The sequence below is a fragment of the Adiantum capillus-veneris genome, chromosome 19, assembly GCF_014529385.1.
Source record: "Adiantum capillus-veneris isolate H3 chromosome 19, ASM1452938v2, whole genome shotgun sequence".
Classification (NCBI taxonomy): domain Eukaryota; kingdom Viridiplantae; phylum Streptophyta; class Polypodiopsida; order Polypodiales; family Pteridaceae; genus Adiantum; species Adiantum capillus-veneris.
The window spans coordinates 66,072,457-66,144,545 of NC_140949.1; the positions used below are offsets into that span (position 1 = coordinate 66,072,457).

A 72,089-nucleotide genomic window follows, 5' to 3' on the forward strand; every position below is an offset into this window, starting at 1 on the left:
AACCTAGGGTTTCTATCATCTCGATCCCTCTTGCTATGGTCTCTACATTCATCATTTCGTCATTGTCAACATCTCCATGGTTTCTAACCCTATGATCATCATGCTTTCTCTTCGGCTTTCATACCTTGTCTCGTATAAATCATGTCTAACGCAATCTCCATCATCGTGCCAATCGTGTCTACTACGATCTCCATCATCATATTTTTTTTTCGACTTCTAAATGAGGGACGAGTACTCGAGCTTTCAATCCTTAATTGGTCTTTTGCTTGTTGTTTTCTTGCTTCATGATGGGTAGGCAATTTGCAATGCCTCGAGGATTTTCAATGTAGTTGGTTCAACAATAGCATGTTGCAGATTGTAGTTTCGAGAACATAGCTTGACGTTGCACAATATAGGTCGAGAGTTGGACGCGGATGGTAGGCGAGAGATGGAGGTCACAATCCGTAGACTGGGTTCAAATTGTTGAGAGTCGGACGCAGTTGGCAGATGGAGACCAATCCATAGCCTGCGTAGAGATGGTCGAAAGTCAAAGGTAGCTGGTGGCTGATTGTAGAGGGAAAGTAGTAGAACATTAAACACAGGATGTGGTGATATTGTGTCATTGCAGCTCTTTGAAAACCCGCGAGCTGCACAAAGCGTCCATGAGACATGAAACCCTACCTTGATAAACATCGAATAGCTCAAGCTCTTGTGGTTGGTGTCTTCTTGAAGAGCTGGGGTTTCTATCATCTTGATCCCTCATGCTTCGGTCTCTACGTCCATCATCATCGTTCCTATCAGTATATCCATTGTGTCTATCCCTACGATCACCATGCTGTCTATGAATTCTTCGATCACCTTCCCTGTGGCTATTGTCCCTTATATATTCATCCTCTTTGTCATGGTATCTTCGTCTTTCATACCACACCGATCATTTCTACAGCAAGGTATTCGCAATCATATGTGTGGCGATTTGCAATACATGCCCGATCTCTCCCTTTTGATCATGAAAGCGTCCAAGCTACAGTTGATGCCCTTTTGAAGAGCTAGGATTTCAATCAAATCTCCTTCTAAAGAGCTAGGATTTCAATCACCGGATTCCTCCTACTCCGGTCTCTGGGTCCATCATCGTCGTCGCTGCCAACATATCCATTATATCCATCTCTACAATCATCATGCTCTCTATGAGTCCTTCGATCACTGCATTCCTGTGGCTATGATCCCTTCCATATTCATCCTTTTTATCATGGCCTCTTCATCCTCCATAGCTTCGCTCATACCGATTATGTCTAACCCGATCTCTATCATCATCATGTCGATCATGCCTACTACAATCTCCATCATCACCTCTTCTCTAACTTCTACCCTCATGTCCATTGTCATGCTCACTTCTTCTATCATGTCTACCATCTCTACTGCTTAGTGTTGTTTCTCCTTTCAACTTAGCCTCAATGTTGTTTCTCCTCTCAACTTGGCCTCATCCATTTGCGCTCACTTCTACCATCATGTCTACCATCACTACTACGTTTGTGGTGTCCCTATTCTTTCAACTTAGCCTCATGCTCAAGCTCCTTTTGCAAATCTCTCTCATCTTCAAGAAGATGGAGATTATTGGTAAGGGAGGGAGGTGTTGGGAGATGGTTATTACGTGTCACAGGTGTTCATCAAAGATGGTTATTACTTGGTCCGTCGCAAATAATGCTTGTCACAAGGTGTCGTAAGTGTATGTGATGAAAACACTACACAGAGCTTTACAAGAGCTTGTCGCAGCCTCACATGCTTATTAATTGTTGTGCTATTAGATTTAATATAGTCTCTAACTCTCTACGACATGAAAAGCAAGCGAAAATCATGGACATGTTGGTAAAAGCGCTGCTGAGGTAATGTGAATAAGCTCTGAAAAGAGGCACTTGAATAGTTGGTTATGTTGACAGAAGGGTCAAAAGCACTGTGCACAATCGATGCATGCTGGCGTATGATTCAGTTACATGCTGCAGAGCAGTGATTTAGCTAAGTGGAGCAACGTACGGGCTAAAAGGCCTTGGGCCAGCCAAGTAAATACAACTCACTCAACACAAGCATAAACCCTCTATACCATGATCTCACACCTACTAGCCAGTATGAAACTCCTTACTTCATCCCCAGATCACAGACCCCAATCACCAACCTCAAAGCCCACCCTAGAGAGAAAAAATCGAAGATTTTAGCAAATTGAGCCAAACAAGAGGCCTCGGCATCCTCGGCCTAGCCCCACAAACTTCCAATCTATCTAAAAGTAAATAGGCGTTATCATAACACACATGTTTGAGGGCGTTTTTGGGCACACGCATGATGCTTACAAGATGGGGGCATGTGTTCTACATAATGAATCAAGATCATTTACACGAATGTAACCATCATCAACAACTTCACACATCTCTCACACAACATCAAATTGAGAAATTATATTCTTGACACAAAATAGCAGGCAAGCCTATAAATAGAAAAATAGACGATCTTGCCTAAACATGCTTTTACCCAGTTTGTGTTGTTTCTTTGGTGGTAAACTTTGTGCTTGTCTCAAAGTTTATCCTGCCGTTTCCTTTGCAAGACTAAAATATTTCAACAACCCCATACCTTCAACCAATGTTCAGCCCACTTAACCTGCATGAAAGCCTCATATGATACTACAAACTCGTGTGAACAAGAAAGCAAATTTCTGGAATAACATAGTCAGCCTTGTGGCATCTTTGCACGCTCAGCGGTTTCTCGAGCCTCAATTTCCTTCTCAAGGATCGCTTTATTTCTTGACAATGCATTAATGTGAGACTTCTCTTCAAGCTGTGCCTCCTTTCTCGCTTCCTCCAGCATTTGCGCTAAGGTATCTGGAGGAACATCCATCAACTCCATATTGTCTACTTCTTCACTAGGTTTTGATGCAGAGGCAGAGGCCTCATTCTTATTTTCTGAGTTTATCGGGCTCTGCCTTTCATTTAATCCATTTCTTTTGGCAGTAACCTCAACAGCGTGTGAGCTGGACTCATCAGCCTCCATAGCTGCAAAAATTATGTCTTTATCATCCGCTGCCCTGCTTGCCTTCAGCTTTGACACTTGGCTTACAGTTTCCTGTTCAATTGAGCTAGATACAGTTGCATTTGTATCGCTTTGAAGGTTTGGTTCGATCTGTTGTGCAAACATTTGCTGCTTTTGATGCACGAAGAACTTCTTGCGTGTCTCCTCTCTCATATTTTCCTGGGCCTCCAAACTCTTCCTGGCAGCCTCACCTAATTTGGCAGCAAAGTCAGCTGCAGCTTTTTCCTGCATTATAGAGTATAATAAAGCACATAATAACACCAAATAATCATGGCTTTGAACTTTCTGGCATGAGGGCAGCTAGTTGTCAGAAGGGCTGAAATAGTTAAGAGTATAAACACTAATCTTTGAGCAGGCATCAAAGCGATTGGCCTAGTATTTACCGTTGCAATGAAGTTGTCATGAAGGTCACGGAGCTTTTGAAGAGCACTACGAGCTTGGTTCAACGCCACTTCTTCACGTTCTTTAGCACTAGCCAATCTACGACTTTGAAGCTGCCATAAGATAAAGCCATATACCTTTATAAGGTCAGAATAGCCTGAACTTCAGAATTATAAGAGGGGATAAAAACACTTGCAACAATACAAAAGCAAGGGACACAAGAAAACAGAAAAAGGAAAAACTAAATCACTTTATTTGCTACTAAACGAAAGTAAACGAAACAAACCATTATTCACTTAAAAATGCTTATAGAGAAGGCATAAGCAAAATAAGTAAAAGAAGCTTACTTGACTAAAACTAGAAACAAGTACTCAACTTTAAACTAACAAGGATAAGACATCTCAAACACTTAATCCTAGAAATAAGAGACTACGCATTAACTTTCAAAGGAACAAATTTTTAAATTCTAATGTAAGCTAAATACTAGAAATGAATACTACTACGAACGTACCTAGAAGAGGCAAAACATAACCAAAGTAATATAAAGTTCAAAACTCGACATGCAACCCAGCCTCACTGCTTGTCCAAACAGGAAGAATAAGATTATCACCTTTATCATGCATTAGCCTGGACAACAGATATCACATCCCTACTCACGTCATCCATGCCCAAGAATAGGTGTAGGTTTGTATAGAGTTCACTATGCTTTGAACATACTCTATAAAACATGAACGGAGTTTCTATCACCCTCCGGAGGTGATGGGCATACTCAGCGTAAACCTACATGTTCGAAAACAATGTAAACCTAGATAAATGCAGAAATATCCCAAGATATCACATACGACCATCAGCTTCATTTAAAAGAAATTATCCCCAATAACCTCATCCATACCCAATAGTGGGTGAAAAGCTATTTATGAAGTATATGCTCCCAAACAACATGATGCATTGACAAGGAAGGTCTCTACTAACAAAAAAGCAGGGCATACTCCACCATAAACCAAAATTTTAATAAACTGTAGGACTCAACAATCTTTATTTTGTAACAAAGAGTCCATATTGTGAAATATGAATTTCCCCAGTCGCCAAATTCATGCACGCCAACCCTATGTGCATGCTACTACTTACCTCAAAGCCAAGCTACCTGTAGGACAGCCTATGAGACCTTAGCCTAGTACCTTGATGAGCCCATTCGCAGACCTGCATGTCCGAAAGGATCCATTAGTTAGTTTTTACCCCTACGTAACTGTCTTCACATAAGAGATTGTACAACACACAGTCAGGTGACAGGTATTGATACACTCATGTGGACATCCAACCATGTTAGCATGTTAGGATAAACAAGACTCATGTCTTGGGTCTTTGTGCCAATCAAGTCGCGCTGCTAATTAATGTGAGCAGGTGGCACAATTTGGGATGAGGGCTAATGGCTCCTTGATCCCCTCCTACGTCTTCACCTGCTTGCTTTAAATCAGACAGCCTGACCCTATTGAAGAGTAATCTAGCTCAAACCTCATACTCCAAGTGACCCTTCAAGTTTAAGTCATCCCTTAGGTACAATTTCATTTCTCGTAGCAGTCTAACAGCCTCCATTTCCCACCTTTCATCAGTGTTTTCTCAGACCTCCTACGCCACTTAATCAGCCATGATAATACCCAGATCTCATCTGCATTTGCGAAAGCGATCTGCAGATACCAGTCCCTTTATAGCAGACAGCTGAGCCTTTGAGGCCCTTTTTTGAAACATCCAGACCAGCGCTCCGATCAGCAATGATTTCTAGCCCAACTAGACCCAGAGGTAACCCCTAAGCAGCCAGCTGAGCCTTTGAAGACCCCAATACCTGCTTTTTGAAGCATCCAGACGAGCGCTCTGATTAGCAATGATTTCTAGCCCAACTAGACCCAGAGGTGACCCATAAAGCAAATGCATCAGCCGTGAGACGGAAAACTTTTGCCCATTAGGTTTGGACTGATACCAATCATCCCTAGAATAGTGTCTGTTGCTAAATTGGCTTTATCTGACATAAAAATAATTCTAAATGAATTATTGGATTTATAAGTGAGGGTTTTCTCGCTTGGAACACCAAGAAAAATAATTCTAAATGAATTATTGGAATTTTAAGTGAGGGTTTTTCTCACTGGAGACATCCGAGTACAGAGTATCCCTAGTGCGTCATTCAAAGTAATTACAGGAGCACTGTGAAAGGGAGTATTTGTAAGGCCACCAGGAACGGGTACTTTTGATGCGTCAATAAAACCTTATAAGTTAAAAACAATGCTTTCACAGCACTTCCCAGGCGTCCCTGGATGCAATCACACGCACAGTTGCAATGCAGACATAGACTTCCTCGCGGGAAAGCATCTGCTTTCCTGAAAAGCAATCCCGCTTTCTCAGAAAGCATCTGTTTTTCCTCAAAGTTTCCTCTGAACCCATCTTCATTCAAGTGCTTGCTTTTTCCTTGTGCACAATTCTAACACAGTTCGGAATTTCCTCCCGACTATGGATATTCCCTTTCCGATGCACCCGTCACCCACCTTGTGACGCATCAGGAATACCCATCACCTAGTCCTTTCCTACCGAACTTACGGTACAATCTCTTTCGCGATGCTCTATGTCACCCATCCTATGACGCATCAGAGATGTCCATTCCCGGATGGTCGAATACTTCTTCCCGATGCTCCCCGTCACCCATCCGATGTGACGCATCATAAGTACCCGTTCCTAGTGGCCTTACAGACATTCCCGTTCTTAGTGCTCCCGTCATTACTTTGACTGACGCACTAGGAATACTCTATACTCGGATGTCTCCAGTGAGGAAAACCCTCTCACTTAAAATTCCAATAATTCATTTAGAATTATTTTTCCTAATGTTCCAAGCGAGAAAACCCTCTCACTTATAAATCCAATAATTCATTTAGAATTATTTTTATGTCAGATAAAGCCAATTTAGCAACAGCCGCGATCTCTACGCGAGCAGCTATTTGTGCCGTGGCCAAGGAGCTATAAAAGCACCACATGCCCTCACTGAAAGGGGGTTACCAACGTCAGCAAGAGAAGACTCTGCCGCAGATAACGCAAGAGATCGCGAGCCTAAGAAGCACGGAAGTCACTTTTTCCCACACAAGAGCGACAGATATCTATTGTGGATTCGCCATACGAATTGTTGTCGCGTGTTTGTGTGTGTGTTTGCAGGTACTTCATCGCAAAGGAGAAGCGAGAAGGCTTCGGCCTACGCTTGGGAATTCTGGGAACGGAATTCGGAAATAGTCTACGGGGTCTCGACTCCGAGTACAGATGGAAAAAGGATTGAGAGCTCGTCTCTCGGATTTCCCTTACGGGAAGGAACGACCATCGAGTCAGAGAATTAGAACGGAGGGGTTTTCTCCGGTTCTTGTGCTTGTAAAAAGATTCTCCCTAATAAAGGATTCTCTTTAAGGGGGGGGACCAACCCATCTTTTGGTCCCTAGTACTGTGTCGATCTTCTCTCTCTCTCTCTCTCTCTCTCTCTCTCTCTCTCTCTCTCTCTCTCTCTCTCTCTCTCTCTCTCTCTTTATTTCTCTCTATATCCTTTGGCTTCGGTATTAAGTGATAAATTCTATTTATCCGAGTATATTTTATATTGTTATGCGCTCCCGTTTGTGGCAGTGTCAATCCCTTCGATTCACTATAACAAACCGCTTTGGATCCTAGGAAGACAACATTTGTATAGCTTCAAAGACAAAGTTGAAATGAAGCAAAGCACACAAAAAGTTGGAACAGCCGGCCCCTTCCTCAAAATTTTATTTATTGGTGAGAAAAAAATTCATAGAATCACGAGTAAAACAACACTAAACTTCCATCTTGATGCAAGGAAAAATGCATTGCAAACAGGTAAATGCCAATGACGATCGTCTAGGCTCTCTGTCTCAGAGGAGGCACCGGAAGATGCAATGAAGACAAGAACTAGCCTGCGATTCGGTGGACACCTCAACTTCCATCTAGCTCGACTCCAATAAGATCCTCTTAACACTAGAGAATGCCTGCAATGCCACATACATGAACAAAGCAGCTGTGGAGAAGAGAGATCACTGAGGTAATAAGAGACAAGACACCTGAGAATGTGTGTGTGTGTGTGTGTGTGTGTGTGTGTGTGTGTGTGTGTGAGAGAGAGAGAGAGAGATCTGGGAAAGGCTCTCCATGTTGATAACAAACTGCCGAAACAAGTGACCAAGGGTGGTCCGGCATAGAACCTGACATGCCCTCCATGGATAGACCCAAGCTACACAACTGCTCCTACACACGAGTCCACTACATGGGCTACCCTAGCCTCTTGTGAAACCAAGGCTCAGGTGGGATCTCCTCCTAGCAAGAGAACAGATCTGGAGGGAGAGAGATTGTGAGACCAAGCCTCAGGCGGGATCTCCTCCTAGCAAGAAAATTGATCTAGGGAGAAAGAGAGATGTCTCAAGGTATGGATGCCATCTAGATATCATGGAGCATCTCTTCTCCACTGCCTGCACCTCGGATGTGGTGCTCTGCATCTAGATGATCACATCATCTTTGTGTAGATGCCCCGAGAAGAAAAACACAAGGAAAACCTCCCCTGCCCATCAGCTGCACAATGGTGCTACTCCTTTGTCACAAACTGGTGACGTGGCTGCTGGCTACACAGTACACACACAACACACTCACTTGGGCTCCCGGAAATTAAGGGCTGACTGATGACGTGGCCTGCTGTACGGACGCCTGTGTTTTCCGGCACATTTTGCGGAAGCAGCGTACGGAAAACCCTTGCAGCTTTTTGCATGTCCTTGCTTTATTCTACGCAAGAGAAATGAGAGAGAGAGAGAGAGAGAGAGAGAGAGAGAGAGAGACCTCTTTTGCTTTATTTTCATAAAGGCTTTGCTTTTGAAGCTTTTGGGCTCTGCTTTTAGCATCCCTTGTAAAACCTTTATAAGAGTCTTTGGGCTCTCACTTCTCCGGGCATATGGACGTAGAGTCTGAGAGTGAGTCCCGACTACTCGCTTGTACTTTGAGTTGCAGATTAATACAAAAAGAAATACCGAAAGGGGAACCAGTTTTTGGGGCCAATATCTCTAGGCACGGAACTCCGCCGGGAATAAATTGTGAACTGTGAACTTTTTGAAGTGAAGTCTTGTGGTGTCGCGGTAGAATCTCGACTTGGAGTGTCCAAGTCTGTTACAATGGTATCAAAGCACGGTCGATTTCTCTTCTACGGGAAATCCAATCCTTTTTACGTGGCACTTATGGCTTTAGACGAAGATCAATCGACTTCCTCTACATCCGGAGATGCGGGAAGAGATCATAACGAAGATTCACGCGAGGAGTTTGGCCCGCCTTGGCCTACTCAGGTGGAGATCGAAGAGATGGAGCATCGACGATTGATCGGCAATGCAACAAAGATGATGCTAAATGTTGCGAAGGCCCGAAATTTGCAAAATTTATGAGCCAGACCGCCTTCGACGAGGTGCATGCACAATGGCACAGACCACAAAACCACCCCTCAAACAGGCTCCTACTCCAAGGATGTACACAAAGCAAGAATTAGAAGAGGTGGTTGATGCACAAATTGCTCAGCTTTTTGACGCGCAAAACAAAGCAAAAAAGCACGCAAAAAGCAGAAGAAAGGCGATGACTTCCCAAGTTATTTGGGTCGTCAGTCTACATTTGCATTGGCAAGCAAGTAGAAGAAGCGTGTTCGATTTGAAAGAGTACCCAGTTCTTCTTCTTCTTCTTCTAAGAGTTCTTCTAGCTCCTCTGACTCGAACGAAGAAGACAGAAAAGGCAAAAAGCGAACCTTCAGAAAGGGAAAGAAAAAGGCAAAGAAGCCTAAATCTCGCCCAGTTGTTGACAGTTCTACAGAGGACTCGTCTTCAAATAGTTCGAACTCTGACGACGGCATCTTTTATGCAAAGAAGAAGAATTTTTATAAAGCCAACCAGTATGACTTTCTAAAAGATAAAAGCAAGAGTCCGAGAGTTTAAGGAAGCTGAACAGTCAATTAAATTTGAAACGTTTTCTGGTTATAGAGATGCTTCAAAGGCTTTGTCTTTCATACAGCAGTTTGACATAGCTTTCTCAGGAGGGCGTTACTCAGAGCACTCCAAGATTCGGAGGGCTGCCTCTTACTTTAAGGGAAATGCTCAAACTTGGTGGTCCACACTTCTATTAAACGAACTGCTTGGAACCATCTTCGGATGACCAAGAAGGATACGATGGACGCTTATAGCGAGAGATTCTGGAGCTCTTTTCTACCTGTCTCTTCATTTAAGAAGATCTCGTTCAAAGAACAGATTGAGCGGTTTACCTTGGGTCTGCCTACAAAGATCCAAGATCACTCCTTAGAACAAAAGTCACCTTCCATTCAAGAGCTGATGAGTCATGCAAAACGAGGTTTTGACATTCACTCAAGCAGTTTGACCTACCCCACACATGAGATCATGACGCAGAGAACTGAACAGACTTCGGAAAATGAAAGTAGAAAGAAGAAGAGCACCCTAGAAACGAAAGAAAAGGATGCACAACCCCAGCTCACTCGTCGAGAGAGGATCAGCTATATCAAAGAGGGGAATTGTTTTGAATGCGGAGAAACTGGGTATATCTCCGCGAAGTGCCCTAACAAGGCACCAAATAAACAGGATGAAGAAAGGCCAGAAAGTTCCAAAGCAGCTGAGGGACGTGGCAGAAAAGGCAGATAGAAAAGCAGAACCGGTACCATATTGCGTGGAACCCAAACAGAATCAAATGGATGAAAGTACAAACTTTGCCGCTTTTAGGGCAAAGTGAAGGATCAGGAAGCCCTCTTTTTCTTTGATGAAGGAGCCGAGGCCAACTTCTTTTCACTTGGATTGGCGGCTCAATTTGAAATTACGTCTGACAGGCTGAGGCCACATGCGGAGGTAGTTCGAGTGGCACCCGGGCGGCATGTTGCCATTACACGGATCATTGGCAAACTTCGTTTGCAATGACAAGGGTGTTTAGGGTCAGAGGATTTCTACGTAATTTCCTTGAGAGATTGCGACGTCTTACTCGAAATCCCTTAGTACCACAAGAACAACGCCGTGGTTGACTATCGGGCCGAGAAAGCGACTTAGGGCAAAGTGAAGGATCAGGAAGCCCTCTTTTTCTTTGATAAAAGAGCCGAGGCCAACTTCTTTTCACTTGGATTGGCGGTTCGATTTCAAATTACGCTCGACAGGCTGAGGCCACAGGCGGAGGTAGTTCGAGTGGCACACGGACGGGATGTTTCCATTACACCGATCATTGGCAAACTTCGTTTGCAATGACAAGTGAAACAAACGAGGAGATGGATCTCCTGGCTACACAGACCGCCTACAGATACGCGTCGGACAAACCACCCGACCATAGCCACCATCCGGCAACTCCCCCGTGCTGGGGCCAACGTCCGAGGACGTAAGCGTGACCTGTAAGACCGAGCGTCCCATACCACCCAGTCTCACCTCCTCAAGATGACCTCGCGCACTCCTAGCCTCGCGGGCTAACCACTAGCACTCTGCCAATGGGGGTCGATAACTGCAAATGAGGCCTTGGCCTCCCTTTTATAATAATGGCCGACCACACTGGCCATGTTCGCACTACGTCCGCCCGGACACTGGACGCCCATCCCGACGACATCTAGGCTAGATCCCCTCTCTTGTGAGCGGGACATAACATACTTTCCCCCTTAAGAACCATTGATGTCCTCATCGATGAAGTGGGGATACTGAGCCTTCAAAGCTCTAACAGGTTCCCAAGTAGCAAACCTTTCATATTGACCCTTCCATTTAATTAAGTACTCATCATAAGCCTTATGACGCGAATGACAGGTATGATGATCTAGAACTGCTTCTGGTTCTCGAGGGATATACTCAGTTTGCATATCTTACCATACATTTTTCCTCGATAGGCACAACAACGTCGGCTTCGCCCAATTTCACTTTAAGGCGGCTGACACGAAACACTGGATGTACACTAACATCCGAAGGAAGAGCCAATTTGTAGGCAACTTGGCCAATTTTCTTTGTGATCAAGAACGGACAACAATATCTAGCCGAAAGCTTATAATGCTTTCCCGTTCGCATAGTCTTGGAATCCTTGGGTATCTTCAGGTAGACCAGTTGTCCCACATCTAAAGTCCTTGGAGACCTCTTTTGATTAGCATAAGTAGTGACTCGATCACGAGCCATTCTTATACTATCCTTAGCCAATTCGAGCATTTCCTGCATGTCATATAGGAAATCACGAGCTTGGCGTTCCTTGACTTTCTCTAAGCCAATAGCAATTGGGGATTTAGGCTCAAATCCATACATCAGCATGAATGGGCTAAATCCAGTAGCAGAATGATTATAGGCAAACTCTAACTGTGGAAGATACCTTTCCCAATCAGATTGCCTGTGAGAGACATAGGCTCTCAACATGTCCTCTAACGTCTGATTCATCCTCTCAGTTTGTCCGCCGGACTCAGGATGGTCAGAAGACGACATACTCAACTTCGTCTAAAGGTGAGTAAAGGCATCTCGCCAAAATCGGCCAGTGAACTTAGTATCTCGATCACTAACGATATCTTCTGGCAGACCATATAGCTTATAAAGTTGATCGACAAATAAAACCGCCAACTCATGGCTTTTTACTGTCGACTTTGTTGGTATATACTTCGCCATTTTTGTGAGTCTATCGCCCACAACCCAAATAGAGTCATTGCCCCGACTAGTATTTGGCAAACCAACGATAAAGTCCATGGAAATACTTTGCCACTTGGCATCTGGGATTTCCAATGGGTGTAGCAGGGCAGCTTTCCTAAGGCGCTCTGCCTTATTGACCTGACAGTGAGCGCATCTTCTCATATAGCTCTCTATGTAAGAGCGCATTCTTGGCCAATAAAAATATCGCTTGACCAAAGCCAAAGTTCTCTGGATGCCTGGGTGCCCAGCGCTAGGAACATCGTGGAATTCGCACAAAATCCTTTGTCGAATCTCATCGATTTCCAACACGCAGACTTTACCATTTCGGAACAATAGTCTACCTCTAATGGAATATTGTCGTTGTCTCGTCTCTCCAGCACGACTCACTTGGGTCTCCGGACCACCCAAGCCTGTATCCGAGTCATGCCCCGCTTCGACCTCGTTCCATATCTTGCCAAAATGGCCATCGGAATGACATAGCCCTCGGAGAGAGAGATAGAAATCCGTCAAGATTTCAGCCATAGACAAGGCATTAACCTCATGAATCCTGCTGAGTGCATCGGCAACTCGATTGCTGGATCCTTTTCTATAACGGATCTCAAAGTCAAACTCTCGCATAAGCTCAACCCATCTAGCCTTCTGGCCTCTGAGATCGCCCTGATCACAAATATAGCGCAAGGAATGATGATTTGTCCATGCAACAAACGTAGAGCCATACAAGTAGTGCCGCCATTTCCTCAGGGCGTGGACTACGGCGTAAAGCTCCTTTTCATACGTTGGATAACGCATCTCAGCGTCAGAAAGCTTCTTACTTTCAAACGCAACAGGACGTCCATCCTGGTATAATGCCACAACAATAGCATAATCACTAGCATCCGTTTCAACCACAATGTGTAATATTGACGCAGTAGTCACCAAGTGCTTTAGTGTCTGAAAGCTCTCGTCAAGACGCTCATTCCAAACAACAGGGGGATTACCTTTACGATGAGGACCCGAAGTCTTCGGCCCTTTCACCCCTCCTTTTAAAAGTTGCGTAAGCGGGGCAGCAACTTTAGAGTAATCCTTGATAAACTTGCGAAAGAATCCAGTAAAGCCTAAAATGACTTTACTTGGCATACATTCTTCAGAATGGGCCAATTTCGCACTTTATCCAACTTTTCAGGGTCGACGTAAATTCCATCGCGAGTAATGATATGACCCAAGTACAGAAGCTCTTTCACACTTAGAAGCCTTAGCATAAAGCTTCTCAGTTCTCAGTACTTCGAGAACAGTGCGTATATGCACTAGGTGCTCAGACAAACTTCGGTTGTAGATCAAGATATCATCGAGAAATACAACAACGAAGTTGCCTAAAAGTGGTCTCAGCAGATCATTCATTATCTGCTGGAACGTAGCTAGAGCATTGGTCAAACCAAAAGGCAAGACCAAAAACTCATAGTGACCATAACACGTATGGAAGCCTGTCTTAGGGATATCTTCCAGTTTGATCCGTATCTGATGACAGCCTGATCGCAGGTCTATCTTCGTAAAATACAACGCTCCATGGAGCCGATCTATCAGATCGTCCATGCGCGGGAGCGGATACTTGTTCTTGACACTGAGCTTATTCAACCCCTTGTAATCCAACGCAAAAGCGCATAGTGTTATCCTTCTTTCGAGAAAGTAGCACTGGCGCTCCCCACGGGGATTTGCTAGGCCGAACAAAACCCTTGTCGAGATAATCCTTCAGCTATCGCCGAATCTCGTCCTCCTCGGTTTTACTAAATCGATAGGGTTGCTTTGAGAAGGGTTGACTACCAGCCACCAACTCAATGCCATGATCTACTCCTCTCGAAGGCGGCAAGCTAAGAGGTAGATCATCAGGAAAAACATCCTTGAAGTCAGTCATGATTTCTCGGATAAGGTTGGATTCGTCGGAATCCCCAAGTTCAACAGAAGAACATGAAACATTTTTACAACATTCAGTGACAGAAGTGCCAAGCACTAATGAATCAAACCAAGCAGATGGTACACATTGATAAAAGTCAATATCAGAAGACTTTATTTCTTTATACATTTCCAAAGCAGTAACAACTAGTATTGCAAAACCATTATTTACAGACTTCTGATTACAAAGCGACACAGATACATGAGGCATGTTCTGCTTAACAAAAACAAGAGAGTGATGTACATAGTCTATATACAATGAGTCTTGTTTATCATAAAACCATGGAATTCCTAAAATAACATTTGCTCTGTCCAGGCGCATGATGTGGAAATCCAGGTTCTCTTTGTGATCAACCAGCTCGAGCGACAAGTCTGGAACCATCCGATTCCATACAATCGTATCCACGCCACGAGCCATCTTTACGCGATACTCATGGTCACTGTCTCGCGTCCGCAGGCTCAGTTTCTGCACCAATTTTGCATCCACAAAATTGTGTGAGCTTCCATTATCAAGGAGTACGGTCACGTCGTGACCATTGATCTTCCCGGGGAAATGGAGAAGATCGTGCTTATCAAACACTTTGGTGCTAAAAGTACAATTAGTGCATAAACTATGCGCTAAATGATGGATTTCAACTTGAACAACATCAGAGTTACTTGAGATCTCGTGAATCTGAACCGAAGGACGACCTTGCGGTTTCTGTGTCTTCTTCTTCTTGGGGCAATCCTTCATTTGGTGACCCGTCTGGCCACATCCGAAGCAAACCCCCTTCTTCATTGCATCAGCACAACTGAAGTTTTCCTGGCTTTCTTCTTCTCCTGAGAAGATCTCGGCAGTGATTTGGACTTATGCTGGAATCGGGGTTGCTTCCTCGAGGCACCCTCACCGGATTGATGGTCTGCAATTCTTTTCTTCTCATAATTCGTTCCATTTATCAAATGGAACGTCCTAGCCTTTGCCACTGCATCCTCGACATCAGTCGGGGCTTTATCCTTAATTAAGGCCCAACGATAATCCTCATGTAATCCCAGCAGATACATGCGCACAACGTGCGTAGAATCCACTTTGCAAAAGGTGAGTGCCTCTTTGAAAGCTGTCGTATATTTATCAAAAGACAGAGTTTTCATCGAAAGACTCTGCAGTTTGGCATAAGCTTTCAAAGGGTCCATTTTGGCGAAATCCCTCTTGAATTTCACACAAAAGTCAACCCACGTCGTAGGCTTCTCTGTCATGTCACGCCACCAGGTAAGCGCCTTACTGCGCAGATAGAGAGTAATCGTCTGAATCCTCCGTTCATCATGCTCCCCATGGAGATCAAAGTATGTGGTCCACTGGTCCAGCCAGTTGTTTACGGCCAATTCCGTACACTCCTCTTCGCCTGAGAAATTCGTAGTTTTGTACGGAATTGTGGCAGTCGAACCACCCTACGAGCGCCCAAAAGCAACAATCTGCGTCCGCAATTGCTGGAGATGGGTTTCGCCCTCGGAAATACGCGCAGTTGTCGCCTGAGCCATATTTTCGAGAGTAGAGAGTCGGGAACTGAGCCCCTGTACGACCCCCTTCGAGAGAGGCCAAGCGACGGTTCGTTTGAACATAGAGCGGTAACACACTGGTCGAAACTCTGGAAAGTGCTTGTAATCCATGTGTAGAGAGCATGCGTGAATGGAATTTGGATGTTACCTGGCGCGTCATCACGCTGCACATTTGAGCTGGAGGAATCCATGGCGAAGTGCGTGAAAAAAACTGGAATTTGCACGCGAAATCGGGCCTATTCTGCACTTTTCGGTCGCGAAAAAGTGAAGTTCAAGGAGCTCCACGCGTCGACATGAGCGTCTGAAGGCGAGCAGGTGATGGCGGGAGCGCGAGAGCGCGAGCAGGTGAGAGAGATGAGGCACGAGAGAGAAGCAGAAGACTTGAGAAAATGAGTTCTCTGTAAACTTTGAAGTCTCTATAAGTGACTTTTTTAATGAAGTACACGTTTCAGACCTATTTTTAAAAAAAGGTCCAAATTTAAAAGGGCCTAGCCATAACTTAAAATAAGGCTGTCCCCCCCTTTTTTAAAAAAAAATCCAGCGCTAGCTGAACCAGCAGCGTAAAAAAAACCAGCGAAGAAGCAAATTGAACGCCAGGCAGGTGACGCGTGGAAAAATCTCTTGGGCGTGTGGTTGCCCGTGACCAACACGCGAAGGAGCCTCCAGCTAGGAGCCAACGCAAAAAGAAAACTCCGTGTCAATCTGCCTGCTACTTCTGCTGCGCAAGGAGAAGCCCCCCTTTATTGCGCATGGGCCACTAGCTCTTTCCCTCTCTCTCTGCTCTCTTCACGATGCCGAGAGTTACTCTCTCTCTCTCTCCCTCCCTCCTACAACGCAAGAGGTCAGAAGCTTCTCTCTCTCTTTCTATGTTTCATACAGAGAACATTACAGAGAGAGAGTTTTAAATGTATGCTGAATTTTAATCAACCATAAGCAATTCAATAACTAAATGACTGATTTTCATCGAAAATCGGGAGAGTTGACAAAAATCCCATGATTTTCAGCACCTACACCTGCTAAATTGCTGAATTTTATAAAAAATCAGCGAGCAACCCATTAAATTTCACATGCACACAAGCTTATGAGAAGAAAATAATCAGTTAAACAGTTAATTCATCAAAAATGACATAAAACAGTGATTATCCGACTCAAACCAGTCTATAGGTGTGCACACAGTCCCTCATGCAGCCAAGCCGGCTTTGATACCATGAAACAAACGAGGAGATGGATCTCCTGGCTACACAAACCGCCTACAAATACGTGTCGGACAAACCACCCGACCATAGCCACCATCCGGCAGCTCCCCCGTGCTGGGGCCAGCATCCGAGGATGTAGGCGTGCACCTGTAAGACCGAGCGTCCCATACCACCCGGCCTCACCTCCTCGAGGTGACCTCGCGCACTCCTAGCCTCGCGGGCTAACCACTTCCACTCTCCCAGTGGGGGTCGATAACTGCAAATGAGGCCTTGGCCTCCCTTTTATAATAACGGCCGGCCACACTGGCCGTGTTCGCACTACGTCCACCCGGACACTGGATGCCCATCCCGACGCCATCTGGGCTAGATCCCCTCTCCTGTGAGCAGGACATAACAATAGGGGTGTTTAGGGCACGAGAATTTCTACGTAATTTCCTTGAGTGATTGTGATGTCCTACTCAAAATCCGTTGGTACCACAAGAACAACGCCGTGGTTGACTACCGGACCGCAAAAGCGACTTTGACAAAAGAAGGGCTCAGAGATTGTACTTGATGAACTTCACTTTCTTTACTCACTTTTTTTTGGGAGAGAACTGAACAATGAATGAAGGTCGAATATGTTTTGACCTAAACAAAGAACGCCAAGATTTTTCTCCACACTCATGTCAATTGCTTTTTAGAGGGCCTGCCAGGCGAGTTGCCACCAGGTCGTCCTAAGGATCATACCATCGATCTGATACTTGGAATCACACCACCGAGCCGGCCACCTTACCGTGTGAGCCGAGCCCAGAGATACACCTGTTTGGGACACATTGTCTCAGCAACAGGAGTGCAGATGGACCCGGCCAGGATAAAGATTATCCGTGATTGGCCCAATTTGGAGAATGTTCATCAGAAAGTTTGCAGAGGTTGTTTACCCCTTTGCATTTGTCGAAATAGAAAGGAGTCCTTTTTCTCGTGGGGATCCACAGAAGTGACTGCCTTTCAGGAATTGAAACAGAATTTGACTACAAGACCAGTTTTTTACTTTGCCGGATTTGCAGAAGTCGTTTGAAGTACATTGTGATACTTGTGGTCGTAGTCTGGATGCGGTCTTGATGCAAGAAGGCCAATGTCATTGCCTACGAGAGCCGATTGTTCTCAAGGCCGGAATTGACAACAGATTTATGAAAAAGAGCTTTTGGCGGTTATCCATGCTCTTACTCAGTGGCGACATTACCTACTCGGAGCGGATTTTACTTTCTTTATAGACCATCAGAGTTTACACTACTTCTTGTCACAGAAGCAACTATCGGAAAAGCAGATGCGATCGGCAAACATCTTGTCACAGTTTTACTTCCGGATTGTCCTTGTGCAGGGAGAGAAGCAATTGGTGGCAGATACTTTGTCCCGGAAGCCGTCGGTTCTGGCTACTTCCGCGATACATCATAGAAGCTTCAGGATATGGTCTGCCAGTATGCCACAGAAACAGATTTTCCAATGTATTCACTTGAATACAGAATGGAGAGGTAGTAGCGAACTATTCCATTCTGGATGGCTACTTGATGAAGAAAACCATGTTGTGCGTTACACAGCCATTCAAGAAAAAGGTTCTAACTGAATGCCACTGTCCGCCTTTCACGAGTCACCGCGGCATTGCTACCACCTTGAAAGGGGTAGAGAGAGATACTTCTTTTGGCTGAGACTCGAGAAGGATGTCGACGAGTTTGTGCGCAGTTGCTTGGTATGTCAGAAGGTCAAGTTTGACGGGCATAAAGCACCGGGATTGTTACAGCCTTTACCCATACCCTCCTGCCCGTGGGAAAGTATTGCAATGGATTTCATCTCCCGAGAACACAACGTGGGCACAATTGTTTATTGCCTAGGTCTTCATATTACATGGCATGCCGAAGACAATTGTCTCCGATAGGGACCCCAGCACGAGTTTGTTTTGGACGGCTGTTTGGGAGAACATAGGCACGCGGTTGCAGTTCTCGCCATCGTTCTACCCGCAGACTGACGAGCAATCAGAGATTGCTAATTCAGTGGCACTGGATTTGTTGAAGTCTTCTTCATGGGATCAGAAGACTACATGGGAAAGGTTTTTACCTTTGGTAGAATATGCCTACAAAAACACGATTAACTCTTTGATGGGGAAGGTGCCATTTGAGACCATTGAATTTGCTACGAAGGTTCCACCCTTCCTTAGAACGAAAGATAAGATGTTTTTTTGAAGCCGACCAATTCACGAGGGACTTGGTCCAGAAGGCTTTCGAGAAATCTCAGAAAAAGGCAACATATCGACTTTGTCGTGATTTGAAATTGAAGAAGAACTATTGGGTCCTCTTACATTTTGGGAAGGCACGCCCGAAAAAGAAAAAGGGAAAGGAGCGGCTTCTTTGAAAGCTTAGCATGAGATAGTGTGGACCTTTCCAAATTTTCTGAAAAGATAAATGATGTCTCTTGAAGCATTTGTAGGCAATGTGCATGATGATGAGCAACCCGAAATGGACGAAAACGAGCAAATACTCCAGAACAGAAATTGGCATAGAAAGAAAGAAGGTAAAGCGAAATGACGGTTCTTGGTTAAATTCAAGACCTACTCCGCATTGAATGCGAAGTGAATGGAGGAGGAGGACCTTGCAGATACTCCTCAAATTGTGAAACTTTACCTTGAAGCTTTTGGTTTAGCATAGTCTATTCCAAATGGAACCCCAAATTCAGCTTGGCCGGATATCTGGTGCAGTGAGTTTGCACAAGAGGGGAGTTACTCCGCTCCTTTGTCAACAAATGCCTCAATTTTTGATACTAAAGTCATTAATGTCTCTTTGAGCTTCACGGATACTGAGAGCTGACAGTATTCTGCTGTATGACTTTATGAAATGGAATTCGGAGAAATATGAAACTGATTTGTTCTTGACTTGTTAAAGTGCAGGAACTGATAGACGAAATGACTGCAGCATTTTGGTATGAATGAGCTCGATAGACATGGTTGCAATAGGGATTAGTCAATCGGGCATCTATGAAGTCTTGAGTGGATCTAGATGCGATTGCTAATTGCATTGCCGATAAATCATGGTCTGAGATCCGAATGAATGTTGAATGTGATTTGTCATGTGATGTCTAGTGATGTCATGTGATGTCGTGTGATGTGACTATCGATAGGTACATGTGCTAGATGTATGTTCCTAGTGCGTCGGTACTAACAGTCAATGTCTTCTAAGACAGTTTATGGCTTCTGTCTGTTTTGCAAGCGTAATAGAGGGCGATTACAATGCTTTCAAGAGGGGGGTATGTCACAAATTGGTGACGTGGCTACTGGCTGCACAGTATACACACAACACATCCGCTTGGGCTCCCGAAAATTAAGGGCCGACTGATGACGTGGCCCGCTGTACCGACACCCGCGTTTTGCAGAAGCAATGTACGGAAAACCCTGGCAGCTTTTTGCGTGTCCTTGCTTTATTCTACGCAAGAGAAATTAGACACAGAGAGAGAGAGAGAGAGAGAGAGAGAGAGAGAGAGAGAGAGAGAGAGAGAGAGAGAGAGAGAGAGACCTCTTTTGCTTTATTTTCATAAAGGCTTTTGATTTTGAAGCTTTTGGGCTCCGCTCCCTCGTAAAACCTTTATAAGAGTCTTTGGGCTCTCACTTCTCAGGGCATCTGGACGCAGATTCTGACACTGAGTCCCGACTACTCGCTTGTACTTTGCGTTGCACATTAATACAAAGAGAAAAAACCGAAAGGGGCGCCCGTCTTTGGGGCCAATATCTCTAGGCATGGAACTCCGCCGGGCCAGTGTCGAATAAACTGTGAACTATAAACTGTTTGAAGTGAAGTCTTGTGGTGTCGCCGTAGAATCTCGACTTAGGAATGTCTGTTAGATCTCTGCCAGTGATAAGAAAGATGTGGGCTGCCCAAAAATGCCAAGAGGTTGATCCTAAAAACACTAGGAATTGCCTCCTCTTGCCACTGGTCACCCTGGCACTACCCACTATGGGTACCCCTGCATGGCAAAGCAAATGCACACACTCCCTAACTCTCAATAAAATCTTGTGAATTGAACATTGATGCTACACAACACTCCCCAAGCATCCCTCGATGTAACCTCATGCACGGATGCAATGCAGACATAGATTTCCTCGCGAGAAAGCATCTGCTTTCCCGAAAAGCACTAAAAATTATCATGCTTTTTTAACAAAAGCTTCTCAGAACCCATCTTTATTCTTGTGCCTACGTCTTTACACATAATCCTTTACCCAATTCAAATCTACTCCAAGACCAATGAAATATTCCCTATCCGATGCTCTCGTCACCTGTAACGGACTTGGACACTCCAAGTCAAGAATCAACCGCAACAGCACCAAATAACCACTTCAAAACAAGTCACAGATCACAATAGATTTGCACTGGCCCGGCAGAGTTCCGTGCCTAGAGATATTGGCCCCAAAGACTGACACCCCTTTCGGTATTTCTTTTTAAAGTACAAGAGTGTGGCTAGGATTTCACTCTCAGACTCTGCGTCCAGATGCTCTAAGAAGTGAAGCCCTCACCATGTATTTAAAGGTACAAGGGATGCCCAAAAGCAGAGCCCCAAAAGCTTTTAAAAATAAAAAGCATCAGTTCTCTCTCTTAGAGAGTCTCCTTTTTTTTTTTTAAAGCAAGTTCCCTCTCTTTCTCATGGCATGGAGAAAAAGCAAGATTCGCGTCGCTCATCATTAAAATTTTTATAATAAAAAAAAAGCCTCTGCGATTTTCGGAAATTAGAATTTCTGGCAAAAATTAGGGTTTGCACGAATTTTAGGGTTTCTATTGTCCGGCACGTCATCACTTTGTGACATCACCCATCCGGGGGCGCATCAAGAATACTCATTTTCCGGTCTTTCCCACCGAACTTACAGAACAACTCCTTCACGATGCTTAATGTCACCCATCCTATGACAAATCAAAGTTGTTCGTTTCTGATGGATTTTATCTGTTCCAGTAGATCCACAATTTCTAACTTAACAGTTCAAGTGCACACTTTTTTTTTTTCACAGAAAAAGATCCTTCCCTCGTGTAATAAATCTGCCCGTTGGGCTACAAACCACCTCTACTAGAGAGGGCTACATCAGAAACATGGGGAGACTCTCCCAATGAGCAAACAAAATATGTACAATGGGCTAAATCACAAGATGGGAGGAGGGAATAGCCACCCACACTCGTGGTCGGTAGTGTCATCTAGGCACACCCTGGACCATGGTGAAGAAAGGCCATGGGCGCCAAAGTCGCAAGAAAGCCTCTCGACACTCCCACATGCGATCGGAGATGCTTGAATAAGACTGCTCCCAAACTGTGACCACATGCATCACAATAAACGTGAAAGGGCTTTTGCAAGTCTAGTAAAGCCAAAACTTGTCTGGTTGTCAACTTTTCCTTGAGAGTCTGAACGGCTACAATCTTTGACTGTCTCCAAGTAAAAGGAACCCCTTTCTGAATCAACACATGCAAAGGGAAAGCTATCTCTGGAAATTTTCGTATGAACCGCCGATCATAGAAGCAGAAACCCAGAAAGCTTCAAACTTCATGAACATTCTTTAAATCGTGCCAATCACAAATAGTCTCAACTTTGGCCGGGTCCATCTTTAAACCTTCCACTGAGATTGTGTCCCAGAAAGTGTGTCTCTCGCAAGAAAAACTCGCTCTTTTTTGCAATTACAACCAGTTTATATTGCCGCAGTGTCTTGAAAACTTGTAACAATTAGTGTCTATGCTCTGCCTCACTCTTGGAGAAGATGATGTCGTCAAAGAAAGTGCCCACAAATGATCGGTACTCTCTGAAAATCCTATCCATCACGCAGTCGATTGTAGTCAGAGCATTCGTATGGCCGAATGGCATCACCAAATACTCATATAAACTCAAAAGTCGTCCTGAAAGCTATCTTGTAGATGTCTCCAAGAGCAATTCGGATCTGATGATAACCACACTTCGTATCAATTCGGCTTAAAGTAAAACCTTGAAGTCTTTCGAGTTTATTATCGATCGTCTGAATGGGGAGTCTGTTCTGGTTCATTATTTCTTCATTTTGGGGGCTCGGCTGACTCGGTAAGGTGGCCCGCTTGGTGGTGTTCTACCAGAAATCAAATTAATCATTATGATCTCTCGGACCGGCAGGGGGTTAACTCTCTTGGTAAGCCTTCAAGAAAACAGTCAGCCTGAGCTTGCAGAAATTCTTGTCGTTCCTTGTCGAGGTCAGACATATTTGACCTTTGATCGTCATTGAGTTCTTTCAAGAAGATCGAATAAACAAAAAGACTAGATTTCATCAAGTGGGACGGACTCGCCTTCCAGTTTTACATCAAGTACAATCTCTTTGCCCTTCTCATTCTTCAAGATGGCCTTCCTAGCCCTATAATCGAACACGGAGATGTTCTTGTGGAACCAAGGGATTCCTAGGAGGATGTTACACCCTTCCAAAGGCATGATGTAAAAGTCCTCGCGCCCTAAATACCCCCAAGTGTAATGGCAACATCCCGTCCGAGTGCCGCTAGAATAGCCTCGGCTGGTGGGCCCATTTCCTCGGGCGTAATTCCAAGTCGAGCCGCCAATTCAGTTGAAGTTGGCCTTGGCTCCTCCATCAAAGAAGATAAGGGCTTCTTGGTCTCGCACTTTGCCTCATGCTCTGCAAGTTCGGTACTTTCGTTCATCTGATCACGGTCGGCGGTCCCCAGAAAATTTGGTACCAGTCTTGCTTTCGACTTTCCTTTTCTTTCGTGCTCGACTGTTGCTTTGTAAGTTGTACCTCTCTGGCTTATCTTCTGGTGGTCCTCTGGTTCATCTTCTTTGCAAGAGTTTTGTCCAACTCTTTCTGCGCGAGTTCATGTTCCGCTTTTCTACACCGATCTGTCCTTTCAGCTTTCCTCATGACCTAAGAGGAGAATCAATGGCCTCACGACATTTCGAATAAATCTCATCAATCGGGTAATTCTTCATGTGTTTCGCAAATCTCGGGTCTAGAGAGATTCTGACGACGTCATTGTAGTTCGTAGGGTTGAAGACTTGCACATCGAACTTGAGGTACTTGTCCAATCCGAAAAGAAAAGCCTCCTTTCGTTCGGCATTCGATTTGCGCAATTGAACGCCAATCAGCAAGATACGGTTAGAAAAAGACATAACAAGAGTACCATTTTGCTTAAGGCCACGCCAATCTTCTTTTAATCGATCAAGGTACTACAGTGGCATAAAGCGAGCCTTGAGCTTGTCTTAGAAGTCACCCCAACTGAGAGAAAGGGGTATGCCATCCTCGGCATGCTCAAGATGCTCAACCAACTGTGACTCCTACCAAGCTTGATACCAATTAATGGCATCACCCGCTAGATACATGGCAGCAGTCAAAACTTTAATTTTGTTGGTTTTCTTGTTAGTCGCGAAGTAAGCATTAAATTAATGCAACCAAGAATGAATCACAGAAGCGTCCATCTTACCATCACTTACTAAACGCCAACTTCTCAGTAACTGGATTTTTGGAGTCGTCGCCTCTATCTGTGCTACGTGATGACTCGCCGGCCTCCTTGAGTGGCTCAATCTTCGAGGAGACTACCTATAGAAGCAACTCCTGCAGGCGTTGGTCCTGCTTTTCTTCGGTCAGACACCGCGGTAGAAGTCCCGAACCTCACAGATCTCACTTCCAGCAGCAGATCCTCGCAGCACGGTCAGATCAGCCACAGTTGCAGTTTCAGCCCGGAAAATGCAGATTTCAAAATCTGCGTTTTTAGCGCGTCGTCGTTGCGTCGTGGTGATCACCGTCGTCATCCACATAGAGTCACAATTCAGCAGATAAAGATTTGCAGATTTCAGCCCTTAGCGTTTTCAGATTTCAACCCGTCTCGTCATCGTCCTCATCGTCGTCCACATCGTTGGCAAGTCCAAGCATTGTAGAGATTTGGGCAATCAATAGTAGGCCGCTCTCGCCATAGAGAGTGGGGCCTTCGGAGGAGGGTTTGACAACATTTTGGTGTCGTATTCTTCTCTCTCTATCTCTCAGTCTCATGCACCTTCATTCACAGTGTTTACCACTTTGTTTGTGTCCATTGCACTCTCTCACTAAAGGAACGGAAGGCTCTCCCTTTTGTAAGTAAAAGGAACCCTTGAGCACAGTTCGGAGCACTCATCTTGAACAAAGTTCAACATTCACTTCTGTCGCACACCATACATTGGTATCAGAGCGCAGTGTTCTGTATCACTCAAGGAAAGAACCACAAGAATTTATTTTTTTTTGCTTGTTGCAGTCGCACATAACCCAAGTCCTCTTGGGCGTGTCGATTCCTAATTGTGTTTTTGAAGAGTGACAGGAAACCCAAGAAAGAAGGGCTTGTCCAACCTCCCTTTGTGCCTCTTTTCACTCATTGAGAGCGGACCGTGCACTTAGCGGCCGGCCAATCGACGTGAAGTGGGAAAAAGCAACCTTGGTGTGAGCGCAAGGCCGCCAAGGGGTGCGCCCGTGGAAAGGAGTAGAGCTCGGGTAACAGAAGATCCTTCTCTAACACAGATTGCAAGCGAAAGAAGAACCTCAAGAACCTCCAGACTCCAGAACCTCAAGAACCTCAAGACTCAAGAACCCAAGACCCACAAGAACCCAAGTTCCTCGTGAACTTAAGAACCCAAGACTTCAGTATATTGTCATTACCCGAAGCGGAATGGATACTTCGCATGGAGGTGATGAGCATGGCAGTGCCGAAGAAGAATTTTCCCCACCAGGAGGTTTTTCTGCCCCTCCCCCTTCCCCATCTACGCCAAGGATTGCACTAACTCCTATGGAGGCTTTCGACAAGATGATGATGGGCAGAAAGCTATCACGCGAAGAAAGAAAAGCAGAAATGGATCGTAGGCACAAAGAAAGAAGAGCCGAAATAGAGCGTGCGCACAACGAAAGGAAAGCCGCATTGATTCTACTTTTTTCTAATGTGCAAGCGCACATTAGAGAGATTTGGCAGAAGGAGACTCTCTCAGTCTTGTCTTCTCCAAAGCACGACACATGATTTGGATGATAATGATAAGCATGATGATTTGCATGATCAAGATGTGATTATTCACGAGCATGATGGTTTGCATGATCAAGATGTGATTATTCACGAGCATGATGATCTGCAGGAAGAAATTGTGATTGTTCACAAGGATGATGATTTAGTTGATACTTTGTCTAGTGAAGCTAACCTCATTTCAGATTCGATAGATCATGAAGTACCGATCTTGGTTCTCCAGTCGAGGTCCAAAGAACCCCAACAAGAAGTATTATGTGTTCGAATGATTAGTCAGCACGCATTGTTCGAGTTTTTCATTCGTGATGCTTTCCTGTATTTTAGTCACTGTCCTTATGTGATCCCTTTTCATAGGCATGACATATTGTACGATGAACACGGTTCACTCATGAATGAGCACGGATGTATGCGGATTACTCATGAAAAGATGAAATGTTTGCATTCAAGGAATTCACATTCCATGTCTCTTCCTTGGCATGACACAGTCTCAGAAAGAGCACAAGAAGAATTGAGCATCAAGCATTGGCATTTCCATGGTGATTTGCCACTGTTGATTGATTTAGATCAAAAAGTAAAGATTCGACTCCATTGTTTGCTTGTGTTTGATGAACGGTTTGGCACTCCGTCACTTTGTTCATCTGCATTACATGCACAATTTTTTCGAAGGAATAGTATTTTTCGAGTCACTTTACATGGAATGGGTATGTTCATGTTTTTGTGTTGGAAGTGGTTTCAGGAATTTTCATCCTACGAGATTCTTGAAGAAGGTAGACGCACGACCATCAACAAAATTGAAGCATTGCAGAAGCCACAAATGACTTTGTGTCACTTTGCGCGCGGCCCAAAGAAGAAAGTCAGTCTAGAATAGCAAGTGATCTGGCACTTTTGGGAGTCTGTTCGCAGACCGTGCATGCCCAGGCACTTAGATTAGATGCATATCCTCTGGTTGCACACAGCATGACCATCAGAATCCTTCAAGGAAATTTCCCAGTGCATTTAGCCTATTTTACCTATATTTTACATTTTTCACTTATTATTTTTAAGTGACTTTTGTTGGAAAGTAGGTAGGGCAAATTGAGTAAGTTTGTATATAAGCACACCTAGGCTAGCACTAATTGGCAGAAGAGGCAGCAGGAGCACCAGTGCTCAACAAGCCACTTCTCAGCAAGACCTTGGTGGCGGTATCTCCTCCAAGCAAAAGACATCTTCCCTAGCGTTTTTGCATCAGATGGTCATCGCCCTCATCAGCATCAGCATAGCGTTTCCTCAGCAAGAAGTCATCGCCATACACTACCAACTTCTAGCGTTTTTTCTCCCAAGAAATGCTCTGCAGCCCTGGCGTTTTTCATAAGGCCTAGCGTTTCCAGATTTGCAACAGTTAGACATGGCGATTTTCAGCAATAAAAGACCAGCCGATTCAGCCCTAAAGAACCTGCAGTTTCAACCCTAAAGAAGTGCAGTTTTCAGCCCTAAGACCTACAGATTTTCAGCGACAAAGATCAGCAAAAAGCAGCCCCAAAATCAGTGTTTTGGATTTGCAGCAGATTTCAGCCCATAGCGTTTTTGGACAGCAGATAAAAGATTGCAGATTTCAGCCCTTGGGTCGGTCTCGCCATCACCGTCGTCGACACCGACATAGCCTAGACTTGCATCAGTCACATGCATTCAGTTTGTACCAATTTGTGCAATCATAAGTAGTCCACTCTCGCCGACGAGAGTGGGGCCTTCGGAGGAGGGTTTTACAACGACTCTCACTTTGTTCGTGATCATAGCACTCTCTCATTAAGAACGGAAGGCTCTCCCTTCCATAAGAACAAAAGGAACCTTGAGCACAGTTCGGAGCACTCATCTTGAGCAAAGTTCAAACATTCATTCCGTTGCACCTTACATTGGTATCAGAGCTTTGGCAGTGTTCTGTATCACTCAAGGAAAGAACCACAAGAATCACAAGAATTTTGTTTGATTGTTGCCGTCGCACGAACCCAAGTTCGCATGGGCGTGTCGATTCCTAATCGTGTTTTTGAAGAGTGACAGGAATCCCAGGAAAGAAGGGCTTGTCCAGCCTGCCCTTGTGTCTCTTTTCACTCATTGAGAGCGGACCGTGCACTTAGCGGCCGGCCAATCACCGTGAGGTGGGAAAAAGCAACCTTGGTGTGAGCGCAAGGCCGCCAAGGGGTGCGCCCACGGAAAAGAGCAGAGCTCGGGTGAAGAGAAGATCCTTCTCGAACACAGATTGTAAGCGAAAGAAGAACCCCAAGACCCAAGACCCACAAGAACCCAAGTTCCTCGTGAACTTAAGAACCGAAGACCACAAAGACCCACAAGAACCCACGATTTCAGATTGGTCATCACTCGAAGCGGCATGGATACTTCGATGAGAGGTGATGAGCATGAGAGAGGCGAAGAAGAATTTTCCCCACCAGGAGGTTTTTCCAACCCTCCCCCTTCCCCATCTACGTCAAGGATTGCACTAACTCCTATAGAGGCTTTCGACAAGATGGTGATGGACATGAAGTTAGACTGCGAAGCACGAAAAGCACAAAGAGAAGCAGACAGAAAGGCCTACAAAGAAGAAATGGCAGCCATAGAGCGTCAGTACGACTTGGAAGAAAAAGAAAGTAAAGCCAAATTTGATCGTGAGAACCAAGCAAGAAAAGAAAAGAGCAACCAACACATGAAAGAGTTCTTGCGACTCTTGTCTCAAGGGTAGGCACAGATGCAAGAGATTCAGGATCAGGAGACTCTCTCAATCTCTTCTCCAAAGCATGACACACAAGATTTGAATCATAATGATGAGCATGATGCTTTGAATGCCAATGATTTGGATGATAATGATGAGCTTGATGATTTGGATGACAATAACAACATGATGATTTACATGATCAACATGTGATTTCTCACAAGCATAATGAGTTGCATGAAGAAGATATGATTGTTCACAAGAAGGATGATGTCTTAGTTGATGTTTTTTATAGCGAAGCTAACCTCGTTGCAGATTCGATCAGTCACGAAGAACCGATCTTGGCTCTCGAGTCTAGGTCCAAAGAACCCTTACAAGAAGTACTATGTGTTCGAATGCTTTGTCAACACGCATTGTACGAGTGTTTCCTTCATGATCGTTTCTTGTATTTTAGTCAGCATCTTTATGTGATCCCTTTTCCTAGGCATGACATATTGTTCGTTGATCACGTTTCACTCATGAATGAGCACGAATGTATGCGGATTGTTCAAGAAAAGTTGAAAAGTATGCATTCAAGAAAGTCACATTCCATGTCTCTTCCTTGGCATGACACATTCGTAGAACGAGCACATGAAAGTATGAGCACCAAGCATGGGCATTTCCATTGTGAATTGCCACAATTGATTGCTTTAGATCATAAGAGAAAGATTCGATCTCATTGTTTGCGTGTGTGTGGTGAACGGTTAAGCACTCCGTCTCTTTGTTCATCTACATTGCATGCACAGTCTTTGAGGAAGACAAGATTTTTTCCAGTCACTTTACATGGAATGGGTATGTTTATGTTTTTGTGTTGGAAATGGTTTCAGGAATTTTCAGCCATGGAGATTCTTGAAGAAGAAAGAAGCATGACTCTCGACGAAGTTGAAGCATTGAAGGAGCCACAGAAGACCTTGTGTCGCTTTCGGCGCGGCCTAGAGAAGCAAGCGTTGCAGACCTTTATGAAGTTCAAGTACCGTACGACCCACACATCCGAGTGGGCCGGCGAAGAGTCCCTTCCAGGATTCCGGATGTTATTGACGATCTCCTCGACGCCATACAGTTCGGTACCTGTACCTCACTTTGAAAAGGAGGGGATGTCACGTGACACATCCAACCCTATGTGTCCGTGGACAAGCTACAACATGACCAGGGTTCAGTTCAGTAAAGTCAGTCTAGAATTGCAAGTGATCTGGCACTTTTGCGAGTCTGTTCGCAAATCGTGCATGCCAAGGTACTTAGATTAGATGCATATCCTCTGGTTGCACACAACATGACCATCAGAATCCTTCAGGGAAATTTTCCAATGCATTTAGCCTATTTTACCTATTTTTGACATTTTTCACTTATTATTTTTAAGTGACTTTTGTTGGAAAGTAGGTAGGGCAAATTGAGTAAGTTTGTATATAAGCAAACCTAGGCTAGCACTAATTGGCAGAAGAGGCAACAGGAGCACCAGTGCTCAATGGGCAACTTCTCAGCAAGACCTTGGTGGCGGTATCTCCTCCAAGCAAAAGACATCTTCCCTAGCGTTTTTGCATCAGATGATCATTGCCCTCATCAGCATCAGCAGAGCGTTTCCTCAACAAGAAGTCATCGCCATACAGTCCCAGCTTCTAGCGTTTTTCCTCCCAAGAAATGCTCTGCAGCCTTGGCGTTTTTCATAAGGCCTAGCGTTTCCAGATTTGCAACAGTTAGACATGGCGATTCTCAGCAATAAAAGACCAGCCGATCAACCCTAAAGAACCTGCAGTTTCAGCCCTAAAGAAGTGCAGTTTTCAGCCCTAAGACCTACAGATTTTCAGCGACAAAGATCAACATAAAGCAGCCCCAAAATCAGCGTTTTGGATTTGCAGCAAATTTCAGCTCATAGCGTTTTTGGACAGCAGATAAAAGATTGCAGATTTCAGCCCTTAGGTCGGTCTCGCCATCACCGTCGTCGACACCGACATAGCCTAGACTTGCATCAATCACATGCATTCAGTTTGTACCAATTTGTGCAATCATAAGTAGTCCACTCTCGCCGACGAGAGTGAGGCCTTCGGAGGAGGGTTTCACAACGTCTCTGGTGTCATATCTCTCTTCTCTCTCTATCTCTCAATCTCATACACTTGCACGCGTAGTGTCCCCTCACTTTGTTCGTGATCATAGCACTCTCTCATTAAGAACGGAAGGCACTCCCTTCCATAAGAACAAAAGGAACCTTGAGCACAGTTCGGAGCACTCATCTTGAGCAAAGTTCAAACATTCATTCCGTTGCACCTTACAAAAAGCGTTGCAGACCTTTATGAAGTTCAAGTATTGCATGACCCACGCATCAGAGTGGCCAGCGAAGAGTCCTTCCCAAGATTCCAGACGCTGTTGGCAATCTCCCTCAACGCCATACAGTTTGGTACCAGTACCTCACTTGGAAAAGGAGGGGATGTCACGTGCACATCTAACCCTATGTGTACGTGGACATGCTACTTTATGGCAAGGGTTCAGTTCAGTTCAATTAGCCTAGCTTAGAAAGTGTTCAATTAGCCTAGCTTAGAAAGTGTTCTGGCACTTTGTGTGAGTCTGTTTGCAGACTGTGCATGTCCAGACACTGAGAGTAGATGCATGTCCTCTGGTTGCACACAACCTGATCATCAGCATTACCATCAGATTCCATCACGAGCATTTTTACAGTGCACAGACCTATTTTTCCTATTTTAGCCAATTTTCACTTATTATTTTTAAGTGACTTTTTTTGGGAAACTGGGTAGGGCAATTTTGACAATCATGTATATAAGAAAACCTAGCGCTAGCACTTTCTTGCAGAAGAGGCAGCAGGAACTGTGTGTTCAACAGGCACCTTCTCAACAAGACTCCCCAACAACAAACCTACCGTTTTTGCCAACAGAAGAAGCCTAGCATTTTTCATCTACAGCAGCCCCTGGCGTTTTTGCATGGTAGATCAGCCTCGGCAGTAGCAGACCAGAGCAGGACACCTAGCGTTTTTGCATATGCACAACATTCAATCCTAGCGTTTTTACATGGCCACGACAGCCTAGCATTTTGCAGATTCTCCGCGACAAGACCACAAGTTGCACCAACGTTTTAAGTTTTCAGCAGTCAGACACCGCAGTAGAAGTCCCGAACCTCACAGATCTCACCTTCCCGCAGCAGATCCTCGCCGCACGGTCAGATCAGCCACAGTTGCAGTTTCAGCCCGAAAAACACAGGTTTCAGCATCTGCGTTTTCAGTGCGTCGTCATTGCATCATCATCATCGATATAGAGTCAGAATTCAGCAGATAAAGATTTGCACATTTTAGCCCTTAGCGTTTTCAGATTTCAGCCCGTCTCGTCATGGTCCTCATCGTCGGCAAGTCCAAGCATTGTAGAGACTTGTGCAATCAATAGTAGACCGCTCTCTGCATAGAGAGTGGGGCCTTCGGAGGAGGGTCTGACAACATTCTGGTGTCGTATTCTTCTCTCTCTATCTCTCAGGATCATGCACCTTTGTTTGTGTCCATTGCACTCTCTCACTAAAGGAACGAAAGGCTCTCCCTTCCGTAAGTAAAAGGAACCCTTGAGCACAGTTCGGAGCACTTATCTTGAGCAAAGTTCAACATTCACTTATGTCGCACCATACATTGGTATCAGAGCTTTGGCAGTGTTCTGTATCACTCAAGGAAAGAACCAATTAGATGCATATCCTCTGGTTGCACACAGCATGACCATCAGATTCCAATCAGATCACATCAGTAGCATTTTTACAGTGCATAGGCCTATTTTCCCTATTTTTGACATTTTTCACTTATTAGTTTTAAGTGACTTTTGTTGGAAAGTAGGTAGGGCAACTTTGCTAAGTTTGTATATAAGCAAACTAGAGCTAGCACTTTCTAGCAGAAGAGGCAGCAGGAGCACCTTGCTCAACAGGCAACTTCTCAGCAAGACCAGCACCCGCAGTAGCCCTAGCGTTTTCAGCCATCTGAGGACCTAGCGTTTTTGCATCAAATCAGCCTTGGCGTTTTATGCAAAGCAGATCAGCCCCGGCGTCATCACGACACAACAGATCGGCATAGCGTTTTGCATTTGTAGAACCATCGCCGACAGCAGGAAAAAATTTCAGCCCTAGAGTTTTTGGTTTGCAGATCAACCTCATCGTTTTTGCAGATCTTCGCGACAAAATCAGCCATAGGACCAGCGTTTTCAGTTTTCAGCCCTTGGCACTTGCAGAAGAACCCCCGAACCTCGTAGATCTCACGTTCCCGCAACAGATCCTCACCGCATGGTCAAATCTAGCGAAGTTTACAGTTTCAGCCCGCAAAACGAATATTTCAGCATCTGCGTTTTCAGCGCATCGTCGCCATCGACATCGTCTCCGACATAGAGTCAGAATTCAGCAAATAAAGATTTGCAGATTTCAGCCATTAGAGTTTTCAGATTTCAGCCCATCTCGTCGTCCTCCTCATCGTCGACATCGTCGGCAAGTCCAAGCATCGTAGAGATTTGTGCAATCATAAGTAGACCGCTCTCGCCATAGAGAGTGGGGCCTTCGAAGGAGGGTTTTACAACGTCTCTGGTGTCGTATTCTCTTCTCTATCTCTCAGTCTCATACACTTTCACGCACAGTGTCCACTCACTTTGTTTGTGTCCATTGCACTCTCTCATTAAGAACGGAAGGCTCTCCCTTCCATAAGAACAAAAGGAACCTTGAGCACAATTCGGAGCACTCATCTTGAGCAGAGTTCAAACATTCATTCCTCTGCACCTTACATTGGTATCAAAGCCTTGGCAGTGTTCTGTATCACTCAAGGAAAGAACCACAAGAACCACAGAAATTTTGTTTGCTTGTTGAGGTCACACGAAGCCAAGTTCACTTGGGTGTGTCGATTCCTAATCGTGTTTTTGAAGAGTGACAAGAGTCCCAGGAAAGAAGGGCTTGTCCAACCTCCCCTTGTGCCTCTTTTCACTCATTGAGAGCGGACCGTGTACTTAGCGGCCGGCCAATCGACGTGAGGTGGAAAAAAGCAACCTTCGTGTGAGCGCAAGGCCGCTAAGGGGTGCGCCCACGGAAAAGAGCAGAACTCGGGTGAAGAGAAGATCCTTCTCTAACACAGATTGCAAGCAAAAGAAGACCCTCAAGAACCTCAAGAACTCAAGACCCTCAAGAACCCAAGAACCCAAGACCCGCAAGAACCCAAGTTCCTCGTGAACTTAAGAACCAAAGACCATAGTGCATGGTCATCACCCGAAGCGGAATAGATACTTCGCATACAAGTGATGAGCATGAGAGAGGCGACGAAGAATTTTTCCCACCAGGAGGTTTTTCCGACCCTCCCGCTTCTTCATCGCCACGAGTTGCACCAACTCCTATGGAGGCTTTCGACAAGATGGTGATGGACATGAAGTTAGAACGCGAAGCACAAAAAGCAGAAAGAGTGGCAGCCATAGAGCATGAGCACGAGCAAGCGCGCTTGGAAGCCGAAGAAAGAAAAGCAGAATTTGATCGCGAGAACAAAGCAAGAAAAGCAATGAACGACCGACACATGAAAGAGATGTTGCGACTCTTTTCTCAAGTGCAGGCACAGATGCAAGAGATTCGGGAAAAGGAGACTCTCTCCGTCTCTTCTTCTCCCAAGCATGACACACATGATTTGCATGATTATGATAAGCATGATGATTTGAATGATAATGATGAGCATGATGATTTGGATGACACTGACAAGCATGATGATTTGCATGATCAAGATGTGATTTCTCACAAGCATGATGATTCGCATGAAGATGACGTGATTGTTCACAAGGATGATGAGTTAGTTGATGCTTTTTCTAGCGAAGCTAACCTCGTTGCAGATTCGATCAATCAGGAAGAACCGATCTTGGCTCTCGAGCCTAGGTCCAAAACACCCCTTCAGGAAGAACCAATCTTGGCTCTCGAACCTCGGTCCAAAGAACCCTCACAAAAAGTATTATGTGTTCGCATGATTCATACGCACGCATTGTTCGAGTGTTTCATTCGTGATCGTTTCCTGTATTTTCGTCAGCGTCTTTATGTAATCCCTTTTCCTAGGCATGACATATTGTACGTTGAGCACGTTTCACTCATGAATGAGCACGAATGTATGCGAATTGTTCATGAAAATATGAAAAGTATGCATTCAAGGAAGTCACATTCCATGTCTCTACCTTGGCATGACACAGTTGTAGAAAGAGCACATGAAAGTATGAGCACCAAGCATGGGCATTTCCGTTGTGAATTGCCACAGTTCATTGATTTTCATCAGAAGAACAATATTCGATCTCATTGTTTGCGTGTGTGTGGTGAACGGTTTGGCACTCCGTCTATTTGTTCATCTACATTGCATACACAGTCTTTTAGGAAGACGAGATTTTTTTCCAGTCACCTTACATGGAATAGGTATGTTCATATTTTTTTGTTGGAAGTGGTTTCAGGAATTTTCAGCCTCCGAGATTCTTGAAGGTGGACCTACGTCCATAGAAGAAGTGGAAGCATTGAAGGAGACTCAGAAGACTTTGTGTCGCTTTCGACACGGCCCAAAGAAGCAAGCGTTGCAGACCTTTATGAAGTTCAAGTACCGCACGACTCACGCATCAGAGTGGGCCGGCGAAGAGTCCCTTCCAAAATTCCGGATGCTATTGGCGATCTCCCTCGACGCCATACAGTTCGGTACCAGTACCTCACTTTGAAAGGGAGGGGATGTCACGTGACACATCCAACCCTATGTGTCCGTAGACAAGCTACAGCATGACCAAGGTTCAGTTTAGTCAAGTCAATCTAGAATAGGAAGTGATCTGGCACTTTTGTGAGTCTGTTCGCAGACCGTGCATGTCCAAACACTTAGATTAGATGCGTGTAACAAATTGTTGACGTGTCAAAGCCCTGAAGAAGGGAGCCAACTTGCAGATGTCGGCCGAGGGGCCTAAACCCTAAGAAGAACAAGTAACAGAAGAAGTGTCACGAAGTGATGACGTGGTTGCCCGAGAGCAAAAACCCTAACCCTAATTTCTGCCAAAAACCCTAACTGCTGAAACCCTAATTCTGAAAACCCTAACCCTAAAACCTGCCAACCCTAATTTCTGCCAAAAACCCTAACTGCTGAAACCCTAATTCTGAAAACCCTAACCCTAAAACCTGCAAACCCTAATTTCTGCCAGGAACCCTAACTGCTGAAACCCTAATTCTGGAAACCCTAACCCTAAAACCTGCAAACCCTAATTCTGTTGTGCCAGAAACCCTAAAACTGCAGAAACCCCAACCCTAACCCTAAGGGCAGATTTCTGCGTTTTGCGCTGGCTGATGACGTGGCAGGCTATACGGATTTCAATGTTTTACGCTGGCAGCTTTTGGCATCGCTTTTTGGACGAGAAGCTTTTGAGTTTGAAAGCTTTTCATGTAAACTGCTTTTTAGGCCAAGGGCCTTTAAATATGAGGCTAGGGCTCATTCTCTGGCATGCTTCCTGGAGAAGGTGCAGAGTCTGGAGTACCGGCTTGTACTTTGATGATGCAATATAAAGAAATACCGAAAGGGGCGCCAAGGTTTGGGGCCAATACTCTCTGGGGTGGAATTCCGCCACTCCGTGTCGCGTGTCGTCTCTCTTTCAATTCAGTTGTTATTGAAGTGCTAAAAGTCTGTTCCGTCTGCTCTTCTCTATTGGCACGTGGTGCCCGCATTTGTGACAATGCGTATCCTCTGGTTGCACACAGCATGACCATCAGATTCCAGTCAGATCCCGTCAGTAGCATTTTTACAGTGCATAGGCCTATTTTCCCTATTTTTGACATTTTTCACTTATTATTTTTAAGTGACTTTTGTTGAAAAGTAGGTAAGGCAATTTTGCTAAGTTTGTATATAAGCAAACTAGAGCTAGCACTTTCTGGCAGAAGAGGCAGCAGGAGCACCTTGCTCAACAGGCAACTTCTCAGCAAGACCAACACCCGCAGTAGCCCTAGCGTTTTCAGCCATCTGAGAACCTAGCGTTTTTGCATCAGATCAGCCTTGGCATTTTGTGCACAGCAGATCAGCCCCGGCGTCATCACGACACAGCAGATCAACCTAGCGTTTTGCATTTGCAGAACCACCGACGACAGCAAGACAAATTTCAGCCCTAGCGTTTTTGGTTTGCACCTCAGCGTTTTTGCAGATCTTCGCGACGGAATCAGCCATAGGACCAGCATTTTCAGTTTTCAACCCTTAGCACTCGCAGAAGAACCCCTGAACCTTGCAGATCTCACCTTCCCGCAGCAAATCCTCGCCGCACGGTCGGATCCAGCGAAATTTACAGTTTCAGCCCGGAAAACGCAGATTTGAGCATCTGCGTTTTCAGCGCGTCGTCGCATCGTCGCCATCTCTGACATAGAGTCAGAATTCAGCAGATAAAGATTTGCAGATTTCAGCCATTAGAGTTTTCAGATTTCAGCCCGTCTCGTCGTCGACATCATCGGCAAGTCCAAGCATTGTAGAGATTTGTGCAATCAATAGTAGACCGCTCTCGCCATAGAGAGTGGGGCCTTCGGAGGAGGGTTTTACAACATTCTGGTGTCGTATTCTTCTCTCTCTATCTCTCAGGCTCATGAACCTTCATTCACAGTGTTTACCACTTTGTTTGTGTCCATTGCACTCTCTCACTAAAGGAACGGAAGGCTCTCCCTTCCGTAAGTAAAAGGAACCCTTGAGCACAGTTCGGAGCACTCATCTTGAGCAAAGTTCAACATTCACTTCTGTTGTTGCACCTTGCAGTTGAGGTGGATGAGCCTTTACTTTAGGTGAACTAGGCATTGATGTCTACAATGATCAAAGACAGAGTTCCCCTTTCGGTTGAGGAGGCACTTTCACAACCAAAGTGGAAGTTGGCTATGCTGAAAGAGCTTGATTCCATCAAGAAGAACAACACATGAGTGTTGGTTCCACGACCCGCCAAGCGGAAAGTGATCAAGGTCAAGTGGGTCTACAAGACCAAGTATAAAGTTGATGGTTCTTTGGATACGCACAAGGCCTGGCTTGTTGCCAAAGGCTTTTCCCAGAAACCCGGTGTAGACTACGAGGAGACCTTTGCACCAACCATACAGATTGTTTTTGCCCTTGCTGCCTTTTTCGGGTGGCCGGTTTTTCGGATGGATGTGGTTTCAACATTCCTCAATGGTGATCTAGAGGAGGAGGTTTATGTGGAACAACCTCCAGAGTTCGAGGATCTAGACTTTGCAAACATGGTTTGTAGGTTGCTCAAGGCCCTCTATGGCCTCAAGCAATCTCCTCGAGCGTGGTACCCGAAGATTGATTCCTTATTCCTACAACACTCCTTTCACAGATCTGCTGCTGATCCGGACTTGTACATTTTTACCCACCTACTGAAGATTGCAGGAGCGAAATCAATGCTCAGGTTAGGAGATGTCGATTTTCCATCTGCGCCATAGAGAGTGTTTTAGTGAGCTCCTCATACATTGTTAAGGCTTCAGAGAGGTTTCTACTCTTTCAATGCTAAGCTACAGAGTTTAGAGCCACTCAATCTGCGCTAACAAGAGTATTGTAGAGCTCCAATCAATATGCTCACTGATTTCAAAGAACTGCTTAATCATAGTTGAGCAACAACAAACGACGCCTCCAAACTGCTTCTCAGTCGGCTCAGCCATGCGACGAGGACGAACCACGCCTCCGTCAAAGTACTAAATTTCTTGCTTGCAGCACCCCGTGTTGATGTGGGCTATTCTAAAGAGAAATGTATGTGCATAAGCTTGCAAAATTAGCATCCCACGCTCCCTGAGCACTAATATTGGCCTCATGTAGAGAGCCACGTCAACGCGGTCACTTTCAAAGAGAGATTCATCGTAAGAGTTTTGTCTCCCTAGCATTTTCTCTCTCTAGCGTTTCCAGTTTGTTGTTCACCCTCTCTCTAGCATTTTTCTGCAGGCACATCGATCTCCACTTGCTGGCGTTTCTGCACTTTGATCTCACTCAACCTCTAGTGTTCCCTCTTCCCAATGGCCTACACACCTACACAGTGTTGCTAAACACTTGCAATGCCCGTTTGATGGGCGGTACACGCTAGTACCTCGATGGCGAGGAGCTGCCCGTCACAGAGAGGTGTCTTGATCGCGATTGCAAACGAGTCTCTCATCCGATTCACCTTCTTTCCGCTGCACCTTTGACAGATGTCACGTGCGCGCACTGCTACAGTCTAGGTAGGGCCAGTCGTAGTTTAGCTTAGGATCTAGCCTAGCACTTTGTCGGTCTCTAGAAGGACGTGCATGTTCAAGCAGATCATAGTTGGATACCCTCTCTTGCACAGTACAGTCAATCGGCATATAGGCATAGGAACAACCCCTTTAGTTAACTAAGTGACTGCTTGCATTATTTTCCCATGGTCATGGGGCTGGATTTGTGGCTGCTCAACCCAGCATTAGTGTTTTATATAAGTGACATTTGGGGCGCCTATCTCAGCACGAATCAGTAACCTACTGTACCAGACCCATTATCTGCAACTCCCCCAGCACCTCAGCCAGCGTTTTTCAGCCCATGATCCTCAGCATTTCAGCACCTCATCCAAAGCATATTCAGCCCGCCATCATCAGCGTTTTCAGCATTGCAGATTTCAGCCATGATCGCCAGCAGATTGCAAATTCAAGTAAAGGGCCCCTAGCGTTTCAGCATTCAGCCCTTGGCCTCGCAGTACCCAAGCATCATCAATATCAAGTACCATCAATACCAAGCACCCATCACCGGCAGCACCCATAGCACTCGGCATAAGCATCAGCACCAAGCATCTAGAGCAGTATCCATCAGTATCTCTCTAACAGACTAGTATCTCTCTAACAGACTTGGACACCCCAAGTCTAGAATCTGGCACGACACACGTGAGTGACTGAAAACCACTTAATAAACTTAATCATAACTGAGAGAGACGACACGGCCGGGCATAGTTTCGTGCCAAGACATATTGGCCCCAAAGTCTGGCACCCCTTTCGGTATTCCTTTTTATATTAGTTCTTGGCAAAGTACAATGTCCAAGGATCCTCTCTTTGCTCAGTGCTCCCAAGCCAATTTGAGGGAGAATGAGGCCCTGGCACTTCTTATAAAGCCACTTGGCCTTCTAAAAGCAGTACATGAAAAGCTTCCCGTTTTCAAAAGCAACTGGCCCCCAAAAGCAACCAGCACTGCCTTCCGTGAAATGCACTGCAAATCGCGGGATCCCATACGCTATGCCACGTCAGCCTGCTTCCACAACTTATGGGGGTCCGTACCATGATGCCACGTCAGCAAGTCCAGGTGATTTACTCCTTGCTTTATTTTAATGGTTAGTGTCCCCCTGGGCCCCATCGAACAGGACCCCTGGGGCATTCACTACGTAAATTATCCTATATCACGTGCGTTCACCAAAATGGATTAAAAGTACCCCTTATAGGCCTTATGGACACATATTTCTATAACTTTACAAGAATATAAAATCCCTTCCGTTGATGTCACGTGACACATCCAACCCTATGTGTCCGTGGACAAGCTACAGCACGACAAGGCTTCAGTCAGTCCAGTCAGTCTAGATTTAGAAGTGATCTGGCACTTTTGTGAGTCTGTTCGCAGACCGTGCATGTCCGGACACTTAGTGTAGATGCATATCCTCTGGTTGCACACAGCATGATCATAAGCATTCCCATCAGAATCCTTCAGGGGAATTTTCCAATGCATTTAGCCTATTTTCCCTATTTTTGACATTTTTCACTTATTATTTTCAAGTGACTTTTGTTGGAAAGTAGATAGGGCAATTTTGCTAAGAATATATAAGCAAACCAAAGTTAGCGCTTTCTGGCAGAAGAGGCAGCAGGAGCACCTTGCTCAACAGGCAACTTCTCAACAAGACCAACCCCCGCGACTACTTTGGCGTTTTCTTCACAGAAGACCTAGCGTTTTTTGCATCAGATCAGCCTTGGCGTTTTGTGCACAGCAGATCAGCCCCGGCGTCATCACGACACAGCAGATCAGCCTAGCGTTTTGCATTTACAGAACCACCGACGACCGCAGGACAAATTTCAGCCCTGGAGTTTTTGGTTTGCAGATCAGCCCCGGCGTTTTGCAGATTCACTGCGATGGAACACCAAGAAGCATCAGCGTTTTCAGTTTTCAGCCCTTAGACATTGCAGAACAAGTCCCGGACCACGCAGATCTCACCTTCCCGCAGTAGATCCTCGCCGCACGGTCAGTTTCCGCAAGGTTTACAGTTTCAGCCCGGAAAACGCAGATTTCAGCATCTGCGTTTTCAACGCGTCGTCGTCGCATCGTCGTCATCCACATCGTCACCGACATAGAGTCAGAATTCAGCAGATAGAAGATTTGTAGATTTCAACCCTTAGCGTTTTCAGTTTTCAACCCGTCTCGTCGTCGTCGACATCGTCGGCAAGTCCAAAGCATTGTAGAGATTTGTGCAATCATAAGTAGACCGCTCTCGCCATAGAGAGTGGGGCCTTCGGAGGAGGGTTTGACAACATCTCTGGTGTCGTATTCTCTTCTCTCTCTATCTCTCACTCTCATACACTTTCACGCACAATGTCCATTCACTTTGTTAGTGATCATTGCACTCTCTCATTAAGAACGGAAGGCTCTCCCTTCCATAAGAACAAAAGGAACCTTGAGCACAGTTCGGAGCACTCATCTTGAGCAAAGTTCAAACATTCATTCCGTTGCACCTTACATTGGTATCAAAGCTTTGGTAGTGTTTTGTATCACTCAAGGAAAGAACCACAAGAATCACAAGAATTTTTTTTGCTTGTTGCGGTCGCACGAACCCAAGTTCGCTTGGGCGTGTCGATTCCTATTCGTGTTTTTGAAGAGTGACTGGAATCCCAGGAAAGAAGAGCTTGTCCAACCTCCCCTTGTGCCTCATTCCACTCATTGAGAGCGGACCGTGCACTTAGCGGCCGGCCAATCGACGTGAGGTGGGAAAAAGCAACCTTGGTGTGAACGCAAGGCCGCCAAGGGGTACTCGGGTGAAGAGAAGATCCTTCTCTAACACAGATTGCAAGCGAAAGAAGAACCGCAAGAACCTCAAGACCTTCAAGACCCTCAAGAACCTCAAGAACTCCAGACCCCCAAGAACCCAAGTTCCTCATGAACTTAAGAACCCAAGACAACAAGAACCCACGACTTCAGTGGATGGTCATCACTCGAAGCGGAATGGATACTTCGCTTGGAGGTGATGAGCATGAGAGAGGCGAAGAAGAATTTTCCCCACCAGGAGGTTTTTCCGACCCTCCCCCTTCCCCATCTACGCCAAGGATTGCACTATCTCCTATGGAGACGTTGAAGTTGTTGTTTATGGAAAGAAAGTTAGAACGCGAAGAAAGAGAAGCAGAAAGAAAGGCCTACAAAGAAGAAATGGCAGCCATAGATCGTGAATATGAAGAAAGCATGGCAGCCATAGAGCGTAAGTACGACTTGGAAGCCACAGAAAATCAAGCCAAATTGGATCACGAGAACAACGAAAGACAAGCAGAATATGACCGCGAGAACAAAGCAAAACAAGAAAAGAGCTACCAACACATGAAAGAGTTCTTGCGACTCTTTTCTATTGTGCAAGCACAGTTTGAACAGAATCAGGAGAAGGAGACTCTCTCGGTCTCGTCTTCTCTAAAGCATGATACACAGGATTTGCATGATGATTTGCATGATGAATTGAATGCCAATGATTTGCATGATGATATGGATGACAATGACAAGCATGATGATTTGCATGATCAAGATGTGATTTCTCACAAGCATGATGAGTTGCATGAAGATGATGTGATTGTTCACAAGAAGGATGATATGTTAGTTGATGCTTTTTCTAGCAAAGCTAACCTCGTTGCAGATTCGATCAATCACGAAGGATCGATCTTGGCTCTCGAGCCTAGGTCCAAAGCACCCCTTCAGGACCAACCGATCTTGGCTCTCGAGCTTAGGTCCAAAGAACCCTTATAGGAAGTATTATGTGTTCGCATGATTAATACGCACGCATTGTTCGAGTGTTTCATTCGTGATCATTTCCTGTATTTTAGTCAGCGTCTTTATGTGATCCCTTTTCCTCGGCATGACATATTGTACGTTGAGCACATTTCACTCATGAATGAGCACGAATGTATGCGGATTTTTCATGAAAAGCTGAAAAGTATGCATTCAAGGAAGTCACATTCCATGTCTCTTCCTTGGCATGACACATTTGTAGAAAGAGTTCATGAAAGTATGAGCACCAAGCATGGGCATTTCCGTTGTGAATTGCCACAGTTAATTGCTCTAGATCATAAGAGAAAGATTCGATCTCATTGTTTGCGTGTGTGTAGTGAACGGTTTGGCACTCCGTCTAATTGTTCATCTACATTGCATGCACAGTCTTTGAGAAAGACAAGATTTTTTCCAATCACTTTACATGGAATAGGTATGTTCATGTTTTTGTGTTGGAAGTGGTTTCAGGAATTTTCAACCATGGAGATTCTTGAAGAAGGAAGAAGCATGACTCTAGACACAGTTAAAGCAAGGAAGGAGGCTCAGAAGACTTTGTATTGCTTTCGGCGCGGCCCATAGAAGCAAGCGTTGCAGACCTTTATGAAGTTCAAGTACCGCACGACCCACACATTAGAGTGGGCCGGCGAAGAGTCCCTTCCAGGATTCCGGATGCTATTGGCGATCTCCCTCGACGCCATACAGTTCGGTACCAATACCTCACTTTGAAAAGGAGGGGATGTCACATGACACATCCAACCCTATGTGTCCGTGGACAAGCTACAGCACGACGAGGGTTCAGTCAGTCTAGTCAGTCTAGATTTAGAAGTGATCTGGCACTTTTGTGAGTCTGTTCGCAGACCGTGCATGTCCAGACACTTAGTGTAGATGCATATCCTCTTGTTGCACACAGCATGATCATAAGCATTCCCATCAAAATCCTTCAGGGGAATTTTCCAGTGCATTTAGCCTATTTTTCCTATTTTTGACATTTTTCACTTATTATTTTTGAGTGACTTTTGTTGGAAAGTAGGTAGGGCAATTTTGCTAAGTTAATATATAAGCAAACCAGAGTTAACACTTTCTGGCAGAAGAGGCAGCAAGAGCACCTTGCTCAACAGGCAACTTCTCAACAAGACCAACCCCCGCAACTACTCTGGCGTTTTCTCCACAGAAGACCTAGCGTTTTTGCATCACATCAACCTTGGCGTTTTGTGCACAGCAGATCAGCCCCGGCGTCATCACAACACAGCAGATCAGCCTAGCGTTTTGCATTTGCAGAACCACCGGCGACCGCAGGACAAATTTCAGCCCTAGCGTTTTTGGTTTGCAGATCAGCCCCGACGTTTTGCAGATTCACCGCGACGGAACACCAAGAAGCATCAAGCGTTTTCAGTTTTCAGCCCTTAGACATTGCAGAACAAGTCCCGAACCTCACAGATCTCACCTTCCTGCAGTAGATCCTCGCCGCACGGTCAATTTCCACAAGGTTTACAGTTTCAGCCCGGAAAACACAGATTTCAGTATCTGCGTTTTCAGCGCGTCGTCGTCGCATCGTCGTCATCGACATCGTCACCAACATAGAGTCCGAATTCAGCAAATAGAAGATTTGCAGATTTCAACCCTTAGCGTTTTCAGTTTTCAACCCGTCTCGTTGTCGTCCTCATCGTCATCGACATCGCCGGCAAGTCCAAAGCATTGTAGAGATTTGTGCAATCATAAGTAGACCGCTCTGGCCATAGAGAGTGGGGCCTTCGGAGGAGGGTTTGACAACATCTCTGGTGTCATATTCTCTTCTCTCTCTATCTCTCAATCTCATACACTTTCACGCACAGTGTCCATTCACTTTGTTAGTGATCATTGCACTCTCTCATTAAGAACGGAAGGCTCTCCCTTCCATAAGAACAAAAGGAACCTTGAGCACAGTTCGGAGCACTCATCTTGAGCAAAGTTCAAACATTCATTCCGCTGCACGTTACAGTTGAACTCACATGCTATGTTACATGTACTTTAGTGAACTCCCCGAGACGAGACCCCATAAGTTGAAATCTCTTATACTTATGAGTCTAGTCAGTTTCTCTAGGGTGTGTCCTAGCGGACATGCTACGTCCTACTCTGACATACCCCCGTCTTGAAAGAATTGTTATCACCTCGACCACACCTGCAAAACCGACATAAGCCAGAAAGCAATTCAGTAGATAGTAATTGACACACTAGACAACACATATCCAACACTTGGAGAAAGACGACAGTCACCGAACATTCAAATCACATTCACATCACTACTTCCGCCAAGATCTTGGATGAGAATCATGATCTACGGCAATGTATTTAGCAATCACATCTAGATCTTTCACTGATCTCTCACAGATATCTCGATTGACTAAATCTTGTTACTATCATGTCCATCTCATCTCTCCAAAAAACAAGACCAAAATTTTGCAGTCATTTTGTCTTTCAAACATGCACTCAAACACTACTCATATGAAAGAGCACAAGTAACAGATTCATTTCTGTTCGAAGTACTGCTTTCATAAAGTCATACAGCAAAATGCTATCAACCCTATCAATATTCCTGAAATCCAAAGGAAAACCAATGACTTTATTCCATCTAGGTAATCTATGACAAAAGAGCGAAGTAACTCCCTCTTGTTGTTGGGTCTAAAGGCCCTCTTATAGCCTCTCTTACTCATTTATTCATTCTTTTATACTTGGGTGTGTACACACCCAAAGGCCATTTAAATGGTCACAAGTTTGTACCCTCAATAATAAAACATAGGGCTTTTAGTTGTGGGCCCAAGAAACACAATTGAAATCGTACGCTCTCTCTCCCTCTCTCTCTGCAACAGCGCTCGCACTCTCTCTCTCTCTCTGCTCGTGTGGTCTGCTACACCCATCGTCAGCCCCCTCTAGCACTTCAAACTGGTATCAGAGCCAAGTTCCCTACTTCCGCGCGCACACCCTCGCGAGAAATCTTCATTTTCTCTCTCCTGTGCAGTTTTCTCTCTCTAAAAACAGCAAGCGCAGGTGTTTTCTCTCTCCTCCCCGGACTCAGGGAAGACGATACCTCAACCCACAAGTGCTTATATGTTGAAAACAGGTCATTTCGGACTGTTTCTCTTCAAAAACAGGTTTTTTCTGTTAATTACAGCAAGCACAAGTGTTACAGGTACATTTGGGACACTTTGGGTAACACCAATCCACCCGGAGAATTGGGGATTTTGCCCTATTTGCTGAAATTTTAGTAAATTTCAGCAAATTGTCACTTTAAACTTGGGGGTTTTGCACATTAGTGCAAGATTATTCAAGTCTACGCCTACAGGTGTAATTACAAGAGAAATTCTCGGGGATTCGAGTTGAGAAATTGAGGGCTTTTGCTGATTTTTCAGAAATTTCAGCAAATTGTGCAGTAACTTTTGGGGCTTTTGCAAATGTGATGCAATTCTGGACATTTTGTGTCATGTATTGCAATTTGTGGTACAATTGAGCAGAGTTTGAAACCTCTCTCACATATACAGGAGGTTTATGTCACAATAAACACATGTATTTATTTGTGGATGCTTCCCATTGAGTCTATGTATTGCTAAAAATACATTTTGCAGCAGCTTTTATCTCAGTTGCAGGTTTGAGGTTGTTGCAAATGCACTTTGGTTTTACTGCTGAAGTGGGAGTATTCATGCACAGGATGTATGCTTCATGTGTATGCTGAAATTTCAGTATTTACTACTGAAATTTATCTCTTTTACTGCTGTACACTTTGGATAAAGTGTTTGTAACCCAATGTTACTTTCCTTGCACTTCTATAGTTCTCTGAGCCTATAAGAGGCTAAAATTGCAACTTGCAGCATGCTGTTATAAAATTACAGCAGTAAATTTTTGGTCTATTTTGCATCGAAATGGCTTCCAATGCATCTACAAGTAGCAGTGAGTCAAAGTCTTTGATGGAAATCAAAAAATTTGATGGCACTGGCTTTGATTTGCGGAAGGAAAGAATGCAAGGCATTCTATTCCTTAAAGATTGTGAAGATGCATTGCTCGCGGCAAAACTTGAAAACTTGTCAGATGCAGATTGGGCAAAGCTGAACAAAAAGGCTATTGCTTATATCAAAATGGTTGTGTCAAATGATGTGCTTATTGATATTAAGCGTCTTGACACTGCACATGCTATTTGGCAGAAGTTGACTAGTACGTATGAGAATAAAACTCCTGTGAATCAAGTTCATCTCATGCGGAAAATTGTAAACATGGAATTGGATGAGGCAAAGCCTGCATCTGAGCATTTGAATGCGTTTACAGGTGTTTTGAGTCAACTTCAGGATTCAGGGCTGCAACCATTTGATGACAAGTTGAAAGCTATCTTTCTTTTGATGACTTTGCCCGACAGTTGGGAAGCGCTTGTTGTGTCATTGTCAAACAATGCTGCTTTAACCTATGATGGTGTAAGAGGCTCCATTCTCAATGAGGAGATTAGGAGGAAAGCCAGTGGTGAAGGCAGTGGCACAGCTTATCATGTAAGGGGCAGGTCAGAGAAAAGGAACAATGTAGCTAACCAGGGCAAGAGTAGAAGTAAGAGCAAGGGAAAATCAAGATATAACTTGCTATCAATGTGGACGCAAAGGGCATAAAAAGCCTGATTGCAGATTTTACAAGCAAGAGCTTCAGAGGAAGAAACAGCAGTAGGGTAAGAAGAAGGATGCAAAAGATGCTAAAGGTGATGATGACACCTCCTCTTCTTCCAAGGATGTTGACAAGGCCAATGTGGCCTCTAGTGTGGTCATAGAGGAAATTGTTGATGTGGACGAAGCACTTGTCGTAGCTTCGAGTGTCTTTGATGATGTTGTGGCTATGGCAAGTGATATGTATATCACGAAGCCAGATCTTATTGACGCTTTGCTTTCAACACATGATGGGCTGTCCCAGTCTTGTAGTAGACAGTGGTGCCTCATTTCATGAACTCCTTTGGAGTCTTTTGCCACATACACTGCAAGTAACCTGGGTAAAGTTTACTTGGGTGATAACTATGCATGTGACATTGAGGGTGTTGGCACCATTCACTTGGCTTTGGAAAATGGTCAAGAACTTGTTTTGCATGATGTTAGGTATATGCCTAGAATTAAGAAGAGTCTGCTATCAGTTGGGCAGCTGGATGTAAAGGGCTACTTCACTACTTTTGGTGGTGGCTCTTGAAAAATACAAAAGGGTTCTATGTTGATTGTGAAGGGCAACAAAGGGGGAACTTTATACTATTTACATTGCAAGGCCTTACCTGGCAAGTTTGTTGCTATGGCTGAAGTTCATTGTCCAATGGAACTTTGGCATAAGAGACTTGGCCATATGAGTGAGAAAGGACTACAGGTTCTCTCCTCTCTTGGGAGATTTGATGTAAAAGGTCCTTGCCTTGAATTTTGTAAAGATTGTATCTATGGTAAACAAGTGAAGTTCTCTTATTCGTCTAGTGTCTCTAAAAAGTTGCATGCTCTTGATTTAGTACATTCAGATGTTTGCACTATGCCTGTGAGCTCACATGGTGGTGCACGCTATTTTGTATCTTTCATTGATGATTTAGTAGAAAGACTTGGGTATATATACTTCAAAACAAGAGTGATGTTTTTGACGCTTTTAAAAGATTTCATGCTTTTGTGACCACACAAAAGGGTCTCAAGTTAAAGGCCATAAGAACAGATAATGGGGGAGAGTATGTATCACGTGAATTTAATGGTTTTTGTGAGATGCATGGTATTAAAAGGGAGTTAACAGCCCCTTATAATCCATCATCTAATGGCGTGGCTGAGAGATATAACCGCACAATTTGTGAGAGGATACGTTGCATGTTGTCCACAGCTAATCTTCCGCAAGAATTTTGGGGAGAGGCTTTGAAAACTGCAGTTCATGTATGCAACCGTTCTCCAAATCGTGCTTTGGACAATGGCATCCCCGAAGAGGTTTGGCCTGGCAAACCTGCTTCATATGACCATTTGCGTGTTTTTGGCTGCCAGGCATTTGTACATGTGCCTGTAGATCAGAGGACTAAGCTAGACATGAAATCCATCAGAGGCATCTTCATGGGTTATGGAGATGGGGGTGAGATGGGTTACAGAGTATGGCTACCTGATTACAGGAAGGTTGTACGCAACCGAGATGTAGTATTTAATGAGGCTAAATTGCTCCAAAATGCTACACATGTAGACCATGATAAAAAGAGGGTCAAATTTCATAATGACCAGCCAGCCATAAAGCCTTCCTTGGCTGAAAATATGGTGCCTATTGATGCTGAAAATGAGCAGCAATCATTTGTGCAACAGCCAGAAGAGAATGGACAACAAATAGATGCACAAAATGGGGTAGAACACAACGACCAGCAGGCTGAAAATGATTTACAGCAGGGTATAAATGCTGAAAATCAGCCACTAAATGATAACAGAATCATTCCTGAGGATGTAGACCCTTTACCTGCAAATGTAGATCATTGGGTGAGAAGATCTACACGTCAGAGACGTCAACCAGAGAGGTTTCAGCCATCTTTGGATTGTGTTTTGTTGACTAATGAGGGAGAGCCCCTTACATACAAAGAGGCCGAGTCTTGTGACGACAAAAGTAAGTGGGAGCTTGGTATGAAATCTGAGATGCAATCACTATATGCAAATAAGACATGGAAGCTTGTGCATTTGCCCAAAGGTAGGAAAGCTATTCCTAACAAGTGGGTTTATAAGATCAAATGTGTTGATGACAAACCCAAATACAAAGCGCGTTTAGTTGCCAAGGGTTATGCACAGAAGGAAGGCATTGACTTCCAGGAAATCTTCTCACCTGTAGTGAAGATGTCTACTCTCCGTGTGTTGTTTGCTCTATGTGCTATCTTGGATTTGGAGCTTGATCAAATGGATGTGATCACTGCTTTCTTACATGATGACTTGGATGAGGAGCTGTATATGTTGCAGCCTGAGGGCTTTGTCATTCCAGGGAAAGAGCATTTGGTATGCAAACTAAAACGCAGCTTGTATGGGCTGAAACAAGCTCCTAGACAGTGGTACAAAAAGTTTGAAACTTTTATGCTCAATCATGGTTTCAAACGCAGTCAAGCAGATCACTGTCTTTACACTAGAAAGGCTCCTGATGGTAGTCTTATTGTGCTAGTCCTATATGTGGATGACATGTTGACTGCTGGCAAGCATAAGGAGACTTTGAATGCTTTGAAAAAGGAGTTGAATTCAGCTTTCTCAATGAAAGATTTGGGTGTAGCTGAACATTTTTTGGGTATGCGTATTAGGAGGGATAGAAAGAAGCATCTTTTATTCTTTTCTCAAGACAAGTACATCAAGAAAGTACTTCAGAGATTTAATATGGCTGATGCTAAGCCTCTTGGTGTGCCCTTACCTACGCACACAAAGCTTAGCAAGCTAGATTGCCCAAAAGATAATACAGCTGCTCATGCTATGAAAGGTATTGCTTATGCTTCAGCTTGTGGTTTATTGATGTATGCCATGGTTGCTACACCACCAGACATTGCTTATGCAGTGGGAGTTGTTAGCAGGTTCATGTCTAATCCTGGAAAACCACATTGGGAGGCAGTGAAGAGCATATTCAGGTACTTAAAAGGTACACTGGACACATGTATATGTTATGGCAAGGGTACACTATCATTGCGGGGATTCTGTGATTCGGACACGGCAGGTGATCTTGACACTAGAAAGTCTACCAGTGGGTATATATTCACACTTGCTGGAGGTGCTATTTCATGGTGTTCAAGGTTACAGAAGATTGTGGCACTACGCACTACAGAGGCTGAATATATTTCAGCCATAGAGGCTTCTAAGGAAGCTATTTGGCTTGGCACGTTGGTCAGAGACTTTGGTCTTCCTGCATATGCTCCAGTGCTTGGTTGTGATAGTCAAAGTGTTGTATGCCTGGCTAAGAATGCCATGTTCCATGCTCGTACCAAACACATTGATGTGCGGTACCATTTTATACGACAGGTATTGGATGATGGTCTTGTCACACTGACAAAGGTCAAGACACAGGATAACCCTGCAGATGTTCTCACTAAGTGTCTTGCTAAGACACAACATCAGCATTGCTTACACTTAGTGGGAGTTACTTAAAGGTACCACATCGGGCCTTTAAGTGGGAGGTTGTTGGGTCTAAAGGCCCTCTTATAGCCTCTCGCCAGCCCCCTCTAGCACTTCACTTGTGTAGTCCCGTCTGCCATAATTACCAGGAACGGGAAATCGGAATGGGGAACGGGGAACGGCAACATGCATGAAATGCCATTCCTTGTTTGGATACTCACAGTTGAAACACAGAACGAGGATTCGGAACGGGAAATTGGGATGGGAACGGGAAACGGGGACCTGAAAAATGGCCATTCCCTGTTACTATGACGTCTGCACCAGATTCAACCCGCTAATCTCCGAGATCTCTTGGAGTAGTCGAAGCTAGACCGAAAGCCTCAAGGTAACGTTCCAATATCTGAGGAGTATTTGCTAGGTCCTCTTTCTCCATCCACTTCGCATCCAATGCCGAATAGTTCTTGAATTTAACTAAGAATCTCGTATCACTTTACCTTTCACTTTCCATTCTTTGTGAGTCAGTATCTGTTCTAGAACAAGAATCTCCTCGCTCTCTTCCACTTCAGGTTGCTCCTCAAGCTCCCTGTCCATTGGCACCTCACCTTTGAAAGGTTTCAACAGACTCACATGAAATGCATTGTGAATCTTCCAAGTATCTGGCAACTTCAATCTGAAGGATACATCATTGATCTTCTCTTGAATCTAGAAAGGGCCATAGTATTGCATACTTAGCTTTGTAAAAAGTCGCTCCTTTCCCTTCCGTTTTCCGTAGGCGTGCCTTCTCAAACCGTAGAGCACCCAATCATCTTCCTTCAACTGTAAGTCGCGTCGATGCTTATTTGATGCCTTCTTATGTCGTGCTTGAGACTTCTCAAGAGCCTCGCGCACCTTGGCAAAAGCAATGTCCAAATCTCGAGTATCAAAAATCTTATCCTTAGTTATTAGAAACGGTGGTACCTTCTTAGCACCATCGATTACCTCAAGTGGCGCCTTCCCCGTCGATGAATGTCTTCTGATCCGAAATATAAGACTTTAACAAATCTAAAACCAATAAATTTGCTATCTCAAATTGCCCATCTGTTTGTGGGTGGAACGAGGACGAGAACTACAACCACGTGTCAATATTCTCCTAGATTGCCCTCCAAAACAGACTAGTGAATCGGGGATCTCTGTCTAAAACAATGGACTCAAGCATATTATGTAATCGGAAAATTTGTGAGATAAAACAGTTTCGCCAAATGCTCGGGCTTAACTGTCTTCTTTACCGGAATAAAGTGAGCCTCCTTACTAAATTTGTCGCCCAAATACCATCATGCCCACTCTGAGTCTTGGGAAGATCAAAAATAAAAACCATAGTGATGCTTTCCCAGGGACGGGAGGGTATGGGTAGAGGCTGTAGGAGACCTAGTGTTTTAAACCTGTCAAACTTGACCTTTTGACATATTAAGCAACTACAAACAAACTCGTCCACATCCTTTTTGAGCCTCGGCCAATAGAAGTAACGCTCAACACCTTTCATGGTGGTATTTATGCCACGGTGGCCCGAAAAAGGTGGACAATGGCACTCTCTCAAAACCTTTTCCCTCAAGCTGTGTAACACACAATATTGTTTTCCACATCAAATAACCATCCCATATGGAATAACCTCCAAATGTCTCCCCACTCTGTAACTGGTTAAAGATGTCTGCAAAATCAGGATCTGTAGCATATTGATCTACCATATCCTCGAAGCTTCTGTGATGAATCGCAGAAATAGCCAGAACCAAGGGCTTGTTAGACATCGCGTCTGCCACTAAATTCTTATATCCCTGAACATGGACAATCTAGAAATGAAACTGTGACACAATATTAGACCACCGCATCTGCTTTTCCGAAACCTGCTTCTGAGACAGGAAGCAATGTAAACTCTGTTGATCAGTAAAGACAGTAAAATCAACTCCAAATAGAAAATGTCGCCACTAAGTAAGAGCATGAACGACTGCCAATAGCTCTTTCTCATAAATCCGTGCAACCCATTCAGGACGTGAAAACATTCTGCTCTCGTAAGCTATGACATGGCCCTCCTGCATCAAGACTCCTCCCAAACTGCGACCACAAGCATCACAGTAAACCTCAAAGGGCTTTTGCAAGTTTGGCAAAGCAACATTGGTCCCATTGTCGACTTTTCCTTGAAAGTCTGAAAGGCTGCAATCTCTAACGGTCCCCAAGTAAAAGGAACCCCTTTCTGTCACCATCTCAACAACTAGGATCATTGTAAGCATTGTGCAAGTAATAAAGCAAGTACTTGCTCTGGCAATAGAGCAAGGGGACCCTTGAGGGTGATTGGGACCCGACAAGCAGTGTCATCTCTCTTTTCTCTTCCTCTCTCCTTCATCTATTCAGTTCAGTTTCTCTTTTCAAGTGAAGTTAAGTAACCTTGTGTTTGTGCACAGTACTATGACCGAGCCAAATCCTTAAACCCTTCCGCTGCACCTGACAATATGAGGCAATGTTTGGTCGACCTTTTCAATCTTTGTTGACTAGGTCCATTTCCAAATTTAATGATGCTAATTGTGTTAGTCAAACCTATACGAAAGTACTCGAGAGTGTTAAGCTTCAGCTTAGCAAGGCTCAAGAGTCTTATTCTAGGCATGCTAATAAGCATCGACAGGATGTCTCATTCAAGGAGGATGACTAGGTGTTTTTAAGGATCATGAAACATCGTCTCAAGCAAGTTGGTAAGACATGTCCTAAACTCTCATTTCGAATGTATGGTCCGTTTTCGATCGTCAAAAAATGTAAATGATGTTTCCATGCAAATACGTTTGTCACCTCCTTGGGACCCTAGGGGTGAGCCCGTTTTGGCTCTATGGCTTCAAGGTGAGCTTGATGTACGCCCTCTATGCTCGTTTAAGCGTGAGTATGGCTTGTGTCATGTTATGTGTACATAATGGATCTGGCGAGGGACAAACAAGAAGGCCTGTTACCTTAGCGGCAAGCCAGCACTCAAGTAACATCAGAACGTTCACAGCTATTGCCCGGGCAGGCAGAAGGGGGAAGGGGTATATATCATATGAAATAACCAAGAATGCAGGCAAAAGACCCAAGAAAGCTTTCCATACTATGCAGGCAAGCATAAACTGAAGTATATATGTAAACACACCCCCAACCCTGAGGCTCAGAAACGGCAGAAAGAGTAACTGACCCTGGACAACTCTTCCTGCATGCTAACAGTTTGGCGTTGCAGATCGTCATTTTCACCTCGAACGAAAACCTTCCAAAAGTCTTTGATGTAGCGAGTGAATCTGGTGAAGGAACCCATCTCTCCTTCCCTACCAATCCTTTCTAAAGGCTTTGGACGCCACCGAGCTGTGTACGTGCAGTCTAGAGGCGCTGATGTCTAGGAATAACGTGCACGTCCTCTTTCGCACCCTCCATCCAGCGCTGATCACTGCCGACCTGCCTGTCATTAGAGACCGAACATTTGAAACATAGGCTGCTGGCGAACGTCCGCGGAGGGTTCAAACGAGGCGGCCGCCAAGAGGGAGAGGGGCATCCATGTAATGGGAAATTGAAGTTCAAGTGTTAAAGTTTTCAGTTATGTTCGTGGTGTGCTGTGAGATTATCTCTTTGTCAGTGCCAAGCCGGTTACGCCGGTACCAAAGCTTCTTCTTCTACGGTCTGCCGATCCGAACGGTTCCCTCCATCAATGCCCTATCCTACAAATTCATTTGGAAAAATTTTGTCATTAAGAAAAGGGGGTCAAATATAGTCAATTTGGACTAAGGTTTTCCATGTGTTGATTTCCAACATCTAAAAACTAAAAAAGCAAAATCAAAATAAAAAGGGAGAGTCTATTTCAAGCATAGGAACCCATAGAATGAAATGATAATCATTGGTAGCATTATCTAGATTATTGTCGAAGCTTTGTCAAAATGTCTTGCCCACCAAAAAAGATAGACCATGCAAGCATAGTGCTCCTTATCATGTATAGTGCTATATATATTTCCCAAGCTATCAAATGTCAGTTGCCTCTCATCAAATAAATGGGAGTGATTACTAAATTGAGTACACAATGAGCAGTGATTATAGTTGAGGAATTGCCCTTGAGTTGCATCAAATAGATGGGAGTGATTACTAAATTGAGCACACGAAGAGCAGTGATTATAGTTGAGGAGTTGCCCTTGTGTTGCATCCAACATATAACTTTCAAGTTTCTCAAGTGCCCAGAGACAAAATAAATTAGAGGATTTAATGCTTCAAACTTGGCAAAACCAGAAGTCAAATCTCACTTGGGGTGTACCAAATGCTTCAAATTCTTTGGTGGAAATGAATGTGGTGCAAAAGGAAAAGAAATGAAGGGTCACTACGCTTTTGAGGGCGAGGAATCTATCCTCGCATCAATCTTCTTTGTTTGTTAGACTCTTATGCTCACCATTCCGCATGAGCAACTATACTACCATCTCCTCACCTAGCTAGATGTACATCTCACACCAAATGAGAAAAAAATAGCATTAAAGCATAGGCCTATCACACAGATGAGTAGTAGCTAGAAAAATCATGATGGGATTTTTAAACCTTGTCCTTGTTTTGGAGCAAGTAACCCGACTCTAGGCTCTTATGTTGCCCCATGTTTTGGCGAGTAATTTAACACTTGTTGCCACAGGTGTGGATGCCAAATAGCAAAGTGTTAAATGGTTTCCCAACCCGTTCTAATCGTATTGTAGGATTAGCGAGAACCTCATATTGATTGTCAATACGAGGGATGGAGTACACCTTACTAGCACATGGAGGCAACAAGGATGTGTCAAATCTTTGAAAAAAAAATATATGCAAGCTACAATCTACTATTCTCACTCAAGTGATTCCAAATCACCAAAGGCTAGTTTCGGACCAACAACCAAACCTCTATGGCCAAACAGAATCCAAATGCAACCAAACTTATATGAATGACTAAGAGGATTAGGGCAGCCAATCCTATGGTCTCAGATCTTTCAAACAAAGAGCGGATGCAAAATTGATAATGGACTCTATCCCTAATTCCAACATGTCAAAACTGTCATTTGAAGTACCCTACGATTTTGGAATGAAGAGAGCTATCCTATGCAACTAACGTTTATCAATCCAAAACCTAAATCTCAAGATATGCTATTCAAAAAATTGTAGGTACTCGTCAAAAAAACTTATGGCATAGTGCGAGATGTCATAAAATCTAATATCTAACGAACACAAATGATTTTCTCATATTAAAATGATCATTTAATATTGGAGAAGAAATGGGAACAAGGGTTAGGATATAGACATGTGCTTATGGATCTATCTCAACAAAGGGCCAAGGTGTCATGCCAAGGGTAGGACCAGGCAGGTCCAAGGGCCAGGACGGACATGCAGTCAAAGGGGGTCTCTATGTTTAGCAGGCCAAGGGCCTATATAGAGCATGGCTGGGTGGAGATTAGCATGGTCCAGTCCCCTCTGTTCTCACATTGGTATCAGAGCGAGGTGGAAGAAGGGAGCTATGGAAGAGGGGAGAAGGAGGTCTCTCTCTCTCTCTCTCTCTCTCTCTCTCTCTCTCTCTCTCTCTCTCTCTCTCTCTCTCTCTCTCTGGGGACGAGCTTGGGCAGTGGAAAAGCTCTTGCAAGGAAGGGGGAAGGCCATAGGCATGGCAGGCCATGGGCATGGCCCCTTGAAGACATAGAGAGCCGAGGAAGTCGGGGCCGCGGGAAGCGACCCCTATGTCGGGAGGGATAGGATTTTCGGCATCATCAATTCGGCGAGTAGTTAAGCTCGTTGAGGTCGCCCGGTCCTGGTGGTAAATTTTTGATACAAGGGCTCGCCCTGGTTGGGCCTGTAGAGCGACGGCCCTCTCCTCATCTTCATCGGGGAACACACAGGCGGCCGCCATCATTGAGCAGATCTTGTTTTTCTTTTTTTTTCATGCTTCAAATTGGGCGCCCGTGCCCACCTTGCCACGATTGGCCACTCGACACATTAGGGGTGCATGCACACCCTGTGCATGCCCCGTATACACGATGTGGCCGTGCATTTACTACAATAATCATCATTTTGCACGATTTAGGGGGCTGATTTTTCAAAGTCATTATTGCACACACACTCACACTAGCTCATGTGTGAAGCAAGAAGACTCTCTCTGATCTCTCCTTCTCAAGCTTTAGTGGAAAGCTCATCACCTACTCCAAGATTGCGAGAAGGGAGGCCTACACCAACAACTCTTGGCTTTGTGATGCAAATCCAACCAAGAGCCAAGCTTCAATGCATGCTCATCTCCTCTACCATGCTAATTACTAAGCTATACTATGCTAATATGAGTGATTATGTGAGGAGATATACATCTTTCTCGTAAGACTACTCCTTCTTCCTCTCAATCTACTCTCATACCCTGCTAGTTCTCACCATCTTCGAAGGTGTGTGAGGTCTTGGGTCTGAGACCGTGAGGGAATTGATATTGTGTTCTATAAGTGTTTGCTTAGTGCTTGAAATTTCCATCTTCATTGCACTAGCTAGTTATTGAAGGAACACAAAGAATTGTATTGTAAAATGTCTCCCTTGATGGGGAAACCCTATAATACAAAGCCTTTTGGAAGGGGATCCATGTAAATCCGGTCCTCAACTGTTGTCAATAGCTTAATTTCTCTCTCTTTTGAAGTATTGTTCATGCCTATCTAAATAGGTGTTATGCTTTTAGTTGCTCTCTCCACCCAAGCACTCTTGTTATGCTCATTAGGAATCTATTCTAATGAAATGCTCGCTATGTTCATGCTATTTTCCGTTGCACACAAGTTACTAGGCCATTAAATGTTACATTGGTATCAGAGCACAAGGTTTCTCTTTTCTTGCTCAAGAAGGGAGGTCCTCAAGCTAGCTATAAATGGTTGTTATTATTGATTGCAATTGAGTAAGTAGAATAGGAATTTTTCAGCCTTGCAGTGCGCCTGCCTTCGTGCAGATAACGGGACATCACCGTCGAGAGCTATGGTCTTAATAGTAGAGTCCTACAGAGCTTGCCTACGGCTTTAACCACTATTGAGCTATTAGAAGCTTGACAAGAGCCGGTGTTGTTTTGGTGTTGAAAGACCCTCTCTTCTATTCCTTGCAATTAATGGTATTCAAGCCACGGCTACAATAGCTTGTGTGCTTTTCTAAAGGGGTAAAGAGGAGTAGCAACTAGGGCTTGAAGTGCCAAAGTACACCTAAAAGTTGCTAGAATGGCTGACAATGGTAAAGAGAGTGAAATTAATGTTGATAGCGCTGATTTTGCTAATGAGCAGGCTACTAATGATGCCCCTATGCTTGTTAACTACCTTGTTTCTACACTTCAACAAGCCATGGGCAATCCATCCCTCCAAAGTGAAGTGCAACGGGAGCTTCGTGCTCATGGGATTCTCCAAGCTCCCACCATGACGAGAGAGTACCTAGGAAGCCTCCTTGCGAGACTTCCAAAAGAGGCCTCTCTCCGATTCGGGAAGAAGAAGAGGATCCATACGAAGGGCTCAAAAATTTGTTTCTTGATGACACATCTCCTTCTCAAAGGAGAACTCAAGAGCCCCCACCAAAGGAACGAGAAAGAAGTGAGTCTCTTGCCACCTCGACGGAGATGGCTCCATGAAGACGGCACGGGCAAAACGCTCTCCATCATCTCCTAAACGGAGAAGACCATTGCACACTTCTCCACACCATAATTCAAAGAGGGATGACAAAAAGCAAGAGAAGAAAAAGGCGAGAAAGAGGTCACCCTCTTCTCCATCTTCTTCATCCTCTTCCTCTTATGAAGAAAGTGATGGTGCAGACAAGGAGGACAAAGGCAAGAAAAAGGTGAGAAAGGGGTCACCCTCTTCTCCATCTTCCTGAAATTCTTCATCTTCTAAAGAAAGCGATGGTGCAACTTTTGAACCATAAAAAAGAAGAGGCCATAGGAAATCCTATGCCGCGTGGAAGCGATCGTCCAAGCTCAAGAAGTTCAAAGAGGGAGGAAAGAGCATCTTTTTCCTTACCTACAATGGCACCTTTGGTGCTACGGACAAAGTCTTGGCTTTCATCCAACAATTCGATGTGGCGTTTGGAGATGAGGGCTTCACGGAGTCTAAGCTACACCATGTAGCTATGCACTTTCAAAAGTCCGCCAGGCAATGGTGGTCTAGCCTACGGGCCAACAGTGAAGCTCCATGAACATGGAAAGCTTTAAGAGCTTCCATCATGAAGCAGTTTTTGGCCACCGATGCCAAAGACAAAGTACTCACCAAATGGCGAAGCTTGAAGCTCTCTCCCTACGAAACCATTCACAAATATGTAGACAAGTTTTGGGATTTACATCTCAAAGCCACTGTCTTCAAAAAGATGGATTTTGGAGAGCAAAAACAACAATTTTGTGCGGGCTTAACTAAAGAAATGGCGGAGTATGTCAAATCCCAAAGGCCACGCACCATATCTGCGGTTATACACCATACCATGGTGGCTTCACGAATCAATTTCCAAATAGGGGCTAAGAGAAATCTTAAGCCCACGAAAAACAAGGGTTCCAATGAGCCTAAGGGGAAGGACAATGTCCAAAAGTCTCCTAAGGGCAATTCCAATAACAACAAAGCTAAGGAGAAGGCAGTTTACAAAGGCAAAAACAAACCCTCTCCTGAAGAGCTTGAACGTTATCGCAAGGATAACCTTTGTTTCAAGTGCGGCGAGCAAGGGCATGTGTATCGCGCTTGTCCCCAAAAGAACACCCCCCAGGAGCCTCCTAGAGCTACCTTGGTCAAAATCCAAGAAGAGGAAGCTCATCACAAAGGATCTCCTCTATGCCATGCTTGGGGAAAGGTAAGAAAACATGATGCTTTTATTCTCTTTGACCATGGTTCTACTCACAACTTCATATCCACAGAGTTGGCCACCAAGCTAGGCATCCAAGCCTATGAGATGGGAGATGTCCTACCCGCAGATGGTGCTTTCAAGGGGCAAGAAGCTTCAGTCACTCCCTTAATCAAGAAATTGAGGCTCCATGTCCAAAGCTATGTGGACAAAGAGGACTTGTTTATCTCTCCTCTCAAGCACGAGGATGTAATCCTAGGGGCACCATGGTTTGATCGCATGGCTGCCAATGTTAAATTCCATGAAAGAAAAATCTACTTTAGGTTCAGGGAAAAAGATATGTACATAGATGCTAAGGAGATGGGTAACACCATACCCATTGTACATACGCAAGCTTTCAATAAGTCAATAAAGAGCTCTATTTCCGTGTACATGATTTTTGTTAAAGATTCTCAAAGTGAACCTAACGCTTTAACAAAAGAAAATATAAACAATCACAAAGAATTAGAGTTATCCAATCATCTCAAGGGATTTCAATATGTCTTTATCGACGACATACCTTGTGAACTACCTCCTAAACGAGGCAATGATGACCATGCAATCAAACTTCTTCCAGGAAGTTCAACGCCTAATAAACCTCCTTATAGAGTTTCTCAAGCTCAAGAAGAGGATGTTATGTGGCAAGTGCATGAGTTAGTTGAGAAGGGAATGGTTAGGCCTAGCTCATCCCCATTTTGCTCACCCGTGCTATTTGTGCAAAAGAAAGACGGCACATATCGTATCGGTGTCAACTATAGAGCACTAAATAGGATCACTATCAGAAATAGGTTGCCCGTTCCACGGGTAGAATACCTATTTGATAAGCTACAAGGGTCGACTTACTTTAGTAGAATTAACCTAAAAAGTGGCTAGCATCAAAATTAAGGATAGTTGATCAAGACATTGTAAAGACCGCATTTCGCACTACGTTTGGTCTTTACGAATACATTGTCATGCCTTTTGGTTTGACCAATGCACCAGCCACATTCAACCGCTTGATGGACAAGCTATTCAGGCCTCACCGAACTTTTACTGGAGTGTTCTTTGATGATATTATCATCTACTCTAATTCACTAGACGAACTCAAGCAACACCTCCAGGTAATATTTCAAGTTCTATGGAAAGAAAAGTGAGTTTTTCTTACAAGAGATTCAGTATTTAGGTCACATTATCTCTCAAGATGGCATCCAAATGGATCCATGAAAGTTAGAGGTAATAAAAGGATGCCCTAATCCAAGGAATCTTCATGAGCTAAGAAGCTTTATAGGTATGCGTGCATACTATAGACGCTTCATAGAAAAGCTCTCACTAATAGCAGGACCATTACATGACCTAACAAAGAAAAACGTTAGGTATACATGGTCTGCCAAGGAGAACAATGCTTTCGAAAAGCTTAAAGAAAAGCTCATCTCTCAACATGGGCTTACATTGCCGGATCTCTCAAAGCCATTCGAGGTCCAATGTGACGCTCGTGGTGATTGCCTTGGAGCTGTTTTGCTCCAAGAAGGGCACGCCATAGCCTATGAAAGTTGAAGGCTCGACCCTATTGAGCAAGTTCTAGGCATTTATGAAAAGGAACTTCTCGTAGATCTACATGCCTTAGGCTCATGGAAGCACTATTTATTGGGGACTCCTTTCCGCGGACGGATCACCAAAGCCTTAAGTACTTCATGACGCAGACCAAGTTATCCGATAGACAAATGAGGTGGGCAAATTTCCTTTCGCAATTTCATTTTCATATTGCTCACATTGCTAGCAAGCATAATCAAGTAGCCGATCCACTCTCAAGACTGTCGAGAGTGAATGCGGTTTCCATAGCAACTCACAATGATCTATCTTCTATGATAGACGAGTATGCACTTACTTTACAAGATGGTTATCTTCTTTATGGCAATAGACTATGCGTTACTAACTCACTACGTGAGAAAGTAATGTATGAAGCTCACGCTCCTCCTTATGCGGGGCATAGAGGGATTCAGTCTACCCTAAAAGGGATTGAAACATATTTCTATTGGCCTACCATGAAATCAAACATACAAGAGTATGTTTCTAAATGTGTGGTATGCCAAAAGACGAAGTTTGATAGAGGGAAGCAGCTTGGATTGCTTCAACCTTTACCAATCCCTAATTCACCATGGGAGAGCATATCCATGGATTTTCTCTTTGGATTGCCTAAGTCTATCCATGGGAATACGGGAATATGGACAATATTAGACAAGTTTAGTAAACAAGCTCATTTAATACCTGTCAAAAATTACTATCAAAGCCCATCAAATAGCAACCCTCTTCATATCACAAATCTTCAAGTATCATGGCTTGCCGATGTCCATAGTGTCGGATAGAGATCCTAGAATGACCAGTAATTTTTGGAAGGGTCTCTTTGAGAATTTAGGGACAAGGCTAAACTTCTCTTCGGCCTATCACTCCCAAACGGATGGCCAAAGTGAAATAGCTAACCTAACAATTCTTGATCTGCTAAAAGCCTATGTAATAGAAGTAGATCAACGATCCCAATGGGAAAAGTACTTACCCTTATTGGAGTATGCCTACAATAACACTGTACATACTTCAACGGGAAAATCACTTTTCGAGATAATTGAGGGAAGATCCAAAATTCCCTGCTACTTAAAGTACATGGGAAGATCTTCGCTGCAGATGAGTATAGCCGAGACCTACAAGAATCTTTCCAAAAGATTAAGGATGCTATCTCTATATCACAACAAAGGCAAAAGGCTGATGTGCTGATAAGCACATAAGAGCCGAGCGTTTAAGAAAAATGATTGGGTCTTACTTAAATTTCCCAAGGCTCGATTAAGGCACACGACATGCAAGAATCCTACGGGACACCAAAAGTACTATGCTAAGTTAGCAAAAAGGTACTATGGTCCCTTCCAGATTCTTAGACCAATTAATAAGATGGCCTATCAACTCAAGTTGCCCAGCCATTGGCTCATACACAATGCTTTCCATGTGAGCCTACTAAAGCCTTACAAAGGAGAGCCACCTCCGAGGTTGAAAACCCACCGGAGATCGATGACCAAGAAGAGGTGCTGCAGCTCGAGTCCATTCTCCGACATGAAGACAAGGTATTAAGAGGTGGTAAGACTATCCTACGGTATCTTATTAAGTTTAGAATTATCCTTTTGAAGATGCTAGATGGATGCAAGGCATACAATTAAAGGATAACCTAAACCTTGTCAATGCTTACAATGCTTCCTTAAAGTAAGAAAATGTACAAATGTTTAAAATGAACAAAGTTTTTGTCTTATAAGACTCTCTTTTTCTTTATTGTGCACAAATGTTAAGTAGTATGCATGCTTAGAATCAAGTTTGTGGAGACGACATATAGGACTAATGCGCAGACATGCTTGCGGTAGCCTTAGGCTCTCAAGCACCAAATGGATTAGTCATCCATTCTGGAACGATGTCATAGGGTACGATAGGGATCCTCTACCCGTTAGAAAAAGGACTAATGAATAGGCTTTATCTTCTCTACCCCATAGTCAAGGACGACTATAATTTAAAGAGAGAGGTAATGTCATAATAACTAATTTTTAATTCTCCTAAATGATTTTCTCATGTTAAACTGATCATTTAATATGGGGAAGTACCAAGGGAGAAAAGCTAGAATATTGGTTAAGCTAGCAGACCGGCCACAGTAGGGATCCAAAGGTCGAAAAATAGGGATCCAAAGGGGGTCCCATCTGCAAAAGAGAAATGTGCAACAATGGGCTTCAAAGACCCTAAGGTTCAGCCCATTAAGACTTTCAAAATGCTAAGGTTCCAATTTTTAATGTAAAGTCCAATGGTCAAACCTTAGGGATATTGGATGCTTTGTATTGTGTACAAAAAGTCTTCCTAGATCCCTACATAGGAGGGGGCAAGCCCTTTTAGTAGGGGATGAGAGAGAAACACACACACACACACACACACTCATGCAAGCCCTTTACACAAAGGGCATAGTCGACACATGTCAGCTCCCTACCCTAGTTGCCCCCAAGGTGTACTGTAATGGAAATGGCCTATGAACTTTGAGAGTAGAGAAATTAGGAAATTAGATAAAGCACTTTTGTGAGATTACTTTGTGAGCATAGCGGGTAAACTTAATTGATGGTAGCAACATAAACATGATACTTAGTTAACTTGGCATGAACAATACTTTTGCAAGAGAGAGAGTTTAGAGAACATGACAATAGTTGAGGACCGGATTCATATGGAGCCGGTCCCACCTCCAATAGGCATTTGTATTATAGTTTCCTTCATCAAGAGAGACTTGGTACAATACAATCTTTGTGTTCCTTGTGATCTAGGTGATGCAATGAAGATGGAAAGCTTCATGCATCACAAACATAACACAAACAATGTAGAAAGCATTAACTATCCCAAGCCTCAATCCCAAGATCTCAAACACCTTCGAAGGTGGAGAGAGCTAGCGGGGAATGAGGGTAGGGAAGAGGAAGAAGAAACATTCCATAGAAGAAAGAAATAGTTCCTCACTTATCATCACTCTTCTTGCTAGCATACATAATAGCATAGTAATGAAGATGGAGAAGCTGGAAAGCTTAAGCAGTGAAGCATGGCTCTTGATTGCATTTGCATTCCATAGCCAAGAGTGTTGGTGTAGGCTCTCACTTCTCACAAGCTTGGAGAAGGAGGTGGAGTTCCTCAACTTTCACCAAGTGAGAATCAATCCAAGTGAGAATCAATCCAAAATGAGTGTGTGTATGTGGTGTATATCCCCCCAGCACCCCCTTGCTTGCTTGGGGCGAGTTGTAACTTTCACCAAGTGAGAATCAATCCAAAATGAGTGTGTGTGTGTGTGTGTGTGTGTGGTGTATATCCCCCCAGCACCCCCCTTGCTTGCTTGGGGCGAGTTGTAGCTTTTACACATGTTTCAAACTCATTGGACCCCTCTCCCCCTAAGCCAATCACATGCAGCATGCATTCAAGTACATGGGTAGTCTTTGGACAAGTATCCTCCTTACCCCTTAGAGATAGAGAGCTTGAAAATATTTAGATATTTGTTGGATGGAGCTAGAAGCTCATTGGACCCCTCTTTAGCCCAACTAATAGCCTTCAAGCACACCATGTGGTTAAGCTTATGGAGAGTCTGACATGTGTCCCATGTGCCCTTTGAGAAAAGAGGTGCCCTTTTGGGTGAGTGGAAGGCTCCCCTAACGTTGGGACTTTCATGCATAGGAAGCTTCTCAAGCACCTTCCTCATTAAGTTTATAGGGTCTCTTTTTGACTCAATCACCTTACCCCCCATGTAGGGGAAGCTTCTCAAGCACCTTCCTCATTAAGTTTGTAGGGTCTCTTTTTGACTCAAGCACCTTACCCCCCATGTATGGGAAGCTTCTCAAGCACCTTCCTCATTAAGTTTGTAGGGTCTCTTTTTGACTCAAGCACCTTACCCCCCATGTATGGGAAGCTTCTCAAGCACCTTCCTCATTAAGTTTGTAGGGTCTCTTTTTGACTCAAGCACCTTACCCCCCATGTATGGGAAGCTTCTCAAGCATCTTCCTCATTAAGTTTGTAGGGTCTCTTTTTGACTCAAGCACCTTAATCATCAAGCACGCACCTTAGTCATCAAGCACACAACTTAGTCATCAAGCACGACAAGCACCTCAAGCTTAGGTCGGGTTCCCACCTCAAGCTCAGCCCTAGCTTGCCTAAGGTCAAAGGACTTTTAACACTAACTATTGGAGGTCTTTAATGAAGCTAACCCTAAGGTCTTTTAAACTCCATTAGATGCACGTTGCTCTTTTGATAGACTACCTCCTTTTGGACCCCTATTGAGATGTAACCATCTCTCTTCTTGGTCCCCTGTTGAGGTAAGTCTAGAAGCACTTATTTCACAGTGCTCTTTGATAGACCATCTCCTTTTGGACCCCTATTGAGATGCAACCATCTCTCCTTTTAGTCCTGTGTTGAGATAGGTCTAGAAGCACATGTCTATATTCTAACCCTGGTTCTCCTTTACTATCCCACATTAAATGATCAGTTTAATATGAGAAAATCATTTGGGTTCGTTAGATATTAGATTTTATGACATTACCTCTCTCTTGAAATCATAGTCATCCTCAACTATGAGGTAAAAGAGATAAAGACATAGTCATTAGTCAAATTTTTTTAGCGGGTAGAGGATCCCTTTTTACCCTACGGCATCATTCCAAGATGGATGACTAATCCATTTGGTGCTTGGGAGACATACCTGCTGCAAGCATGTCTGCTCTTTAGTCCATATCATACTTCCAAAGTAGAGTGACAAGTTCTACTTGGTGTTTGGGAGACGTCGTTACCACAAACATGATTCTAAGCATACAAACTTTTTAAATTTGTGCACAATAAAAAGAGAACTAGTCTTATAATACAAAAACATATTTCATTTAAAATGCATTTTCATATGCTTACTCTAGTGCATCATTTTAAGCATTGACAAGGTTCATCTTATCCTTAAGCTAGGTTCCTTGCATCCATTTAGCATCTTTAAAAGGATAATTCTTTAACTTAATAAGATATCTTACTGTTTCTTAATACCTTGTCTTCATGTCATAGGATGAACGCAGATTGAAGTACTTCTTCTTGATCTTCGATATTTGGAGGGTCTACAACTATTGCTTCTTTTGATGGCGCTCCTTTGTAAGGCTTACGTAGGCTCTCATGGAAAACATGGTGCATGAGCCAATGGTTGGGGAAACTTTAATTGATAAGCCATCTCATTGATTGGCTTAAGAATTTAAACAGGGACATAGTATCTTTTTGCTAATTTAGCATAATACTCTTGGTGGCCCATAGGATTCTTGCCCGTAGTATGCCTTAGACAAGCCTTGAGAAACTTTTGCAAAACCCAATCATTTTACTTAAAGGCTAAGGCTCTTCTATGCTTATTAGCAGCATCCCTTTTTGCCTTTGCTTTGAGATGGATATAACCTCTTTAATATTTGGAAAAAATTCTTGTGAGTCTTGGCTATATTCATCAACAGGTGAAGATCTTCCCATTAAGTAGTAAGGGACATTTGGATCTTCCCACTTTAACCTCGAAAGGTGCTTTCCCAATAGAAGTATATACAATATCATTGCACGCATACTCTATAAGAGGTAATTCTATAATTGAGAACGTTGATCTACTTCCATGACATAGTCTTTTAGTAGATTCAAGAATCATTAGATTAGTTATTTCACTTTGGTCATCCGGTTGTGGATGATAGGCCGAAAGAGAAATTTAATCTACTTCTTAGATTCCAAAAGAGACCCTTCTAAAAATTACTGGTCATTCTAGGATCTTTGTCCGACACTATGGATGTTTGGAAAGCCACGATGCTTGAAAATTTGAGATATAAAGAGGGTTGCCATTTGATGTGCCTTAATAGTCTTTTTGATAGGCATAGAGGGTATTTTCTTGTTAAGCCCGTCGACTGAAACAATCCAAGTTGCTTCCCTTGATCAAATACCACACATTTTGAAACATACTCTTGTTGATAGGCATAGAGTGTATTTTCTTGTTAAGCCTGTCGACTGAAACAATCCAAGTTGCTTCCCTCGATCAAATACCACACATTTTGAAACATACTCTTGTATGTTTACTTTTCATGGTAGACCAGTAGAAATACATTTCTAATGCTCGAAGAGTAGACTATGGAATCCCTCTTTGCCCCACATAAGGAGAAGTATGGGATTCATACATGAATTTTGTATTTTATGGGTGATTAGCACATAGCCTATTGCTGTTTGAAAGATAACTATCCTTCAAGGTGAATGGTTCTTTTTTCTTCCCTATTGCAAAGGCTGTAATTACATACTTAAAGTTTTGGTCAATAGCATACTCATCTATCATAAAGATAGATCATTGTGAGTTTCTATAGACACCACATTTACCCTTGGTTGTTGTGAAAGTGCATCGACCACTTGATTGTGCTTGCCAACAATGTGAGCAATATGAAATTTAAATTGCAAAGGAAAATTTTCCCACCTCATTTGTTTGTCGGAGAGCTTGGTTTGCATCATGAAGTTCTTGAGGCTTTGTGATCCATTCGTAGGATGATTGGAGTCCCCAAGAGACAATGTTTCCACGTGTTTAAGGCATATAGAATAGCTAGTAGCTCTTTTTCGTATTTGCCCAATACTCACTTATTGAAGTTGAGTCTTTGACTCTCATATGCTATGGAATGCCCTTCTTGAAGCAAAATAGCTCCAAAGCAATTACCACAAGCATCACATTGGACCTCAAATGGCTTTGAGAGATCTAGTAGTGTGAGCACACGTTGAGAGATAAGCTTCTCAAAAGCTTCTTGCACTTTTGCAGTCCATGAATACTTAACGTTCTTTTTTGTTAAGTCATGTAGTGGGCCTGCTATTAGCGAGAATTTTTTCTATGAAGTATCTATAGTATGCACACATACCTATGAAGCTTCGTACCTCCTATAGATTCCTTGGATTAGGCTATCCTCTTATTATCTCTAACTTTGTTGGATCCATACGGGTGCCATCCTTAGAGATAATGTGACCTAACTTTTGAATCTCTTATAGGAAAAATTCACTTTTCTTTTGATTAATGAAAATCTTATTCTCTCACGCAACTTGAAAGATTACCTGGAGGTGTCGCTTGTACTCCTCAAGAGAATTTGAGTGGCCTGAAGATTTTTGCCCATCATGAGTTTGAATGCGGCTGGAGCATTTATCAAGCCAAAACTTGTAACTTATAAAATAAATCTTCTACCTGCGGCACGAGAAATCTATTTTTGATAGTAATCTTATTTAGTGCACTATAGTTGTCACACATGGGGTATGTGTCGTCTTTCTTTTGCACTAAGAGCAATGGTGAACAAAATGGAGAGGAGCTAGACCTGACCATCCCTTTTTCCACCAATTCATGCACTTGCCTCATGATCTCCTCTTGTTGAGCTTGTGAAACTCAATAAGGAGGCTTGTTAGGCAGTGAGCTCCCTGGTAGGAGCTCAATTGCATGGTCATCATCCCTCATTTTAGAGGTAGCTCACTAAGGATGTCATCAATGAAAACATCTTGGGATCCATTAAGGAAATTAGACAACTCTAATTCCTCTTGATTCCCTTTATTGCAAGGATATGGTGTTCCCCAACTCATTAGCATCTATGTACATGCTCTCTTCCCTGTAGGTGAAGTAGATTCTCCTTTCAAGGAACTTCATGTTGGAAGCCATGCGGTTACCATGGTGCCCCAACGATAACATTCTCATGTTTGAGAGGGAAGATGAAGAAATCCTTTTTGTCCACATAGCTTTGGACATGAAGCCTTAATTTTCCAACTAAAGAAGTAACTGAGACGTCTTGTCCCTTGATAGCTCCATTGACTTTCAATGAATCTCCCATCTCGTGGGCTTGTATGCCTAGCTTAGTGGTCAACTCCATGGATATGAAGTTGTGAGTTGAGCCAGGGTCAAACAAAATAAAGGCATCATGCTCTTGCATCGTTCCCCAAGCATAGGAAAGGAGAAATCCTTGGCAATGAGCATCCTCTTTTGGAGCTTCAAACATAGAGGCTCTAGGAGTCTCATTGCGGGCAATTCTCTTGGGGCAAGCACGATAACCATGGCCTTGCTCCCCACACTTAAAACATTTGTGGTCCTTACAAAAAGCTTCTAGCTCTTTAGAAGAGAGTTTATATTTACCTTTGTAAACTCCCTTCTCCTTGGACCGATTGTTATTGTTGTTGTTGGAATGGCCTTGGGAAGAATTTTGGGCATTGGATTTCCCATTGGCATCACTTTTGTCTTTATTTTCCATGGGCTTGACATTCCATCTAGCCCCTTGTTGGAAATTGATGTACGAAGCAACCATGGTGTGGTGGATTACCTTGGTGATAGAACCAGGCCGTTGAGAGTTGACATACTCATTCATCTCTTTGGGTAATCCTGCATAGAATTGTTTCTTTTGCACGGTAAAGTCTATCTTTTGAAAGATAGTAGTCTTGAGATGTAAATCTCAAAACTTGTCCACATATTTGTGGATAGACTCATGAGAGATAAGCTTTAAACTTCACCATTTGGTAAGCAATTTGTCCTTTGCATTACTTGCAAGGAATTGCTTCATGATGGAAATTCGTAGAGTTTTTGTTGGACGGGAAGTCTCACACACCCATGAAGTGCATGCAAACACTACCTAGATCAACATAATGTCAATCGAGGACACAGATGACACGATAGGCACACGGAGGAAATCTCTTAAGCTTGTCAGGCTGAGACCATCCTACACATACAACACTCTGGAAGGCCAACTAAACCACAATCAAGAACCTCATTGCTCTCAACTACACCACCTAACCACATACACACATACGGAAGGTAAATCACCTAATCATGCCAGATTCATACGAAACTTAAAGAACACCATACCCTCACTAGGATACACTTGTCCCTAAGCTTCTACACTCAAAACCCTCACTCTAAACCCATCTGCAGAAAACGCGTAGGATGACAGAGCCGAATTTCGAAAGTGCCCAAAACTGAAATTTATGAGTACCTATGCGTAGCTTATGTCGCCACGATTCTATAGACTACTAGCACGCAGAAAACAGACATCATTTGATACACTTACGGCCACAATAGCTCGTAGATGCATCGGCGTGTGCGCTTCGTCTTGCGTGGAATGGTTGGCGTTGTCGCGTAGCTCTCCTCGAGCCTACAACAATGGTGCAGTCGGATCTCCAATGCGTTGAGCGAGCCGGGCGTAGCGAGAGGATGAAGCTCACGCTCACTCTCTTTCTCTCTCACACACAGTAGATGGCAGCGCTAAAGTTTGATTATGATAAAAGTCCTCCTTTACAAAATGACCTAGGTACCTTATATACTAAGGCTACCTTAGGTTTGTTGGGGTTAAGGCCTATGTGCCTTGACCGGTCGCCCAGGTCATGGGCGCCCGCCCATTGTTACCCTATACTTATAGTGAGTATACTGTATAGGGGGAGCTGCCACTCTTTGAGTCTCCCCACCCATATATGTGTGTCGTGTGTCTCCTTCTCTCTCTCTCACTCTCCATCTGTGGTGCTCCCCGATCCCCTTCAATTGGTATCAGAGCTATGGTGACCGCGGAGAGCACGACGGCTTTGAGAGCTTCGAGGCGATAGCTCGCTCACTGTAGATAGTAGAGAGATTAAGAAAGCTTGGAAGCTTTGTGAGAATGCAATGGGATCTTGTGAGCTCAGTTGAGAGTGATGTATGCTCTTGTGGAAGCTCAGAAAGGAGTGTGGAAGATTGTATGTAAGTGAAGGTGCTGCCCTAAAACTGTGTGCGCAGTAGCACTGTTTTCAGATTCGTTTTTCTCCTTGTAGAATGCAGATCTGAGATTTTTGTCTCTAAATCCCATCCATTTCAACGCAATCTACAACTTTGCAGAAGAAACTTTTTGCAAATTCCTCACCGTTTTGCTGATATTCAGCTTAGACTAACTGTATACAGAAATTCCAGATTTTCTATTGTCGCATTGTGTGCGAGTTTGATGCACTTTTGGAAGCACGTGAGATGCTTGAAGTTGAGTGCATAAATTCTGAGCTGAAGATGCAATTGCAGCTTGTGTTAAGCTTGTGGTTTGAGGGTTTTTTGGTAGACTTGGGCAACGAAGTACGGAGGCGTTTACACACCATCGAGGCGGTCTCTTGAGAGACGCAGTTTTTTGGAGCACACAGGTGGAGCTTCTTTCACTGGTTTTCACAGAATACTTTGGCAGTGATTTTGTGCTTGGATTCATGGTCTTTGCGGATGGTTTGCATATGGTTATGGCACATGGTTGATGCCCATTATACATGCATTTTGGCGAGCACTTTCAAGTGCTAGTAAGCTCTCTTGAGAGCATTGTTTTCGCATTGATCAAGTTTCCGGATTGCAAATCTTTTGGCGTTTGCTTATGTGCAGTCACTCCGTTGATGTACGTTGAGTGCGGATTGCCATTGTATGTGAAAATGTGGAGCCATTTTGGCATTTCTACTCATTGGCATTGAGTAGTGTTATGGTTTATGGTAGAGATTGTACTTGAGTTTTTTGCTCAGTTTTCAGGGGAAATTCTGTCGGATTTTTCCCAGATTCTCGCCATAGTTTGTGATCGAGTGTTTACTCTCACTTTGACAGGTTTTGTCAGTTTGGACACAGTTTTGTGTTTTTGTATCCACTCTCGCAAGAGTGAGGAGTTGTGTATCTTTCTTTGCTTGAGACAGTGGTTTGCTCTCGGGTGGGAGAGTCTTGTGATCTCGAGCATTGTTTGCCATAGTTTTGCAGAGCTTATGCATGTATGTTGAGTGTAGTTTGATGCGCATTGATTGCTCATTGTATTGAGCTTGCAAGACAATGGTTATTTTGTGTTGATAGCCATTGTGCGTCGAAACTCTGGCGAAATTTTCCCAGGAGTTTTATGCGTATCATTTATGCGATCTAGGTAGAGATCGCGGGTTGCACTCAGCATTTGCGTGCGGTGTTCTCTGCAGGTGGGAGACTTGTGTGTGTATATGCATCGATACCGCACAGTGTGGGCTTCATGATTAGCTCACATATTGCAATGTGATACTAGAGCATGCGAGGCTTGTATTGACATTGCGGGAGCTCTATTTTGGAGTGTGTCTCACAGGTTTTACATTGTGTTTCTGGCCATATTTGTAGACAGTTTCCAGGTGTTGTTGGTGAGGTGGTTTTGCTTTCTAGTTTGCTACATTGTGCTCATGGCAAAGACAGGTGATCGATCAGATTGTGACCTCTCACAGATGCGCGTGTTTGATGGGTCAGACTTTGTGG

At 44.0% G+C, this 72,089-nt stretch overlaps 1 protein-coding gene across 1 annotated transcript; it reads right to left on the reverse strand.

The window, feature by feature from the left end:
- Positions 1-2,413: 2,413 nt before the first annotated feature.
- On the reverse strand, positions 2,414-54,002 carry LOC147434172 (uncharacterized). Its single transcript, XM_086490744.1, has 3 exons — positions 53,685-54,002; positions 3,435-3,545; positions 2,414-3,276 (listed from the first exon to the last, which is right to left on the reverse strand). The coding sequence occupies exons 1-3, from the start codon at positions 53,799-53,801 to the stop codon at positions 2,692-2,694; spliced, it is 813 nt and encodes a 270-aa protein (XP_086346870.1). The 5' UTR covers positions 53,802-54,002; the 3' UTR covers positions 2,414-2,691.
- Positions 54,003-72,089: the final 18,087 nt, after the last annotated feature.

What these genes read in the sequence shown, in the direction of transcription:
- LOC147434172 (XM_086490744.1), bottom strand. Translation starts at nt 53,801, where the DNA reads ATGGGTTCCTTCACCAGATTCACTCGCTACATCAAAGACTTTTGGAAG. An exon ending in TGCAGGAAGAGTTGTCCAGG is followed by an intron (nt 3,546 to 53,684) that starts GTCAGTTACTCT and finishes ATCTTATGGCAG; the next exon opens with CTTCAAAGTCGTAGATTGGC. An exon ending in ATGACAACTTCATTGCAACG is followed by an intron (nt 3,277 to 3,434) that starts GTAAATACTAGG and finishes TCTATAATGCAG; the next exon opens with GAAAAAGCTGCAGCTGACTT.